The 72,089-nt window shown below is 45.0% G+C and overlaps 1 protein-coding gene across 1 annotated transcript; it reads left to right on the plus strand.

Moving 5' to 3' along the window:
* Positions 1–18,649: 18,649 nt before the first annotated feature.
* On the plus strand, positions 18,650–44,777 carry has2 (hyaluronan synthase 2). Its single transcript, XM_068030997.1, has 4 exons — positions 18,650–19,235; positions 30,324–30,950; positions 40,521–40,622; positions 42,031–44,777. Exons 2-4 carry the CDS (start codon positions 30,324–30,326, stop codon positions 42,958–42,960), a joined length of 1,659 nt encoding a protein of 552 aa, XP_067887098.1. The 5' UTR covers positions 18,650–19,235; the 3' UTR covers positions 42,961–44,777.
* The last annotated feature ends 27,312 nt before the right edge of the window (positions 44,778–72,089 follow it).

Below are 72,089 nucleotides of genomic sequence, written 5' to 3' on the forward strand. Positions count from 1 at the left end.
ACTGCGTAAGCAGCATGTGATAGACAGAGCTAAACGATCCCATAACCAACGCATCAGATCTAAGCTCTGCAGTCCTGCTACATCCGGCCGTGAATGGTGGTGGACAATTAAACAACTAACTGGAGGAGGTGGCTCCACAAATATCCCCACCCTCAATGATGAGGGAGCCCAGCACATCAGTGCGAAAGATAAGGCTGAAGCATTTGCAACAATCTTCAGCCAGAAGTGCGGAGTGGATGATCCATCTCGGCCTCCTCCTGAAGTCCCCAGCATTACAGATGCCAGACTTCAGCCAATTCAATTCACTCCGCATGATATCAAGAAATAGCTGAAGGCACTGGATACTGCAAAGGCTATGGGCCCTGACAATATTCTGGCAATGGTACTGAAAACCTGTTCTCCAGAACTTGGTGCATCCCTAGCCAAGCTGTTCCAGTACAGCTACATCACAGGCATCTATTCGGCAATGTGGAAAAAAAGTAACAGATTCCGAGACTCATTTCTTCCCTGGCTGTAACAATGTCAAACAGGCTTGCATAACCACTGGACAACTGTGCCTAACAATACAATCAAAATAAAACTCATCAGTAAGGGGTTTGAATCACACCATCCTGACTTGGAAATATATCGCCGTTCCTTCACTGTCGCTGGGTCAAAATCCTGGAACTCCCTTCTTAACAGCACTGTGGGTGTACCTACCTCCCGTGGACTGCAGCAGTTCAAGAAGGCAGCTCACCATCACCTTCTCAAGCACAAGTAGGGATGGGCAATAAATGCTGGCTTAGCCAGCAACGCCCAGATCCCATGAATGAATAAAAAAGGTCAGTGCCCATCTCTCGCAGCTCCATGTTGAATCACTTTAATACATTTTCCACCCCTCCAAACATTCTCTAAGATTGTAACGTGGTCCCACTGTTGTGATCTAGGAGACACAGCAGCCAATTTGCACACAGCAAGATCCCACAAACAGCAATGTGATATATGACCAGATAACCTGATTTTGTGATGTTGATTGAGGGATAAATATTGGGTAGAATACCAGGGAGAACTCTTCCTCTTTGAAATAGTGCCGCAGGATCTTTTATGCCCACCTAAGAGAGCAAACAGGTTCTCAGTTTAACATCACACTCAAAAATGAGCACCTTTGACAATGCAGCACACCCTCAGAGTATCAGGCTTACATTTTGCACTCAGGCTTTGGAGTGGGACTTGAATCCTTGATCCTCTGACTCTGAAGTGAGAGAGTTAATCACTAAGCCATAGTTGACACACTAAATCATTACAGCGAGTAAAAAAACTTCAGTTATAATTGCTTACTTCCAGTTAGCCAAGGTGCCCCTCTTATCAGTGGGTGCCGTTTATTATAAAGTTTCGTATTACATTCATGCTAAGAATGTTCCACTACATGAGTGTATTCTCCCTGTTCTCCATTCATAACCTCATTGTTCTTTCATCAGGTTCCAGGGTTTTAGTTCATCGTTCCCCTTTCACTGACTCATGTATAAGGTCATACATTTAGAAATGCTTCATTCCAAAGTACAAATGGATAATTAACTTTTTAAAAAATTTTTGAATTGTTGCTTCACTTCATTGAAACTTTGTCCTGTGTTTTCCTTATGATCCTTTTGAGATCAATTCTACCTTGTAATTACTTCCATGTGCAAACTTCATGTCTAGTGGTGGTACGCTAGCAAATGGTGTGCGGCCACGGCTTAGTTGGTAGCATTCACATCTATGAGTCAGAAGGTTGTAGGTTCATGACCTGTTCTGCAGCCTTGAGTGGAAAATCTAGGCTGATATACTGAGTGCTGAAATGGTTGCTTTAATATAGTCTCCTTATTTGGAGAGCTTCCTAATTTTACAATCGTGAAGGGTTTTGCTGCTGTAAATAAGAAAAAATTGTTTCTGGTCACACAGATTTAAGGTAATTGGAAAAAGCACCAGAGGGGAGATGAGGGGAAATTTTTTTACACAGTGTGTTGTTGTGATCTGGAATGTGCTGCCTGAAAAGGCGGTGGAAGTAGATTCAATAGGAACTTTCAAAAGGGAATTGGATAAATAGAGAAAGAACAGGGGGAGTGGAACTAATTTGGTAGCTCTTTCAAAGTTGGTGCGGCATGATGGGTTGAATGGCCTCCCTCCGTGCTGTATGATTGAACAATTCTACGAACTGCAATAAAAATGTCTGAAAGTATTGAAAATAAAATATTGATGCATTTGTAATGTTATTGAAATGTTAACTGGCTTCATTTACTTGGTGACTCGGAGATAACATAATATAGTTGTCACGGCAATGTTAATTAATATGGCAGTCTTGTCATTTGAATTGTAAGCAAACACAAATGGGTACAGTTACTGTTTATATGAAGCCACATGAATCACTTAACCAGAATCAAAATAGCTCAAAAATAAGCAATTAATAGTAGTGTGTTAGAAACAAATTGCTTATTTTATTTTTGAATGGTAGAGGACCATTTACAGAAAATAAAAGGGAAATATCCTTGGTTTTGTAGTATACGGGTTTGAAAGGGTTAATGTTTGGGACAGTGTGAGGAATACCTCCCAATATGATGATGTGAGAGATCACATGAGAGAGAGACATGAAGGAGAGGCAGAATGGCATCAGTGGAGTTAGACCTACTTGTACAAAGCTGTACATGGTTCCTTTATATGTAACAAAATAGTTATTTTTACAACATATTGAAGACTCAGTAATCTCTCCCAGCTAGACTAGTCAAACATACAAAAGATTTGACCCTCATGTTATGCCAGGATAGCTGATCTTCATTGGACATTATAATTAGCTTCAATGCCCCAGCATTAACAACGTATTGACAATAATTTCCCCTACTGGTTGTTAACCTGCAACCCCTTGTGCAAATACAGGTGTTAGTTACAGAATGAAAGACTTGTATTAATGTAACACCTTTCATGTCCTCAGGACATCCCAAAGCGCTTTACAGCCAATGAAGTCCTTTTGAAGTGTGGTCACTGTTGTTATGTAGGAAGTATGGCAGCCAATTTGCACACAGCAAGATTCCATAAACAGCAACATGATAATTTTTTTTCATTCGTGGGTTATGGGTGTTGCTGGCTAGGCCAGCATTTATTGCCCATCCCTAATTGCCCTTGAACTGACTGGCTTGATATACCATCTCCAAGGGCATTTAAGAGTCATGTGTAGGCCAGACCAGATAAGGACAGCAGATTTCCTTCCCAAAAAGTAATTAGCGAACCAGATGGACTTTTACAACAATCGACAGTGGTTTGTTGGTCATCATTAGACGAGGTTTTTAATTCCAGATTTATTAATTGAATTCAAATTTCACCATCTGCCATGGTGGGATTCGAACCCATGTCCCCAGAGCATTAGCCTGGGCCTCTGGACTACTAGTCCAGTGACATTAGCACTATGCCACCAATTAAGGATTGGTTATTTTATAATATTATATTATTATAATCACACACTAAGGACCAGACAATCTGTTTTTAGTGATATTGGTTGAGGGATAAATATTGACCAGGACACTGGGCAGAAGTCCCCTGCTCTTCTTTGAAATAGTGCCATGGAATCTTTTATGTCCATCTGAGGAGGCAGATAGAGCTTCAGCTTGACTAGTCGAAAAATGGCACCTCTGACAATGCAGCACTCCCTCAGTACTATACAAGGAGGGCCAGCCTCAATTTTGTGCTGAAGTCCCATTGGCACAGACGTGATGGGCCGAATGGCCTCCCTCTGTGCTGTAACCATTGTATGATTCTATAAGTGGAAATTGAACCCATGGCCTTCTAGGAGTCGGGATGATATTAGGATTAGCTGTAGCACAACCTGTGTTCAAACAGCTCATACGTGAATAGTGGTTGCTTGAGTGAGTGATTGATTGATGGAATAAGGGAGTCAATGCCTTCAAGGAGAGAAAGGGTATGTGGGGGGGGGGGGAATATAATTGACAAGGAAAGCAAAAACCTGAAGAGCTGCTGATGCAGAAACTGGAGCTCAGCCACGTCCTGTTTTCCCAGCCAACAGTTGGTTCCTTGTGGGCGGGATCCTGAGTGACACTTCCCTCCCTAACCTGTTAAGAGGTGAGAGGAGTGAGGGGTTTCTCATATGTTTGTTGAATGCAATTGATAAAGGTACAAGACTACAAAGAAAACATTGGAAAGTATGTCCAAAGGAGAAGGGAGGCGATAAAAGACTACATACTGTGATGACGGGACAGTTTGGCTGAAAATTTGTCAGAAGTCAAACACACCGATTCCAACTCTCCCAAATCCTAACCCACTTACTATTGCATTGTTGTTTATAAACTTTTCTTAATCATACTATGCATATTTCCATGGATGTTTATCTTTCAAAAATCTATGATATAATAATAAAAGAAATTCACTGACACTACACTGTGCAACTATAGAAATCTTATTTCCATAGGCAGTTAGTCAACTGTGACATTATTTGTTATTTTGATTTAACTCAGTCACTTTCTCGGGACACAGTACATGCTAATGTCAATGGCGCTTGGCTTCATGTTAGATTGCACTTAAAACCCAACTCTGTGGATAATCTGATGGGTTCTGTTATCTTAGGCAGTGGTTTACATTACTCTTGTCTTGCAGTTCTGGTGTGTTGTTTTATCCTGGTCAGCTCCCCCACTAGTTACTTGCTTTGGGCTCACTGCACTCCATTATAAAGTGAGAGCAGATCTTGGCCAGACTTTATCTCAATGTAATTTTGTTCTGGAGAAGCCTTTGTTATAAAGTTATTTATAACTAATCCTCACCAGGTGCATTAGCCTCCAGCTCAAGGGGCAGCGCTGTTTTTGTGGGAAAAAAAATAATGGCCCAGATTTCACGGTCAGTGGAAAAGCAACGGCGCTCGACAGCAGACCTCGAAGAAAGCTGCCCACAAAGATCAAGCAATATCTGTGGTGTGGATTCCCCCTTTCCTAACGTTAGATTGAATCTGGTGCCAAGTCAAGGGGATTGCCACATGTGCAGCAGAAGAGAAAGCAAACAATCACATTGAAGTATTCTCACAGACAGCAAACAAGGAAGTAAAATCCACTGATTATCTTTTACTTTTTAATTAAATTTTAGGGAATGCAAAATAAATAATTGGGACATACACACGGGAGTACGGTAGAAGCTGAACTAGCATAAACAAACTTTTAAAAAATATATATTATTTTAAAAATATGTGGATTTTTCTTTTATCATTATGGAATAATTTGACATTCTACAAATATAAAATTAGTTTTTCAGGGCCAGTTTAGCAGTAATTATGAATTTAGTACATTGTTAAAAACCCAAGGTTCACCGTTTTCATGGGTTTTTACAGCAAGACTAACGGTAAAAGGGCAAGATTTCATCAGTTCAGTGATTTCTACTTGATTGCATATCTGGGGCCTATCTCAATAGTGCCCTGTCTGGAGAAGCCTAGAATCACTGACAGTAACTTTTGGATTTCTGCATTAATCTGTGCATGTGCGAACTCCAGTAGTTGCTGTTAGTTTCAGAGGAGTAATGGATGCGAACGCTGATATTACTACTGCAAAATTAAGGCCATTAACAACTTGGCGAGTGTGATATGAACTGCAGCCATCAAGTCAATGAATCAATGTCAGTCACGGCTCAGTTGGTTAACTCTGTTAATGTTAACTCTGTTTCTCTCTTCCACAGATGCTACCAGACCTGCTGAGTATTTCCAGCAGTTTCTGTTTTATTTTAGGCTTCCAGCATCCGCAGTATTTTGTTTAATATTGGCTTTGATAGCCCTGGAATTTGAATTGCTTGCCAACACTCACGGTTGGGCGAGTTCTAGATTCTTGCATTACAACAGTGACTACATTTCGAAAGCACCTCATTGGTTGTGAAGTGCTTCGGGACATTGTGAAGTTGTGAAAGGCATTTTAGAAATCCAAGTTCATTCTTTTCTTTGAGGTAGGTGATGAACTCCAGGGGAATTGAAGTGAGTCAACACCTTCAGGAGAGAAGCAGGAAGTGGCCAAAAACTGGCAGAAGAAGCAGCAAGTGAAAAGAATGGGTAATTGTTTGAGGTGCCAGAGGACTATTGGTGCCTGTAGAACCATACTCCCAAATGAGTCAGCGCTTTCGAGACAGGATAGAAGCAACAAAAAAACTGAGAAAATAAAATCTCTGTAGCATAAATCATGCATACCAGAAGGGCTGATATTCACTGCTTGGTTTGTGCTGAAAGTAAAAATAAGAACAGATCAGGAGTCCAGTCAGCTCCAGAGAAATATATACCCCACCCTCACTGCATCCACAAACCTTATTAATGATTCCAGACTTGACTCCCCCAAAAGACCATTCTAGGTATTAATCATACTTTGCATGAACAAGTTTTTCCTGACATCAGTTCTCAACTTGCCTTTTACAGTTCTTCGATTTAGGAGTCAGTTATCTTGAAATACTGCACTGGATTCACTTTCTATTTCACTTAGGGGCCCAGGTTTTGCATGAGGGTTTTTTGTTGGCGAACTGACAGTGTTCATCATCGTTACCCCTCTGACACTGACCGCGACATCAAGATGCAGAGTAAGTACGGGTTATCACGGAAATCCTGAGGCTGCGGTCTGCCACTCACTGTTCCATCGCAGGCTGCACTGTGGCACCCCTACCCCTCACAGCCAACGGTCATTGAAATCAGTTGATGTGTCGTAAACTACTCATTTTCCGCTCTCATATCGCTGTTGGAAACCCCATAAAGGTTACACCTTGTTCAATCAGGTGTGAAAACAGAAAAGGACGACTTGCATTTATATAATGCCTTTCACAACCACCGGATGTCCCAAATCGCCTTACAGCCAATGAAGTACTTTTGAAGTGTAGTCACTGTTGCAGAAAACATGGCAGCCAATTTGCACACAGAAAGCTCCCACAAATGGCAATGTGATAATGGCCAGATAATCTGTTTTTTAGGATGTTGATTGAGGGATAAATATTATCCAGGACACAGAGTAGAACTCCCCTGCTCTTCTTCAAAACAGTGCCACGGGATATTTTACATCCACTGAGCAAGCAGATGGGTCCTCCGTTTAACATCTTGCGAAAGACAGCACCTCCGACAGTACAGCACGCCCTCATTACTGCACTGGAACGTGAGTGTTGATTTTTGTGCTCACGTCCTGGAGTGGGACTTGAACCTGGAACACTCCAGGCCTGAGCACAAAAATCAAGGCTGATGCTCCAGTGTGGTACTGGGGGAGTGCTGCACTGTTGAGGTGCTGCCTTTCAGATGAAATGTTAAACCAAGACTCTGTCAGCTTGCTGAGTTGGATGTAAAAGATCCCATGGCATTATTTCAAAGAAGAGCAGGGGAGTTCTTCCCCGTGTCCTGGCCAATATTTATGTAACGGGGTTTATAATGACGATCTGATATCAGCTATTGCTGAACAAATGTTCTGGTGCTGAAAAAATAATTTTATATTTGTGGAGTGTTTTTAAATGTCACCACTAGGGTTAATTACTAGATTTTTAAAAACTAATGCTTTTAAATAATGTTGTTTTTAAGTTTTTCATATTTCAGCTTCCACCTTCACCGTATACCCCAATCTTCATTTTGCGCGCTGTAAAATTGTTAAGAAGTAATTTGATTTCAGTGCTTTTAATTTCCTGGTTTGCTGTCTATGAGCATTCTCTAATGTGATTAGCTGCTTGATGACATCACTGCAGCTCCACACTGGGAATCCCGATTAAAGCATTCTTCAATCCACTGCAGAGCAAGAGAGTAAAGCTCTTGCTACAGGGATCATGAGGCTTTCTTTGAAGTCAGCAGCAAGCAAAATCCAGGCCAATAATGTTTCTATATCTATTGCACCACTTATCAGCATCGAGCAGCCTGAGTCTTCCTCACCTTTCGGTATATGATCAGTCCTCTGGCACAAGGCAAAATAACAATCTCAGCTGGAGTAGTATTGGCCTTAGCACAAGAAGAGAGAGTCACGGGTAATGATCATGGTCCAGTCAGATTCTGCTGAAAATGTGTGCCCGCGTGCAAATTGGAAAAAAAATAAAAGAAAGATTTGCATTGATATGATGCCTTTCACAACCTCAGGTGCCTTACAGCCAATGAAGTACTTTTGAAGCGTAGTCACTTTTGGAATGTAAGGAATGCAGCAGCCAATTTGTGCACAGCAAGATCCCACAAACAGCAATCTGATAATAACCAGATCATCTGTTTTATAGATAAGTACTAATTTATCAGAATGGTTCCAGGAATGGTGGATTTTAGTTGCAAGGTTAGGTTGGAAAAGCTGGGATTGTTCTCCTTAGAACAAAGGAGATTGAGGGGAGATTTGATAGAGGTGTACAAGATTAGGACAGGACAAGAAAAACTGTTCTCATTAACTAATGGTACAAGGACTAGGGGACACAGATTGAAGGTTTTGGGTAAGAGATGCAGGGGGAATATGAGGAAGAAATTTTTTATGCAGCAAGTGGTAATGACCTGGAACTCACTGTCCACAAGGGTGGTGGAAGCAAAGACAATCAATGATTTCAAAAGGAAATTGGATGGGCACTTGAACGAAATAAACTTGCAGGGCTATGGGGATTGAATGGGGGAGTGGAACTGACTGCATAGCTCCATGGACAGCTAGCATGGACTTGGTGGGCCGAATGGCCTCCTTCTGTGCTGTAAGTGACTATATTGCCAAGACACCAGGCAGAACTCTCCAGCTTTTCTTTGACTAGCACCATGGGATCTTTTCCAACCACACAACAGGGCCTCAGTTTAACATCTCATCTGAAATTTGGGACCTCCGACAGTGCAGCACTTCTTCAGTACTGTTCTGGAGTTTCAGCCTCGATTAAGTACTCAAATTCAGGAGTGGGACTATGAAACCCATGACTTTTTGCCTCGGAGTGCTACCCACTTGGGCACAGCTGGCACACATTGGATGAGAATAGAATCAGCTGAGCTATTATGCCACTCATGGTTGATTCTGCCCACTTTAAATGGCCACCTTAGAAGTTGTGGCCAAATTCAAACTTTCCACATTTACACACACAACATTAGTCATGGAGTCATAGGGTCATTACACCATTTGGCCCATTGGGTCTATGCCAGTTTCCTGTAGAGCAATCAGTCCCATTCCCCTGCTCTATCCTCATAACCCTGCAAGTGTACTCCAAAATCCAAGCTATTTATATATGTCCAAAAAAAGCATTGGTCCTAGCACTGAACCTTGTGGAACACTGCTGTCTACCATCCTCCAGTCTGAAAACAACCATTTACCATGACTCCTTAAACCAAATGTTTTATCCAATTGGACACTGACCTTCTTATTCCATGAGCCTCAATTTTGTTAACCAGGCTTTTACACGGTACTTTGTCAAATGCTTTCTTAAAATCTATATAGACAGCACCATTGCCTTCCCTTCATTTCTTTATGTTGCCTCTGATAGCACGCAGTATAACTTCCACACTGACAACACCCAACAACACATAAGGACAGTTGACCAAAAGCTTGATAAAAGAGGTAGGTTTTAAGGAGCATTTTCCTGGTGGAGAGAGACAGAGAGGTTTAAGGATTTTCAAATTGAGGATGAGCATGAGGCCAAAATTTAAGGAGCGCAGAGATCTTGGAGGGTTGCAGGACTTGAGGATGTTACAGGGTTCTTGTATATTGGTAATCAGAGGGGGTGAGGTGTGTCTGAAGTGGACAGTGCCTCCTTTAGTAAGAATCAAAGTGGTTCCGAGTTAATCAGGATTCCTTATAACTGTTTTATTTTTTAAAGGCCGGTGACTGCCAGACTCTTTAAACAGAGAATCATTCCAGTGTCCGGCCCTGGATTGGGAGAATCACTAAACACGGCTTCAATTATACAAAAACAATCCTTTGAAAAAAGGTTAGTGCACTCCAGGAAACCCCCGTTAAACGTTGTACACTTCCTTTCCATCATTAGACCCTAAACTATTACTTCTGTTGTCAGAAGGACTTTTTCCTTGAACCAGAGCCACTTCTGGCAACATTACATTCAGCATTATGTGAGCATTTCAAGAGATTCTGAGTAACAGGAGTGCCAGCTGCTTTTCCAAAAAAACTGAACTAAACTATATAGAAGAATTCTGCTTACATTACAAGCTGTGTTGCCAAACAGATGTAATCTATATTTATTACACAGAAATCAATTTTATGCATCGTAAATTAAAAAAAAACATATTTTACACCATAAGACGACTTGATTTACTTGAAAATGTTTGAACTCTGGCAGAATAAATGCTTTGTAAGCATCGATGGCAATGCATTTTAAACTCCAAGTTAGCTCTTCTTTTAGGGTTTAACATCTTCGTCAGGTTTTTGGAAGCAAAACCTGGCTTTGAAAATTCTGATTGACTTTGGCAACACATAAGCAGTGTTACAAACAGATGAGAAAGAGGTCTAGGGTTCCCTTTCAGCCTTCACCTGGTCTTACCATAACAGGGTTTAATTTTAAACACACCATGTTTTTAGCTCCCCCTTGGTCAATCCTTGGTCACCGCTTTCCAATTATAAGGCAAAGAAACTAGCACAAACAGGTTTTCTTAGGTTTAAAGAAAAGAAGGTTGAAATTTATTAAACTTAAACTCTAATTCGGTTAACGCCTACAGATACATGACGCACCCACACAAGCATACATACGCGATACACCCATGTAAATAGAGACAGAAAAGAGCAGAAGAAAAATAAAGTGGAAAAGTTTGAGGCAATATCTGAAGAGTTTTTGTTACGGTTCTTTGAGCTCACTGTAGCGTCCTTGATTGTAGGTAGATCTTGCTTTTCGTTGGGGCCCAGTATTCTTCTTAAACCTTGTTTGCTGTAGGAGACTTTTCTCCCTTGGGTTCATGTGTCTTCATTGAATTTAGAAGCTTGTGAGAAAGAGATTGGAGCAGACAGGAGCGATCTTCTCAGTCCAGGAGCAAACAGTCTTTCTGAGTTCAAACTCTCTGTGGCCAGTTCAAAAGAATAACAGCCAGTTATTCATGTGACCAACTGGTCTAACCAGTCCTGGCCCTTGTGGATTGTATCCTCCTTCGCAGGCCCTGGAATGTGCTTCCTCACCTTCGATGTCTGTTAGTATGTAAATGTTTTTTTCCAGCCACGGCTAATCTATTTAGCAAGTCATTTTCACACTCCAACAACAGTTAAAAATCAATGTTCATGACAAAATTGATGTGCCTCATTCTTGGTAAGTGCAGGCCTAGCATGACGCTTCCACACCCAGTGGAATGAAATGCGATTTGAGAAAAGTACATTTCATTAAAAGAGTCGAGAGAAAATATGAGACAGAAAAAAACACATGAATTTCTCTCATTCATTCCCATTCATTCATAAATCCTAAAACTTATTACAGCCTATCTTTTTTTGGTTCCAGTGCTGCTTTAATTGCCCCCTTTTTGACATCCCAGTAAACATGTGGTTCTTTGGGTAAGTTTTTCTTCAGTTTGTCCATTTCCATGCTGCCGAGGATCTTTGAGACGGTTAGGTTTCATTAACCCTGAGTTGGAATTTTTTTTCAGGAGAGTTAGTAGTAGGCGAGTCTATCATGAACTCTCTTTCAGTGCTTTGCTGAGTCATGCAAAGGCTTTTGATTTCAGGGGATGGGTGGTTTTCTTTTTTCTGACTGTGGGGGAGGATTCTTTGCTAATCTCCCCTTCGTCCTCTGGGACACTCCTGCCTGCAGGTATTTGTGCAGATTCTATGGCACTCCCCTGTGGCACTTCAACGAGGTGATGCATCACCCTCACAGTTTCTCTTCCCCCTAGAAGTCTTTCTTTGTCCCTGCAGGTTCCTGTAAATGCTGTTAGCAACTCTGGTGGGGTTCTTCTAATGTCTGCATTTATGTATGAGGATATGTGGGGTCTAACTTTTCACATTTTATGGGGTTGGTTGATTGGACAATAGAGGTTTCCATCCGGGATTCCTCCCAGACTTCCTTTAACCTGCCCTCTTGGTCACTTTTTCCCCTTTCCTGCCTAACCTTTTGCCAGCCTTGTCCCCTTTTTGTTTTCGTGGGAGTTCCTTACAGTTCACCAGCCCTCTGCTGGAGCATCCTCCTAACACCGGTACAGGACTTAGGGGTGCAGGTTTCACTGTGGGTTGGGGTTCCCCTCAAGCTGGCACATGTGGCAACTCCTGCAATACTCCACCACATCATTGTGGAGTTTTGGCTAGTCAAACTGTTGTTTTATGCGGGCTTTGCTCTTTCATATACCGGCATGTACAGCCACTGTAGTCTCGTGGGCTCTTCTTAATATTTCTCTCCGGTACCTCTGTGGCACCAGTAACTGGTGAACTACTGTCCACTCCTTGCTGTCAGGTCTGTGGGGAGAACTCCATTTCCTTATCAGTGCCTCATTCTTTAAATAGTAGCAATCAGGGAATCCCTCTGCTTCACTTTCAGACTGGACAGCCTGTGCTAACTCTCACAATACTGGGTCGGCTCGCTGCACCTCAGCTAGGGAAAATCCATTTAATTCATTCCCTGGGTCTCCTAACTTTCCAATGAAAGTCTCAGACAGACAGACCTCATGGTCATCTGCCTGCAGTGATAATTCAGTCTCCTCTGTGGGAGCTGGTTTGACCATGGCCTGATCCACTACACATTCAGAGAAACTGCAGTGGTCTGTCTCCTGCCACAGCCCTGTCACTCTGACCTCCCGCGGTCTTTCTTCCACTACTGGGGGGGCTACCACCTTCACCCCCGCCAGATCATTACCTAGGAGCAGGTCAACCCTGTCCACAGGCAAACTAGGGACAATCCCTACGGTCACCGGTCCCAAAACTAGGTCACACTCCGGGTGCCCCCTGTGTAAAGGTACAGGCACCCACTGCCCTCCAATACCAAAAGGTCAGGCCTTTTCCCAGTAAAAGGGATCTAATGGCCCCTGTGTCCCTGAGAATTACTATGGGCTTGCTTGCCCCACTCGAGGGGATGGGGTTAACCTGATAACCCACAGGAATCCTATTAAAGTTTCCTGCATTTGCCGTAGTAAGTTTCCTGGGTTGCATTCTTACTGCAGTTAAAGCCACAGCTTGTTCTGCTGTGATTTCCATCAGGTTCACTTCTTCACAGAGCGAGTGTGCCCTGATTAACCCTACAGGTTTTCCCTTTAGTTTCCAGCAGCCAGCTCTTAAATGCCCTGCTTTATTACAATGGAAGCACACAGGTCTCTGGGTCTCACTCTTGCTCATAGCACCTTCCTTTTTTGGCTAGAGGAGGGCCCCCTGTGTCTCCTGCTTTCCTTTCTCTCCCAGGACTGCTTGGGCTTCTATCACCTTTCCACCCTTTTGTCCCTTTCGGATTTGTGGGGGTGACTAGGAAAGGTTCTCCCCTGGCAAACCGACTTATAAATTAAAGCAAACTCATCGGCCAGAATGGACGCTTGCCAGGCTCTCTGGACCTGTTGCTCCTCTGCATGTGTCTTTATGGAGAGTGGGAGAGAGTGTTTAAATTCCTCTAACAGAATTACTTCTCTGAGATTCTCATAGCTGATCTGTATTTTAAGGGCCCTCAGCCACTGGTCAAAGGCCAGCTGCTTACTTCTTTCAAACTCCAGATAAGTTTGATTAGCTTGCTTCTTGAGGGTTCTAAACTTTTGACAATAGGCTTCGGCTACTAATCCATTTTCCCCAAGGATAGCACTTTTTGTCAGTTCATAATTTGATGAACTCTCATCTGGCAACAGGGACTAAACCTCAGGGGCTTTTCCAGTTAGCTTGCTTTGCGGTAAAAGAGGCCAGATCTCAGCTGGCCATTTTAGCTGCCTTACCAGTTTCTCAAAGGACACAAAAAATGTTTCTACATCCTCCTCATTGAATCTTGGAATTAGTTGAGATAGTTTTAACAATTTTGTACCCAGCCCAGAATTATGCTTCTCCATATTGGTCATGCTTTCACTGGGGTTACTCTGTCACCCACTAGTTAACTCAAGCCGTTTCAGCTCCCTCTCTTCACATTCCTTCTGGAATATTCTTTCTCTTTCCCTCTCCTGCCTTTCATTTTCTTCACGTTCCTTCTGGAAGGCTCTTTCTTTCTCCCTCTCTTGCCTCACTCTCTCTTTTTCCTCTCTTTCTCTTTCCTCAAATTCAAGTTTCCTCTGTTCCAATTGTATCTTTGCTAGCAGTACCCTGTCAGGGTCTACTTCTAATCCTGTTTCTGCTTCTTCAGATTCAAGGGAAAAATGGTTGGCCACTAGTCTTTAGGAGTTCAGACTTCTTAGCCTTGCCATGTACAGTGATCTCACACTGCTCAGCCATTTTCTTCAACTCCTCCATAGACAGTGCTTTTAACTTATCCCAAGTTACTTCACCCTGGATTGTGGAGCTACTAGCTTCAGTTGCAGACATGTTAGTATTCTAGCACACACAACAACAAGAAAACCTGTACTGAAATCTTGCTCTTTTTTGATTGGGAACAATTTGGCTTCCCACTTCCAATTTCTCGTCTGTTCGATGTCTGTTAACATGTAAATGATTTTTTCCAGCCACAGCTGATCTGTTTAACAAGTCATTTCCTCGCTCCAACAACAGTTAAAAATCAATGTTCATAACAAAATTGATGTGCCTCATTTTTGGCAGGTGGGGGCCCAGCATGACAGCTGTCATAAGGAGGAAGCATGGTTTTGCCACAATAATGTTCTCAGTGTGACTGTTAAGGAGTTGCAAGGGGACCATGCTCCACCTGGTGAATTCTGACTGCTACAGTGCTCCTGAATGGAAAGGCATCACAAGCTTGCAGCTCTTCACCTTGAGAGTGTTGCCCATCTCCTTCTGGAATGTGTTTTTGCAAAGCAGGTGTGGAAAGAGATGCAGTGGTTTTTGTCGAGGTTCATCCCAAGCAGCTCTGTAACACAGGAGTCTGTGCTCTACGGGCTGTTCCCAGGGACGCACACCGAGATAAACATCAACTGCTGCTGGAGGACCATCAATTTGGTGAAAGGCGCTCTTTGGTCTGCCCGAAACTTGCTGGTCCACGACCGAGTGTTGTAGACTGGCACATTCCAAGGTCCAGGGCTATGTGCTGAGGGAAACAGTAAAGCTTGGGTCAGCCACTGCAAAGTTTCAATGGGGAAAAACCACTGTGTAAGGTCCTCCCACCAAAGTGATCTGAGGGGCTGGACCCACAGGAATCCCCTCGGGTTGTATCCACCAAATATGGGTTTCCTGTAAAATGTACATGGCAGGTAAAATGGAATGGAAGGGTTGTGAGGCATCTCACTCCTGTATTGAAGAAAACTGATTTCCTTTACACTCTTTGGAATGTCAACTTGTTGCTGTTTTGTACTGTTTTGTAATGTATTTGTTACAGATATTTATGAATAAAGTATATTTTGGAAAAAAAAGTAGCTCTTCACCTTGCTGCCTTTGTGGCTCAGTTGGTTACGCTCTCACTTCTCCATCACAAGATTCCAGCTTCTAGCCCCACTCTAGGGCTTGGGCACAAAAATCAAGCACTGAAGGAGTGCTGCACTGTCGGAGGTGCTGTCTTTTGATGAGATGTTGAATAGAGGCCATCTACCTGCCCAGGTGGAGGCAAAGAATCCCATGGTACTATTTCGAAGAAGAGCAAGGGAGTTCTCCCTGGTGTCTTGGCCAAGATTTATCCCTCAATCAACATCACTGAAACAGATTATCTGCTCATTATCACGTTGCTGTTTGTGGGATCTTGCTGTGCACAAAGTGGCTGCCGCTTTTCCTACAAGAGTGAGTACACTTTAAAAGTACTTAATTGGCTGTGAAGTACTTTGAGACAGTCTGAAGCTTTCATTGATCTCATCAAAGCCTTTGACCTCGTCAGCAGACATGGTCTCTTCAGACTACTAGCAAAGATCGGATGTCCACCAAAGCTACTAAGTATCATCACCTCATTCCATGACAATATGAAAGGCACAATTCAGCATAGCGGCACCTCATCAGACCCCTTTCCTATCCTGAGTGGCATGAAACAGGGCTGTGTTCTCACACCCACACTGTTTGGGATCTTCTTCTCCCTGCTGCTTTCACATGCGTTCAAGTCCTCTGAAGAAGGAATTTTCCTCCACACAAGATCAGGGGGCAGGTTGTTCAACCTTGCCCGTCTAAGAGCGAAGACCAAAGTACGGAAAGTCCTCATCAGGGAACTCCTCTTTGCTGATGATGCTGCTTTAACATCTCACAATGAAGAGTGTCTGCAGAGTCTCATCGACAGGTTTGCGGCTGCCTGCAATGAATTTAGCCTAACCATCAGCCTCAAGAAAACGAACATCATGGGACAGGACGTCAGAAATGCTCCCTCCATCAATATCGGCAACCACGCTCTGGAAGTGGTTCAAGAGTTCACCTACCTAGGCTCAACTATCACCAGTAACCTGTCTCTAGATGCAGAAATCAACAAGCGCATGGGAAAGGCTTCCACTGCTATGTCCAGACTGGCCAAGAGAGTGTGGGAAAATGGCACACTGACACGGAACACAAAAGTCCGAGTGTATCAAGCCTGTGTCCTCAGTACCTTGCTCTAAGGCAGCGAGGCCTGGACAACGTATGCCAGCCAAGAGCGATGTCTCAATTCATTCCATCTTCGCTGCCTCCGGAGAATCCTTGGCATCAGGTGGCAGAACCGTATCTCCAACACAGAAGTCCTCGAGGCGGCCAACATCCCCAGCTTGTACACACTACTGAGTCAGCGGCGCTTGAGATGGCTTGGCCATGTGAGCCGCATGGAAGATGGCAGGATCCCCAAAGACACATTGTACAGCGAGCTCGCCACTGGTATCAGACCCACCGGCCGTCCATGTCTCCGCTTTAAAGACGTCTGCAAACGTGACATGAAGTCCTGTGACATTGATCACAAGTCGTGGGAGTCAGTTGCCAGCGTTCGCCAGAGCTGGCAGGCAGCCATAAAGGCGGGGCTAAAGTGTGGCGAGTCGAAGAGACTTAGCAGTTGGCAGGAAAAAAGACAGAGGCGCAAGGGGAGAGCCAACTGTGCAACAGCCCCGACAAACAAATTTCTCTGCAGCACCTGTGGAAGAGCCTGTCACTCCAGAATTGGCCTTTATAGCCACTCCAGGCGCTGCTCCACAAACCACTGACCACCTCCAGGCGCTTGCCCATTGTCTCTCAAGACCAGGAGGCCAAAGAAGAAGGAAGAAGGACTTTGAGACATCCGGTGATCATGAAAAGTGCTCTATAAATGCAAATCTTTCTTAATCTAACCCACTGAGGACATCTGCAATCATGGCTTGGATATTGGAGTTTAACATGATGAAGGGAGTTCGATAAGGTACAAGCGTGGAACATGTTTTCACTTGTGGCTTAGTCCAGAACTAGGACCAGAGGATAGCAAGAAAGAAGAAAGACTTGGATCTATAGAGCACCTTTCACGACCATCGGACGTCTCAAAGCACTTTACAGCCAATGAAATACTGTTGTAATGATGGGCAAAATCGGGAAATCAGGAGAAACTTCTTTCCCCAGAGAGTGGTAAGAATGTGGAACTCACTATCCCAGAGAGTGGTTGAGACCAATAGTGTAGCTACATTTAGAGGGAAGCTGGATAAGTACATGAGGGAGAAAGGATATGCTGAGATGAGGGTGAGATGAAGAGGGGGTAGGAGGAAGCTCCTGTGGAGCATAAACACCAGCTGGGCCGAACGGCCTGTTTCAGTGCTGTAAAAATCGATGTACTTCTAAGTAATGCAGTTCAAGACTAACATTAACGTTATTTGGATTTGACAACTTTCAGTTGGAAACGAATTTCTTGCACACTGCTTCCCTGCCTTGGATCTGCAGGTCTGGTTGCAATGACCGCCGACGGCGCCCTCTGTTGATCATTCCGGAGCGAATACTAAAGGACAGATTGAAAAGTCTGTGTGAATCCCAACACCCGTATTTCAAATTAAGTTCCATTGTCTTTTTACAGTGGTCCTCTAAACCACACCCAGATAAGACAATAGACACTTAAAACGACGCAAGCAAAGCGCTCTAATTATTGAACTCCATTGCATGAATATCAAGTACATCGTGAACATTTTTTGCAGGGCTGTGGGGGGGGGGGGGCGGGGGGCGGAGGGATAGCGAGGTGAGTGGGAAAAATCGGATAGCTCTTTCAAAGAGCCAGTACAGATACGATGGGCTGAATGGTCTCCTGTGCGGCGCATGTCTGTGTGTGAGAAGGATGCACTGCAGCTATTACAACCTCATCCGTTCAGGAATCGCATCATAGCATGGTAAAGCACAAAGAGGAGGCTATTCTGCCCATCGTGCCCATGCTGGCTCGTTGAAAGAGCTACACAGCTTTACAAGTGCTGTTAAAAACGCAAGTTGAGTTTAATATTTAGGTGCAGGACGCACAGCTCTTGTTTAGTAGCAGTCTTTTGGAAGGATGGTTGTAATCTTACAGCTCCAGTATGCTGATGTATAATGTGTATCGGTGAAATTTCAGACTACATTTTAGGTATTAAGATGACTGATGCGGCCGAGTTACTTTTCAAAAGAGCTCTGATTTGCCTATCTGAGCTCAGTCTGCGCCAGTGGGCGGGTTTAGACATCCCTCCCCACCCCCCCCCCCCCCCACTCCTTAAACCCCCTCGATTCATTAACAAAAAAAAAGTTAGCCTTGTTATAAAAGTCCGCGAAACTTCCTCTGGACTGCACTTGAGTTAGAAAAAATCAGCACAGAGGAGAAAAAAAAACGATTTGGAGTCTGCGAGGATTTACTCACGGGTTAGTGTAAGGGAAAGCTTGCATTTGCTTCGACCTTGGGGGCTGTACATGTAGGAGTTTAAATTGTGATTTTTAAAAAAAAAACTTATACGAGTCAATTATTTTTTAAATATTTAATTATTTATTCATGGTAGGATAGGTGTTCAGAACTGATGTCTAACGCTGAAATAACAGCGGGGAAAAGTTTGTGATTTAAAAAAAATTTTTAAACTGCTTTTGGAACTGAAGATTTTTGACTTGAAGACCGATGCAAGAAGTTGTGAAAAAGATAGGGCAGTTTTGTGTGGGTTTTTTTTTTGGCGGGGTGGGGGGAACTGGCTGCTTTATTTCTGCACGAACTCCGGTCGGTCTGAGATCTGTAGGAGTTCTCTGGTGCAAGTACTCTGCACACACGATGAAGCACTGACTTTATCCTCAAGACTTGAAAAGTGAGAGAGCAGACTGTAGACCACACACACACGGGGCCAACTAAGCTTCAAATCCAACAAGAGCAGGACAACTCCAATCTCCAGCATCAAAGGACACAGCAAGGTACGTCAAATCCTCTTTAATAGCACGGTAAGCCAGATGGACCTGCTCTTAATGCTTCTAACTGTAAAAAAAATGCTTTATTGGTGGATCATTGTGAGACATAATTCCAACTGACGAATTGGAAAGGGGTCGGTGCCAAAGAACGCAATAAATAAAAAGTAAGGGTTTTGTTAGCGGTGAAACCTTGGTGTAAATGAAGATTTGGATTAACCTGGAGTGGCTGGAGGTGGTTCTCTTGCTGGTTTGCAGTTGGCACTGTTTTTTTACAAACTCCCCCACGCTTCCCTCCAACCCTCTCTCAACACACATTTCGACGAATGTACTAAGGATCACAAAGCAAAGCAAAAATTAAACCAGGTGCCAAAGGGGTACACATACGTAGCCGAGAAAAGCAGAACAGTTTGCAGAGAAATACAGCCTCTTGCCATCTCCCAAGTTGCTGTAATGTGCATTGATGGTAAATTTGAGGTTTAGGAACACGTTCCACAGGTACAGGCGAACCACGCGGAATTGCACACTGTCCCGAAATAATGATGGGATCTGTCTCTTTTAACGCCCGCAACCTGATATTGAGTCGCTGATGGCTTTTATGTTGTATAAATAACACGTTTCAAACACAACCATTACTCTTTGCAATTTGCACACTGAATGCTTGGAACAGCCAATAAGTTGAGACAAGTTCTGAGTTAATTGAATTTTTTTTTGGCAGGGGGGAATATTGGCATACATGTTACAGTTGGAAGCTTTTGTCTTGCAGGAGATGAAAGGAACAAAAAAAAAGATCAAGAATCAGGGGTGTGTGTGTTAGTGTTAGTCCTGGTTAATTAAACTTTTTTTTTTATTTCCAAAATATACTTTATTCATAAAAATCTGTAAAAATTACATTGCCAGTTTCAAACAGCACCAAAAAATACAAACATTGCAAGGGAGATAGATCAGTTTCCTTCAATACTATCATGAGTTTCTTCACAACCCTTCCATTTCACAATTGTCATGCCAATTACAGTTTTACATTTACAGCAAATGAAAATATTAGCGATACAGTTCGAGGGGTTTCCCATGGATCCAGCCCCTCAGTTCAGCTTGGTGGGGGGACCTTACACTGTGGTCTTTCCCCATTGAGCCTTTGCTGCGGCTGCCCCAAGCTTTAGTGCGTCCCTCAGCACGTAGTCCTAGTTAGTTAAACCTCCTTGCAGAGAGTGTGGAACGGATGGGTGAATGGGACTCAAGGCAATTTCCAGGCCCTCTATTATAGTGGAACCTCGTGCCAGCGGCCAGGGGAACGGCCCCTTTTTTTGTCGTCACAATCCCAGCCCACGTCACGCCCCACCACCTGATTGGCTGGAAAGGGATTTCCCCTCGGGATTAGGGAGCTCCCCGGGAGTGACGTACCTTGCTCGCAGGGTGGCGCTTTATATAAAACAAATCTGGGGATTTAACAAAATAACATGCAAATTATTCTCATATACTGATCCTACAGAGTTGGCAAGATTCAATGCACTGGAAAAAAAATGCACATTTCCTCCCACGTGCTGGATTTCAGTAAGAAATAATACTTATTAACATTTCATTTAAATAACATTTGCCTGGCCAATAAGTGGTAAACCAATGGCTGGCATCGTTTTGGGCAGTTGCTGTTGAAACCTTGAGAGGTTTAACTTGTAACTTGCACTCACAGTCAAGCCATTTACCAAACGCGCCTTGTGCATTGACAAACATCTCGGGATCTGTCAAATGAGTTTCTTTTTTTGGCTTTAGAGGCGTTACAAAGAACGTTCTGTTTTCCGAAAGCGAAGGAAGGATGTCTAAATGGGGAGCGATTCATTTAAACATTGATGCAATTGTTGTGCATCCAAAAGGCGTCTTTCCTTTTCCGCCAGCGTTGCAGAATGCTGTGGCGATCTGCATCTACTTTGGAGGTGTTTGCAGCCTCTTCAGTTGCTGTAATTGGTAAAGCTTTAAATAAGCTACAGGCTACCTGACAGGAAAAGGCTGAGGCCACAGGGTGATTATTAACAATCATTGAACACAATGTGCAGAAACCTGTGTGTTTCAACATTTTCATCAAGATTTCAAAGAAGAATTAATAGCCACGCATAATGCAAAAATATTGTAGGGTCAGTTTTATATATATATATATATATGTATTTAAAAATCACAATTTTATTGAGTTCACTGTCAAGAGTCAAACAGAATGCCAGGATAGAATTACACTGAAAATACAAGACGGGAAGAGGCAGTTGAGACCAGCCACTGTTTCTCCCCCACACCACGGGGTTTGCCTTTAATCCCACCCTCTTCCTTTAACCCATTATTAAATGTTGACATGGACTCAATTCTCTCCCCCCTCCCCCACCCCACAACAGGAACTCACTTGATTTCTAACTGCCCCCTTATCTGGAAGTGAAATTATATGGGCTCTGTAAATTTAGGGATTGTTTAGAAAGAAGGTATAGTGTCTTGATTGTTAGATACAGTTGCTCGGTTAGTTCAGGGAATCAATTCCAGATGTAACCCTTAACTCCCCATCTGCAGGGTGGGACACTCAGTAAAGCCAAGATTTCTGTATCCAGATGGACATGATTACTTTTGGAACTTGATTTGAACATTATTAAAAAAAAGGTTTCTCTTAACTTTAGTCAGGAGGGGAGCGATAACCTACAGTAACCACATGCAATGGTACAACTCACTAGGGGTCATCTGGTTTCATGATGTGGGGACAATCGTACTCTTGTTCATCTATACTTCATCTGTCTAAACTACTTCCTAATGACACCGTTAAGAAAGCAACACCACTTCTGGTGTCAGAAGCCATGATTCAATCCAACAAGGTTACAGAGGCATAAGTCTTAGTACACCCTTAGAAAGACTTGCATTTATTTGGCACCATTCACATAGAATCATAGAGTCAAGATTAAGGCACAGAAAGAGGCCACTTGGCCCATCGTGTCTGTGCCAGCTGAAAAACGATCCATCTATTCTAATCCCACCTTCCAGCATTTGGTCCATAGTCCTTCAGATTACGGCACTTGAGGTGCATATCCAGACTCCTTTTGAATGAGTTGAGGGTCTCTGCCTCAACTACCCTTTCAGGCAGTGAGTTCCAGACCATCACCACCCTCTGCCAAAGCGCTTTGCATTTTTTGAAGTGTAGTCACTGTTGTAAAACAGGAAACGCGCCAGCCACAATGAGATAATGGTCAGTTCTAGTGATGTTGGTTGAGGGATAAATATTGGTCAGGGTGAGCTCCTCTGCTCTTTGAAATCATGCCATGAGATCTTTTACATCTATCTGAGAGGGCAGCTCTCACAGTGTCCCACTCCACTGAAATTTCAGCACCCCAGTCGCTGGAGTGGGACTTGAGCCCATAGCCTTCCAACATAGAGGCAAAAGTGTTAACCACTGAGTGAAGGCTGATACAGCTACCATGCCTCAGAACTAGCGCCCCAGTCTGCAAGACTCTCTCATTATCTCGATATCATGTATACTGTACTATATAGTCTGTATACTGTGGGATCAATGTTGGACCATGTGTTGAAACTAAATAACTATTGTGAAACCAGTACTACCAAAGTATACAACACTAGTATTTCATAAACCCTCCATAAATTTGAGCTCATCCAAAACCCTACTGCTTGTATCCTAAATCACACCAAGTTCTGTTCATCCATCACCCCTGTGCTCACTGACCTACATTGGCTCCCAGTCCGGCAATGCCTAAATTGTAAAATTCTCATTCATGTTTTCAAATTGCTTGACCGCCTTGCTCCTCCTATCTCTGTGTTCTCCTCTATCTTTACAACCCTCCAAGATCTCTGGGCTCCTCCAATTCTGGGCTCTTGTGCATGCCCTATTTTATTCGATCCAACACTGGTGGCTGTGCCTTCAGCTTCCTGGGATTTAGGCTCTGGAATTCCATCCCCTAAACCTTTCTACCTCTCTCCCCATCTCTCTCTCCTTCAAGACACTCCTGAAAAATTTACCTCTTTGACCACCTGTCCTAAAATCTCCTATGTGGCTCGTTGTCAAATTTTGCTTGATAGCATTCCTGTGCAGCACTTTGGGACATTTTGCTGTGTTTAAAGCACTATCTAAATGTAAATTGTTGTCATAACTTGTAAATCTGGGAATCACTTCTTGGTGCTCCAGACAGCATTGTCCAAGTGTGCTGCACACTGAGCCAAGGCTGTAATTTCATAACTTGTAAATCTGGGAATCACTTCTTGGTGCTCTAGACAGCATTGTCCAAGTGTGCTGCACACTGAGCCAAGGGAGAGAGGGTCCCTTTAAATGAAGGAACTTTTGTGTTTTACCATGGCAAGTTTAGTTTCTGTTTGAGCCATGTGACATCATAGACCCTGCTCTTGGGCTATACATCACATACCGAACACATCACTTTAATAACATTTTAATTATACACATGTTCATTAGTACCAAGGACCTTTGGATAGATTATGGTGGTGTATTAATCTGAATGATCAAACAGAACCAAAATCACAAATCTTTTGAACACAAGCTATATTTAGTACATGCAAAGTAAAATGAGATGGCATACATCAACTTTCATACTGTCAGTTTTGTAACTTGCTGACTTATCTCAGGGCACAGGTTCATGCCAAACCTGTAAATACTAGCAAAAATCCAATCTATTCTTCTGCTTTACCAGTCTCATCAATTGTATTGCACTCATGGAATAAATCAAATTCCTTGCTCTAAATAAAATTAGAGTTCAGTATGTCCTTTTAAAAAAAAAAATCATTTCCAAAGATACTTGATTCCTTAGTGGAATCTGGTTCCCTAGCCATATACCACTCTCCCATACGTGAGGGGCTTGACAGGGTAGATGCTAGGAGGATGTTGCCCCCGACTGGGGAGTCTAGGAATAGGGGTCACAGTCTCAGAATAAGGGGTTGGCCATTTAGAACTGAGATGAGGATAAATGTCTTTACTCAGACGGTTGTGAATCTTTGAAATTCTCTACCCCAGAGAGCTGTGGATGTTCAGTCAGTGAGTATATTCACATCAGAGATCGATAGATGTTGGACACTAAGGGAATTAAGGGATATGGGGATAGTGCGGGAAGGTGGAGCTGAGGTAGTAGATCAGCCATGATCTTATTTGATGGGGGAGCAGGTGCGAAGGGCCAAATGGCCTACTGCAGCTCCCATTTCTTATGTTCTTAGGCTTTGTTCAAGTCTGCACATGTCAGGCTGTAAATATTGGCAGGACAGTATATTCAACCATGGGAGATATCCTGTCCTCATGTGATATTCCCACTTCTAGTGAGGGGATTCATAGGTCATTTCATAGTGGGGTAACAATCTGATTTCCCCCTCTCCCATCCTAGATACTGCTTACTTGGCTTTCTTGGCTCATTGGCAGCAAATTGGTGTCAAAAACCCTTCCTGATCTACATGGACTCGGGGTCTCATCGGAATCCTATGGACTTTGGGGTTCATTCTATTAACTGGTCGTTGTCAGTTATTGAGCAGAATCCAAAACTAGGGACCATAAATATAAGATAGTCACTAATAAATCCAATAGGAAATTCAGGAGAAACTTCTTTACCCAGAGAGTGGTGAGAATGTAGAACTCACTACCTCGTGGAGTGGTTAAGGTGAATAACTTAGATACATTTAAGGGCAATCTGGATAAACACACGAGGGAGACAGGAATAGAAGGATATGCTGATAGGGTGAGATGAACGTGGGTGAGAGGAGGCTCACGTGCAGCGTAAACACCTGCATAGACCAGTCGGGTTGCTGTAAATTCCATGCAATTAGTTTGGTTTTACTGAATCACTAAGTAATGAGAGATGAAAGCTCAAAGGTTGAAAAGGTATTGGAACAATCCATCTCAAGGGCTATAAATAAATGATGTAGGACAGAATGAGCTGCTCCATTAAATAAGTGAGTGGCAAGGTTCTGAACTCCACTTGCTGATGTTCTCATTTCTTGGCAGAGCTTCAATCCATTGTCTGTTTCCATTTCCCTCATTTCCTTTAAGGAATATAAGGGCTGCCTCCCCTCTTAAGCCTGCAACATCTATTAAACTTCATCATCGTTTTTGGATTCTCTTGACAAGATTTCTCAATAAAACAAGAACCCTGAGCCCCCTTTAAGATCAACAACAACAGTGACTTGCATTTCTGCAGCACCTTTAACATTGCAAAATATCCCCTGGTGTGCCTGCTGTGTCTCATTTGGTAGGATGCTCTCCTCCAAGTCCGAAGGTTGTGGGGTCAAGTCCCGTCCGGGCCCTGAGCACAAAAATCAAATCTGACGCTCCAGTGCAGTACTGTGAGGAGTGCAGCACTGCTGGAGATGCTGTCTCTTGGATATGGTGTTAAACTGAGGTCTGACTGTCCTCTCAGCTGGATATAAATGATCACATGGTGCTATTCCAAAGAGTTTGGAAGTTCTCTCCAGTATCCTCACCCATGTTTATCAATCAACATTACTGCAAAAACAGATTATGCGGTCATTATCACATTGCTGTTTGTGGGAGCTTGCTGTGTTCAAATTGGCTGCTGTGTTTCCTGCATGACAATAATGACTATGCTGCAAAAAAAGTACTTCATTGGCTAGAAAGTGAGACATCCAGTGATCATGAAAGGTGCTATATAGATGCAAGTCTCCTTTCACAGGAGTGATACCAAACAAATAAGACACTGAGCCACAGAAAGAGATATTAGAACTGGTGACCACATGTTTGGGGTGGGGTTGGGTTTAGGGAGGGAATTCCAGTGCTCATTAAAAAACAGTTTTCATTTGTATAATATTTCGCTTGCACTTTATAAAATCTCACCCTTTACCTTTCATCACCTGAATATAAGATTATTGATCATTATTTTTGGAAATTCAATCCTAAATGCATTAGGTAATGGAAATACCGCCCTTGTACAATTGAACTCGGCGCTCAGTGTGATTAATATGCTCCCACTAACCGAGAGGTCAGGAAGACAAGAGACTCACAGTTGGGAGTAACACTCTCATGCTCACAACCATAAAGTGATTTTCTTTTTCATCAACAAATGATGTAAATGGGGCGGTGATTTGGAGCCGAGGCCTGGCCGCCAGATGGGGGTGATGACATTTCAACGTGAGCCTTTCCCGAGGCAGCAGATGAATAAACAATCCGAGTGGGAAAAGGAAGAATGAAAAATGAAATGTTTGCCTAAATGTAGCTTCTGTTGAATAATTGAGTCCAGAGTCCATTTTGGTGGGGTGAGGGTGAGCAGGGAGGATGAAACGTAAGCCCCTCTGGTGCTTTAGTTTGCCCAGTTATAAACTGCAGTAAATCAGTTAGTCATTCCATTAAGAAAAATGTAAGCATCCTCACATAATATTTATATTTAATATTTCTGGATTCTCACTGTTTCAACTGAAATGATTATCAGCCATGAACACCCAGACATTGTCTGAAGGTGTCTTGGGCTAGCATAACAATCATTATTCATTGCAAGCCAAGCTGGGGCTTTTATTATTTTATGATTTGGTTGCATCATCATATGCAATAATAGGGTGTGCTAACTTTAGAATCAGCGCTCAAATGTTAACCACGAGCAATGAGTCCTGATGTCAGCTCTGGCGCAGTGGGTAGCATGCTCACCTCTCAGTCTGTAAGTTCAAGTCTCATTTCAGAGAACTGAGCACAATAGCTGGCCTGTTAAAGGTGCTGTCCTTTGGATGAGTTGTTAAACTGAGGCCCTATCTGCCGCTCAGGTGGCTGTCACAGATCCCATGGCTACTATTTTGAAGAGGAGCACGGAAGTTCTTCCCAGTGTCCTGGGCCATATACTTATCCCTCAACCAACAGATTATCTGGTCATTATCATATTGCTGCTTGTGGGAGCTTGCTGTGTACAAATTGGCTGCCGCGTTTCCTACATTGCAACAATGACTACACTTCAAAAATACTTCATAGGCTGTAAAACACTTTGGGATGTCCTGTGGTCATGAAAGTCAGTACATAAATGCAAGTCTTTTTCTAAAAGTTGTCGTGTAAACCAGGAGTGGGATTGGACCAACTTTGGAGTGAAGCAGTGTAAGGGTGCAACCTTGAGGCTGGCAGCTGCAGCTACCGTTCCAGCCACATGGTACAGTGCCATGTTAGTAGTGCTTGGCTTCTGTCTGCAAGATCCAATCATTGTGTATAAGAGAGAGGTCTGCACAAGTGCCATATTCAGGGATATGGAGCCAGGGTGGGTCAATGGAGCTTGGATACAAATCAGCCATGATCGTATTGAATAGTGGCTCAAGGGGCTGAATGGCCTGCTCCTGTTTCTATGCCAGGATAGAAAGGTAAATCTTTAGAGAGATGGAGGAAGGGAGAGTCCCATTCTCCAAACAATTCAATGAAGATTAGATTGGACTGTGAAAGCATGCAGGATCCACCATTGTAAAGCAATGTCGAAAGCATTGGATATGCACTGCTGTCTGTAGCCAAACTCACACCAAGTCCTGTTCACCCGTCACCCTTGTGCTCACTGACCGACATTGGCTCCCGGTCCAGCAATACCATGAGTTTAAAATTCTCATCCTTGTTTTCAAGCCCCTCCATGGCCTCACCCCTCCCAAGCTCGGTAACCTCCTCCAGTCCCACAACCCTCCGAGATCTATGCGCTCCTCCAATTCTGACCTGCACGTCCCAGATTTCCATCACTCCACCATTGATGACTGTGCCTTCAGCTTGACTGGCCCCTAAGCTCTGGAATTTCCCCCCTAAACCCCTCCGCCTTTCCTACCTTTTGTCCTTTATGTTGTTCCTTAAAGCCAACATCTTTGACCATGTTTTTGGGCACCTGTCCTCATATCTCCTTGTGTGATTCGGTGTCAAATTTTGTCAGATAATTGCTCCTGTGAAGTGCCTTGGACAGTGTACTATGTTGAAGAGGCTATATAAATGCAAATTGTTGTTGTAGCCGCTGTCTGGAGTCAGGACCCTGACCAGTTCCACACTGCAAAGGATTAGTGCAAAGTGAGAATTACTTGGCTTCCAATATTAAATCTACGATGTGAATGCATGCACTCCTCAGACTCCCTGAAGGAGAAGGATCACATAACCCTTCCATTTGACACTAGGTATGATGTACCTTTACTGCAGCGTCAAGGAGTGGGGTAGGGGGTTGGGGGTGCCTCTTTTAGAAATTGAATGGTTACAGCACAAAAGGAGGCCATTCAGCCCTTCGTGTCTATGCTGGCTCTCTGCAAGAGCAACTCAGCTAGTCACACTCTCCTGCCTTTCCCATCACCCTGCATAATTTTTCTCTTCAGATAATTATCCGGTTCTCTTCTGAAAGTCATGATTGAATCTGTCTCCATCACTCTCTCAGGCAGTGCATTCCAGATCCTAACCTCTGTTAACAGAGGGTGAGGAGAATCAAGCACTGTTGAGTGGCATTCCAACCAGACACTGCGTGTCTGAGGTCCCTAGCTATAGTATAAATGGGGAAATCATTGCTGGATCATTAGGTAGCAACTTTGAGCAGTTGGATCACAGTCCTCTCCCCTATCATTTTTTTCAGTAAAACAAAGCATCAGTCAATCACTGGGCCATTGGAAATCCTTTATTTTTCAGACTGAACAAGGTGGAAGGATCCTTCTAAGGACCTCTGGGATAGTTTGAAAATGTTTGACTATCTGCTGTGCAGTAATGCACAGTTTTGCACTCAATGGAAGAAATAGAGACGGGCGAGCGTTATAATATGGTCACGCACCAATTCAGTGTAACTTTACATATATTTACTGCATGGCTCCACAACAACAATAATTTGCATTTATACAGCGCTTTTAACATAGTACAAATGCCCAAAGGTGCTTCACAGACGTGTCATCAAACAAAATTTGGCACCGAGCCACATTAGGAGAACAGGTGACCAGAAACCCGGTCAAAGGGGTAACTGAAAGATTGTCCTGAGCAGCTAAAATCTGAATGGAAATGGATTGAACTGTTGCCATGAAAACATATACCTAGAAATGAATGACATGTGCATAAGAAGTCTACTAGTTTAATTCTAAAACCTTTTTATAAAAAGAAAAGTAGTGTGTGTGAGCCAACAGAAAAAGCGCTGTCCCTTGGAAGGTAACATAAACAGAGACAAATGGAAAAACAAACACCAGCACATTAAGTACAGGCCAAAGAGTAATAAATATACCTGGCCAGACATGGAATAGATTCAGACTGCAGTTACTGTACTGACACTCCTCTTCAGCTCATTGACACTGGGAGGGGAACAAAAATAACACTTTGGTCTTTCTGTCTCATTTATTGCTCATGAATAGCTTGTCATCAGAATCTGCGTTACCTCACGCATTGGTAAACCATGACATTCTCCAAATATCTTGGCTGTACTGCCACAGCTTCAATCGCAGTTTTGGCTGAACTAGAAACATAGGAAGAGGAGTAGGCCATTCAGCCCCTTGAGCCTGTTCTGCCATTCAATTAGATCATGGCTGATCTGTATCTTAACTCCATTTAACCCTTAATACCCTTACCTAACTAAAATCTCAATTGTGACATTTTCAATCCCACCCCAGCATCAGCAGATTTTTCTGGGGGAGGAGATTTCCAGATTTCCACTCCCCCTTGTGTGAAGAAGTGCTTCCTGACATCACCCCAAGCAGCCTGGCTCTAATTTTAAGGTTATGCCTCCCCCATTGGAAATAGTTTCTCTCTATCTATCCTAACAGCTCCTTTAATCATCTTAAAATACAACTCAATTCAATCATCCCTTAATTTTCTATACTCAAGGAAATACAGGCCTAGACTATACAACCTGTCCTAATAATTTAACCCTTTTAGTCCCAGTATGAGTTCTGGTTTGGAATTTTGCAACCCCTTTTTGGAGTAACAGTATGATAAAAGGACAGGGGACCTTATGCAGGAATAGATTGAAACAAAGTTTACACTTGCAGATGAATGGTGAACTGAATCCAGCAAAGCTTGTGCCAACTGCTCATGTAAAAAAAAAGTTAACATTTGTCTGTTGCATTAAGTGTGAGAAAGTGCTTAGATCAATGACGTTTTAATTTCCAAAGAAATATAAAATGTGATTTCTTTCCTCCCTGTGATTTGTGATGTTACAGATGCGTTGCAAAAACCTGACCTCCATCCTGCGGATTGTGGGAACAACTCTATTTGGCCTTGCCCTTTTAGTGGGAATCGCAGCTGCCTATATCGTAGGATATCAGTTCATAGCCACAGACAATTATTACTTTTCTTTTGGACTGTATGGAGCCATCCTAGCCCTGCATCTCCTCATTCAAAGCCTCTTTGCATTCCTGGAACACCGGAAAATGAAGCGATCCCTGGAAACCCCCATAAAGTTGAACAAATCGGTGGCTCTATGCATCGCTGCCTACCAAGAGGACCCAGATTACCTGAGGAAGTGTTTGCTGTCTGTCAAAAGGCTAACCTACCCTGGGATGAATGTCATCATGGTCATAGACGGGAACAGAGAGGATGATCTGTACATGATGGAAATATTTGGCGAGATCATGGGGAGGGAGCGATCAGCCACCTATGTGTGGAAGAGCAATTTCCACGAGAAGGGCCTGGGTGAGAGTGACGAGTCACACAGGGAAAGCATGCAATATCTCACAAGGCTGATCAGGTCCAACAAGAGCGTGTGCGTAATGCAGAAGTGGGGAGGCAAGCGTGAAGTGATGTACACTGCATTCAAGGCACTGGGGCGCACTGTGGATTATGTGCAAGTAAGAACTCTGAAACAGTTCTAAGTCAAGTAGTGAGACCATGGAACTCTAAGTGCTGAGACATATAGGAGTCCTATATATGCTTTGTGTAGTATTCCAATAAAACTTCTTATGTGCGTTAGGTAAATGTTTCAAGAAAATTTACCCTTGTAATATATATATTTAATGATTTATTCATTTAAGGAAATTCTGATTATAAAGAAAGGTTAGATCTTATATACCATTCATATTCATCTATGCAGTCCAACACTGTGTGGGAAATAAATTACAGTAATGGAGGTCTTTTAAATGTCATGTCATGTAAATCCCACAGAAAAGTATTCCTCCAGAACTCTATCCCTGTCTCAGAAAAAAACCTGGCAAATTCTATGCCAAGCTTCGGAGATTTGGACCATTGCCCACTAGACACTATAATAATAGCCATTGCTGATTGGAATAACCTTTCCTCCGCCTTCCTTGAACTGAGATTGAACCCAGTTCCAGCGAGCAAGGAATCTAATACAAGGTGCTTTAGCCTGGCATTACACATGCAGTAATATGCACCTCTCACACTATGAAAGGTTTCTAGATTAAAGAAATAAATTCCCCTCTTTTCATTTCCTCCCCTTACATCCCCAAGCAAGTGGTCATTCTTCATTGCACATCTAGACAGTGTATATTGTAGAATATTCACTGATAGGGAGGTAGAATGTTTCCCTATCATTCTTTTCCAATAGGAGTAGTTGGATATGGATCAGGAGTGCAAACAGTGACCCTTTTTCATCCCCACGAATCCACAGGCCCTTTGTAGCTCTTGGACTGAAATCAGCTCACTGAGCATGGATTAGGGTTCAGTGATGGGATCTTGGGGTTGCTATGCCTCAGTAGATAGCACATTCACTGACAAAGACATCGGCTTTTGCAAGGTTTTATACTTGCGGTTAAAAACAAGTTGAAATTAATTTCTTTTTGGATTGTGCGCCTCATTGGAGCTTGCAATCAATGCCAACAATGTGATCCACTTCTCACAAGTATCAGTTTTCATATTACATCGAGTTTACAGCACAGAAACAGGCCATTCGGCCCAACTGATCCATGCTGGTGTTTATGTTCCACATGAGCCTCCTCCCACCCCTCTTCATCTCAACATATCAACAGTTCCACATTCTCACCACTCTCTGGGTAAAGAAGTTTCTCCTGAATTCCTTATTGGATTTATTAATGACTATCTTAGATTTATGGACCCTAGTTTTGAACTTCTCCACAAATGGAAATGTCTTCTCTATCTCTACCCTACCGGACTCTTTCATAATCTTTAACAACCTCTTGCAGGTCACTTCTCATAAGAATATAAGAAATAGGAGCAAGAGTAGGCCATTTGGCCCCTCGAGCCTGTTCTGCCATTTAATAAGATCATGGCTGATCCCATTGTGGCCTTTACTCCACTTTCCTGCCGGCCCCCCAATAACACTTGACTCCCTTGCAGATCAAAAATCAGTCTTAACTCAGCCTTGAATATATTAAATGACCCGGCCTCCACTGCTTTCTGGGGAAGTCAATTCCAAAGATTAACGACCATCTGAGAGAAGAAATTCCTCCTCATCTCCAGCTGCAAAGGGAGTCACTTATTTTTAAACTGTGCCCCTAGTTCTAATTCCCCCATGAGGAGAAACATCCTCTCAGCATCTACCCTGTCAAGCCCCCTCAGAATCTTATACGTTTCAATAAAGTCACCTCTCGTTCTTCTAAACCCCGATGAGTATAGGCCCAACCTTCTCAATCTTTCCTTGTAAGACAATCCCTTCATCCCAGGAATCAGCTCAGTGAACCTTATCTGAACTGCTCCCAATGCAAGTAGATCCCTCCTTAAATAAGGAGACCAAAACTGTACACAATACTCTGGGTGTGGTCTCACTAATGCCTTGTACAGTTGTAGCAAGACTTCCTTACTTTTACACTCCATTCCCCTTGCAATAAAGGCCAGCATTCCATTTGCTTTCCTAATTACTTGCTGTACCTGGATGCTAACTTTCTGTGATTCATGTATCGGACACCCAGATCCCTTTGTACCACAGCAATCTGCAGTTTCTCTCCATTTAAATAATATTCTGCTTTTCTATTTTCTTGCCAAAGTGGGCAAACTCACACTTTCCCACATTATACTCCATCTGCCAAATTTTTGCCCTCTCTCTCAACCTATCTATATCCCTTTGCAGACACTTTGTGCCCTCCTCACAACTTGCTTTCCCACCTATATTTGTATTGTCCACAAATTTGGCTACAATACACTCGGTCCCTTCATCCAAGTCATTAATATAGATTGTAAATAGTTGAGGTCCCAGCACTGATCCCTGTGGTACTCCACTAGTTACAGTTTACCAACCTTAAAATGCCCCATTTAACCCAGCTCTCTGTATCCTGTTAGTTAGCCAATCGTCAATCCATACTAATATATCACCAGGAGCTCTTGTGTAGTAACCTTTTATGTGGCACCTTATTGAATCACTTCTGGAAATCCAAATACACTACATCGACTGGTTCCCCTTTATTCACCCTGCTTGACACATCCTCAAAGAACTCTAATAAATTTGGCCAATCATGATTTCTCTTTCATAAAACAATGTTGACTCTGCCTGATTGCATTATGATTTTCTAAATGTCCTGCTACTACCTCATTAATAATGGATTTTAGAATTTTCCCAATGACAGATGTTAGGCTAGCTGGCATATAGTTTCCTGCTTTCTGTCATTCCCCACCCCCCTCTCTTGAATAGATTACATTTGCGATTTTCCCATCCGCTGGGACCTTTCCAGAATCTAGGGAATTTTGGAAGATTACAACCAGTGCATCCATTGTCTCTGCAGCCACTTCTTTTAAGACCCTAGGATGCAGCCATCAGGTCCAGGAGACTTGTCAGCCTTTAGTTCCATTAGTTTTCCTAGAACTTTTTCTCTAGTGATAGTGATTGTTTTAAGTCCCTCCCTCCCTTTTGCCTCTTGATTTTCTGCTATTCTTGGGATGCTTTTTGTGTCTTCTACTGTGAAGACAGATACAAAATACTTGTTCAAAGTCTCTGCCATTTCCTTGTTTCCCATTATTAATTCCCCAGTCTCATCCGCTAAGAGACCAACACTTACTTTTGCTACTCTCTTCCTTTTTATATATTTGTTGAAGCTTTTACTGTCTATTTTTATATTTTTTGCTAGATTACTCTCATACGCTAATTTATCCACTTTTTTTTAGTCATCCTCTACTGGTTTCTAAAATTTTCCCATCTTCTGTCCTACTACTAATCTTTGCAGCATTGTACACCTTTTCTTTCAATTTGATACCATCCTAAACTTCCTTAGTTAGCCACGGATGGTGCATCTTTCTCATAAAGTCTTTCATTCTCAATGGAATATATCACTGTTGAGAGTTATAAAACATCTCCTTAAATGTCTGCCACTGTTTCTCTACTGTCTTACCTTTTAACTTATTTTCCCAGTCTACTGTAGCCAAATCTGTCTTCATACCCTTATAATTGCCTTTATTTAAGTTTAAGACACTAGTTTCAGACCCAAACTTCTCACCCTCTTACTGAATGTGAAATTCTATCATGTTATGATCACCCTTGCCTAGAGGATCCTCTACTATGAGGTTATTTATTAATCCTTTCTCATTGCACATTACCAGGTCAAAATTTGATTGGTTCTAGGATGTATTGTTGTAAGAAACTGTCCCTAATACATTGTATGAACCTATCCTGAAGGCTACCTTTGCCAATTTGATTAGTCCAATCTATATGAAGATTAATTTCGCCCAAGATTATTGCAGTGACTTTCCTACAAGCCTCCATTATTTGTTGATTTATATTCTGTCCTACTGTTAGGGAGCCTCTAAACTACTCCACCAGTGACTTCTTTCCTTTGCCATTTATCTCCACCCAAACTGATTCTACATCTTGATCTTCCAAGCCAAGATCATTTCTCACTACTGTACTGATTTCATCCTTTATTGACAGAGCTACCCCACCTCCTTTTCCTTTCTTCCCATCCTTCCAAAATGTCATATACCCTTGAATATTTAGTTCCCAGCCTTGGTCACCTTGCAACCACGTCTCTGTAATGTATTGTATCGTACCCATTTATTTCTATTTGTGCTATCAATTCATCCATCTTGTTATGAATGCTGTGTGCATTCAGATAAAGAGCCTTCAATCCTGTCTTTTTACTTTTTTTCCCTACTCTGACCTTATTTGCTAGCACACTATTATGTTTGTACACTCTGTCCCTTCCTGTCACACTCTGGCTACCGTTACCCGTATCGCTACCGTGCACTATTGCCTTGTCCTTTCTCATTAACTTTATAAATATCCCCTCACCTGAAGCTTCCCCCTGCTATTTAGTTTAAAGCCCTCTCTACAGCCCTAGTTATACAATTTACCCAGGACACTGGTCCCAGCACGATTCAGGTAAAGGCTATCCCAACAATACAGTTCTCTTTGCCCCAATACTGGTGCCAGTGCCCCATGAATCGAAAGCCATTTCTCCCACACCAATCTTTGAGCCACACATTCAACTCTGATCTTATTTACCCTATGCCAATTTGCTTGTGGCTCAGGTAGCAATCCAGAGATTATTGTCTTTGCCTTCTCAGCCTTCTCCTTTCAAGAGAAAAGAGCTCCTGTCTGCTCAGTCTTTCCTGATAGTATATCCTGCAGTATATGATAACATGGAAGCTGCAGAATTCCCTAGAAAATAGCTTAAAATTATTTCTTGACAAGGTTGTAGTAACTACAGCACAGCTGTTGGTCCTTTAGTGTGGATGCAATGATTATCAGTTTGGATTGGTGGTTACACACAAAAGTGGCAACATAAAGTGAACATGCATTATAACGAAGAAAATCCTCCGTTATGATTTCAAAGTAATAAGATGATCTTGGGTTCGGATAAACATTGTAAACCATTCTGTCTCTTCTTCCAGGACCTGTGATAATCATTGCCAAGTGTCCATTATTCTCTCTGTAATATCACTAAGAGGTTGTTTAGGAACTCTTAGATCAGTACATACAACATAGTAATTCGATAAAGGTAAATTATGCTAGTAACATGTGCTGCCACTATTACAGTGTTATTATAGAAGTTAAAAAGGTTACACATTTCTAACTGTCGTATAGATTCCATTGTTTGCCTTTGAGGCATCTGATTTCTTTAATTGCCCAGAGAGCTGTAGTCTATAGAATCATAGAATGGTTACAGCACAGAAGGAGGCCATTTGACCCATCAAGCTGGTGCCAGCTTTCTGTCAGAGCAACTCAGTTAGTCCCAACCCTCCACCCTTTCCCCGTAGCCCTGCAAGGTTCTTTTCTTCAGCTACTTATCCAATTCCCTTTTGAAAGCCACAATTGAATCTGCCTCCACCACACTCTCAGGCAGTGCATTCCAGATCCTAACCACTTGTTGAGTGAAAAAGTTCTTCCTAATGTTGCCTTTGGTTCTTTCGCCATTCACTTTAAATCTATATCCTCTGATTCTCGACCCTTCTGCCTATGGGAACAGATTCCCCCAACTGCTCTATCCAGACCCCTCATGATTTTGAACTCCTCTATCAAATCTTCTCTCAATCTGCTCTTCCGTAAGGAGAACAATCCCAGCTTCTCCAAGCTATCCACGTAACTGAATTTCCTCATCCCTGGAACCATTCCTGCAAATCTTTTCTCCACTCTCTAAAGCCTTCACATCCTTCCTAAAGTATGGTGCCCAGAATTGGACACAATACTCCAGTTGAGGCTGAACTAGTGCTTTATAGACCATTTCCTTTTTAAAAATATGCAGACCCTTAACAAAAGCACATCTGGCTGAGTCTTTGAGGAACTCCAAGTGATCTATAAACTTTTCCTTTCAGCTTTGATACCCAGATAGTAAAAGTCCCACTTCCTCATTTAAAATAAAATTTCAGCTTGTACCATCATAAGTAAAATGATCTCAGCCTTGCTCATCTACACTGGATCATAACAGAAACATGTGCAAGATGTTTGATGTGTAGCAGCATGAGTCCTCCTGCCATAATGTGTTCCAGGTTGACTCTGTCAGCAGCTGATGTAGTGCTACATTGTCAAATTGAGGGCTTAATTTTAGCAGCAGCTGAACTGTCAATGGTTTTCATACTGTAATAAATCTGCAGAAGCAATTTCCAGGATTTGATATGAACAAATAGAGCCCAGTTGTCTTACACTGAATTGCTTCTCCAGACCACTTCATTTAGAATTACCCCTAAAATCCCCAGAAAATCTTGGAGTTTGTCCAGTGAATAGAGACCAGCAAGGTTCCAGGGTTTGATCCTCAGTCTGTGTTGAGTAAGTTTATCTCATCTAGGATGGCAGAAGGGGCTAGACAATTGGCCTCAATGACCCTCAATGATAAGGAGGGAGAAACATTCGAGACGCATGAGTGCCAGGCAATGACCATCTCCTATAAGAGGGAGTCTAACCGTCTCCCCTTGACATTCAATGGCATTACCACTATCAACATCCTGCAGGGGGTTACCATTGACCAGAAACTCAACTGGAGTAGCCACATAAATACTGTGGCTACAAGAGCAGGTCAGAGACTGGGAATTCTGTGGCGAGTAACTCACCTCCTGTCTTCCCAAAGCCTGTCCACCATCTACAAGGCACAAGTCAGGAGTGTGATGGAATATTCTCCACTTGCCTGGATGGGTGCAGCTCCAACAACACTCAAGAAACTCAACACCATCCAGGACATAGTAGTCTGCTTGATCGGCACCCCATCCACCACTTTAAACATTTAATTTCTCCACAACCGGTGTACAGTGGCAGCAGTGTGTGTACCATCTACAAGATGCACTGCAGCAACTCGCAAAGGCTCCTTCGACAGCACCTTCCAACTCCTGTGACCTTTACCAACTAGACGGACAAGGGCAACAGACCCATGAGAACACCATCACCTGCAAGTTCCCCTCCAAGCCACACACCATCCTGACTTGGAACTATATCGCCGGTCTTTCATTGTCGCTGGGTCAAAATCCTGGCACTCCCTCCGTAATAGTGCCTACACCACATGGACTGCAGCAGTTCAAAAAGGTGGTTCAACAAAGGATAGGCAATAAATGCTGGACTTGCCAGCGCTGCTGACACCCAGGGAATCCGGTTACTGTTTCTTACTGGTGGTGGGCATGCGTAGGATCAGTGATGCTCTATGTGGTTGAATAGCTTCCAAACATCCATGAATGATAGTCATTACAGGAGATGCCAGATGGCAGTTGTAATTTGTAGAAAGATACTGCAGGAAGTACTCATTACAGGAGGGAATAGTTGAACATTTGCACTTGGATAATTGGTAAAGAAAAATAGCAAACGCGTAAACAAACCCCCAGTTGTTCCAACACGGAAGTCTCTGAGCCAGCGGGGCATTCATTCCACTTGCTAAATGAAATGAGGAAAATTTCAGTGTTAATGAGCCCAATGTAAGACAATGCATGGAAAGATTGTTGCCAGGTACCTGTATCCTGGCAAAGTTACAATTTCCCTTCCTTGTCATAATGAAAGAATGACTAGGAAAATTATTGAGATCTATATCAAGGTGGTTCACTGAAACCTTACGTATCACGAGTACAGATGATAAAATTCAATTTTTATTAATCATCATATGTATACTTGCATTTATCCAGTTTCCTTTCCTGAAGGGAGTGAGTACTGCCATGGCTACTGTGACAGCCCTCACATGAATGGCTGTTCATCATATGTAAATCCAGACACTGACTATCAGCAGCCTATCTGCTATTGGAGGCCAAGAAAGACACTCCAGATCTTTTCCTCATTCGAATATCCACAGGCACTTAACTTTCCTGTGGGAATCAGGAGCAAGAACCCCGGGCTGATATTTCCTCCTCTTAGCCCAGTGAGACTCCGTATTGGGGAGGGGTGGGGGTTGCTATATTGAAAAGTCCCACTGCATTACGGTTCTGATTTGAGATGTTTCATTCAGCACTTTCTGGAAAAGTATATCAAGAGCTACATAAGGCATTTTAACCCGCTGATCCATAGGGGCCACTCATCAAATTTATATCAATAGAGTCATCGAGTCATTTACGGCATAGAAGGAGGCCATTCAGCCCATCGAGTCCATGCCAGCTCTTTGCGGAGCTATCCAGTCAGTCCCACTACCCCGCTCAATCACCATAGTCCTGCAAGTTTATTTCCTTCAAGTGGCCATCCAATTTCCTTTTGAAGTCATTGGTTGTCTCCACTTCTACCACCCATATGGGCAGCGAGTTCCAGGTCATTACCACTCGCTGTGTAAAAAGTTCTTCCTCACATTACCCCTGCACCTCTTGCCCAAAACCTTCAATCTGTGTCTCTTAGTCCTTGCATTATCAGTTAATGGGTAACAACAGTTTTCCCTTGTCTAACTTATTTAAGTCTGTTATAAACTTGTACACTTCTATTAAATCTCTTCTCAATCTTCTTTGATCCAGGGAGAACAACCCCAGCTTTTCCAACCAACCTTGGAACTAAAATTCCCCATTCTGGTAAATCTCCCTGCACTCTTAAGGACCCTCACATCCTTCCTAAAGTGGTGACCAGAACTGGACGCAATACTCTAGTAGAGGCCTAACCAGAGCTTTACAAAGGTTCAGCATAACTTCCCTGCTTTTGTACTCAATGCCTCTATTTATAAAGCCCAAGATCCCATATGCTTTATGAACCACTCTGTCAATATGTCCTGCCACCTTCAAAGATCAATCCACATGCACCTCCAGATTGTAACACCTTCACTGAGTTTGAAAGAACAGAAGGGGTATTGTTTGATCATGGAGAATCTTAGCAATGTTCATCAAGGTAATTAAAAAAAATTAACAGATCAAGGCAATATAAATCAAATTAGTAGGAACATTTTTAAAACCAACATTTTGTGACAGAACATTACTGATGTTGTGATTTATATTTTTTGTTTTAGTTAAAACGTCTTCCACTCAAAGGGAGGCAAGGAGAACTGGACTTGTACTGGGCACACTCAAAAAAGATGAAGTATCTCACCTTAGTTACCAGCAGAACCATCTATGTGGACAACCCCATCCCTCACCCGCCTCCTTGCAAACCCCATTAAGTAGTATGTGTAATTATAATCAAGCCATTTCAGATACTTGTCAGATCACCGGAGGAGGCTTGTTTGGAACATAAATGCCAGCATAGACGAGTTGGGCCGAATGGCCTGTTTATTTTTATTTTAGAGATACAGCACTGAAACAGGCCCTTCAGCCCACCGAGTCTGTGCTGACCAAGAACCACCCATTTATACTAACCCTACAGTAATCCCATATTCCCTACCACCTATCTACACTAGGGGCAATTTACAATGGCCAATTTACCTATCAACCTGCAAGTCTTTGGCAGTGGGAGAAAATCGGAGTACCCGACGGAAACCCACGCGGTCACAGGGAGAACTTGCAAACTCCGTACAGGCAATACCCAGAATTGAACCCAGGTCCCTTAAGCTGTGAGGCTAACCACTGCGCCACTGTGCTGTAGACTGATAACATCAGAGTAAAAAGGTGCATTGTTCTGATGTGTGCACTTCATTCTTCAGGTATGTGATTCGGATACAATGCTAGATCCTGCTGCAACGGTGGAGATGGTTAAAATTCTGGAGGAGGATCCAATGGTTGGAGGGGTTGGTGGTGACGTTCAGGTAATGTGCAGCATCCTCGGCTATTTCCTGAAACTGGTCAATGCCCCCATTAAGAAATCTTCTGATAGTGGCAGGAGAGAGAATTTTAGTGGTCATTATAAGGAAGGATATAAGTACTGGGGAAATGGAGCTCCTTCATTGAGCATTGGACACCCAAGGGAACTTGATTTTCCAACATCCAGCTAGTTTGATAGGAGATCAATACCTGACCCAAATGGAAGAGTGCTGTTTCGACCCAACCTTCTACGGTCAGCTCATTGTCATAATCAGGTTCTGATTTGGATGCAAAGAGCCGCAATCATTGTTGGAAGGAGAAAACTGAATGTTAAAGGGATTCAGATGATTAAAAAGGGAAGTGTCGGATTGTGGGTGCAAGGGTGGGAGGAGAGAAATTCAGTTCAGCTTCAGGAAAGGATCGAGGAGATATTTCAACACATAGTCAGCCTATGTATGCCAAGACTGACGGGGCAAAGAGAACAAAGCACGATTCTGTGGAGAATTTGCTGAGCATCTCACACCCATTCCCCATCCGCCAAATATGAATCATTGCTGCTATCACTTCAAGGTGTGATCTTTGCAGCAGATGACACTGCTTTTTGTAATCTTGCTAAACCTTTTATCAATTACTAGTTGGGCCTCAGCTGGAGTATTGTATCCAACACTGGGCACCACACTTTAGGAAGGATGTCAAGGCCTTGGAGAGGGTGCAGAGGAGATTGACTAGAATGGTGCCAAAGATGAGGGACTTTAGCTCTCTGGAGAAGCTGGGATTGTTCTCCTTAGAGCAGAGAAGGTTAAGGGGAGATTGAATAGAGGCGTTCAAAGTTATGAAGGGTTTTGAGAGTATAAATAAGGAGAAACTGTTTGCACTGACATGATGGTCAGTAACCAAAGGACACAGATTTGACATAATTGGCAAGCAAACCAGGGGGGAGATGAGGAGAATTTTTCTATGCACAAATTGTTGTGATCTGGAATGCGCTGCCTGAAAGGGCGGTGGAAGCAGATTCAATTTTAACGTTCAAAAGGGAATTGGATAAATACTTGAACAGAGAAGAATTGCAGGGCTGCAGAGGAAGTCCGGGGGTGGAGTGGGATGAAATCGGATAGCTTTTTCACAGGGATATGGATGATGTCGTCCTTGTGGGTGCAGCCAGTCAGGGTATGCTGGCTGCTAATCACCTCACCATGCCTTCTTAGTGTCACTGAAAACATGCCATATTGTAATTGGTGGAAACATCCAATTATATGATTATTATTCACATAATATCGGTTGGATCTGTTATCCCAACAAACAAATGGGCAAATATTTGCCCCCTAACTTATTCATCAAACAACTGGCCCTTTAATTGTAGCCGCTGGATTATTTTAGACCTAATAACTTCTATTTCTCTTCACCAATTGACAGATCCTCAACAAATACGACTCCTGGATTTCATTCCTTAGTAGTGTCAGGTATTGGATGGCCTTCAACATCGAAAGAGCCTGTCAGTCCTACTTTGGCTGCGTCCAGTGTATTAGTGGTCCTTTAGGGATGTACAGGAATGACTTACTCAACGAGTTCATGGAGGACTGGTACAACCAGGAGTTCCTGGGCTCGCAGTGCAGCTTTGGGGATGACAGGCACTTGACAAACCGCGTTCTGAGTCTAGGATATGCCACAAAATACACAGCGAGATCGAAATGCCTCACTGAAACCCCGACACAATACCTGAGATGGTTAAACCAGCAGACCCGCTGGAGTAAATCCTACTTCAGGGAGTGGCTGTACAATGCCCTGTGGTTCCATAAGCATCATCTGTGGATGACATATGAAGCAGTAATCACTGGATTCTTCCCTTTCTTCCTCATTGCCACTGTCATCCAGCTTTTCTACCGGGGAAGGATTTGGAACATTCTTCTGTTTCTCCTCACGGTCCAGCTTGTTGGCCTCATCAAGTCTTCCTTTGCGAGCTGCCTGAGAGGCAACATTGTGATGATTTTCATGTCTCTCTATTCTGTGCTGTACATGTCGAGCTTACTGCCGGCAAAGATGTTTGCAATCGCTACCATAAACAAAGCAGGCTGGGGGACATCGGGGAGGAAGACCATCGTGGTGAACTTCATTGGGCTGATCCCGGTGTCGGTGTGGTTCAGCATACTTCTGGGAGGGGTCATGTACACGATATATAACGAAACCCGGGATCCCTTCTCCGATTCTGAGCTGACGGTTCTCATTATTGGGGCAATACTCTATGCCTGCTATTGGGTCTTGCTGTTAACTCTGTATGTTGTGCTTATCACCAAATGCTGCCGGCGGAGAAGCGAGCAGCAGTATGACATGGTGCTTGATGTATGATGTTTACATGTGCGTGTATCATTATTATTGACACGTGACGCAAACAAGTGAAAATCTCAAGCATCTGGTGGCATTAACAGGTGGTTGTCGCCAAAGGATATGAATCATTGCTGCTGTCACTTCAAGAAATGCAATAAGAGTTCATATGGTCGTGCCAAAGAAACTAAAATACCTTAGCTCTGTCAGGCAATTCATGCTGAAGGAACCAATCTGTGTGGAACAATTGTGACTGTTTTGATGTCTGCACTTTTTTTTTCTTTCATTGGGCAAAATGCTTGATGGTGTCTGAATACCTCACCAGCAGTGCTTGTGGATAGTGGGGTGGACCTTAACATTTGAACTCTTGAAACAATTCTCTCGCCCACTCCTTCACGCAACCTCATCTGATGTCTCATCAAACTAAGCCATATTGACTGTGTGAAAGTAAATGGGTCCTGACTATACTTCCTCCTTCACAACTACTGGCTCTCGGGCCTGGATGTTGACTGTTTGTATTTTTTTAATGTTTTTCAGAACATAGGCCAACGCTGTAGTGTTTTGTGTAAGTTTACCTATATTTGTATTTTCACAGAAACAGCAGACTGAATTCTGTGTGTCTTTACAATTGTTCGTTTCTTTTTTTAAAGAATGAAGCCAAAGTTTTATCGCCATTATTAAACTTTTCCTTGAATGATTTATGTGAATACGTAAATGAAAATGTGAAATGTTGCAACAGCTGGTTTTATACCAATGACAACTTTGACGTACAGCAATTAGGAATGTCCAGTGTCAACAAGAGAATAATGGGTGTCAGGTCAAGGACTAAAGTAGAACTGGAAAACATGTTTGTGCCTCAATATGTCTTAGACTTTTTTTTGTTCCTAAAGGAGTTGTTATTATAGATGGGCAGGTCAGTGTCACGTTCTATAATGGCTTTCAAGCAGCTTGGCAAGTAGACTCAAGATCCCACTGTTACCTGCCATTTGGCATTGACTAGTACTAGCTTTACTGGAGTGCTTAATGGGGGTCTAACACTCCACGTTGTCAAGGCTGAGGAAAGGGGAAAGAACCAAAAATGTTCTCCTTCGCACTGCTGCCAGTGTGAGCTTATCAAGGGAGAGCTGTTGAAGTCCGTGGTCTGTTTAAACCCACCCTTGCCTGCTGAAGTAAAGTGAAGATGCAAAATAAAAATCTTGTGGGCCAACTTAATCCCATTTTTGCCACAAAAAAGATTTGCCTTTTTCAGAGTCTTGGAATTATGGATGAAAGTAGAAGGATTATTGAGGAATTATCACATACCACTATCAGAAAGAAAGGACCAGTTTCGGAAAATCATGTAAGTGATGTATGGCAAAGACAAGACAGTTAATAGGCGTACTGCAGACAATCCATTATTGAACAAATATCTTTACTGAGTGGATTGAAGATTGCTACCTAGAGGGGGTTTGCTGACTTTCCCGTCCCTCCTCTTCTCCCCCCTCCCCGCACCACCCCCTCCCCCAACCCACAGATTCCATGTGACATTGACATTTCTACAGCACATTTATGGGCTTAACACACACATAATAACTGAAAATATCAAATGCTGATAACAAAACTTGCAAAGGACTTCTTAAAAAAAAACATGGGATTCTCATGTCCGTCTGTGACAAAAATGCGTTTTTTATTGTCATAAGTGTGCAAAACATTCCAGTGAGAGGTGGAATCCATAGGTTTTTATCTGGGATTGAGTAACTATATTGCGTCTGCTAGACGTTGAATTTTGTTTACATTTCCTAGTTAAAATTGACTTCATTTTCAGAAGTAAATAGAGTGAATGGTAACTTTCTTGATGTATTCAGCCATATTATTTTTTTTAGAAGATAATTCTTGACATGTTATTGCAAATAATAACCAAAAATGTACATACAAATCATTAAATCTCATAAATTTGCAAACATCTGAAAGTCTTATGTAGCCTATATCACTCCCTGTAGAATGTTAACCCAGATGCCTATATTTATTTGAGCAATGTTGCAACATACTCCAAAATACAGATTGTAATAGATAAAAGTTATGAATCCTACATGAATAAATATTTTTGATAACACAGCACAGTTGTTTATTCTTTTCCGCTTAGAATAAAGGAGGTAAGTGATTTCCCAGCAGGTCCCTGGGTCAGTGTGCTGTGCATTGTTGGAGCCGTGAAGTTAAAGAGTGCCACAGCTTGAATGGACTTGGTATGGACCGGGTGTGTGGCAGCAGAGAAAGTACAAGTAGACATAGACGTAAAAACACAAAATGCTGTAAAACACTCAGTGGGTCAGGCAACATCCATGGACAGAGAAACCAAGAGTTAATATGTTTCAGACCAAGCACCATTTATCAGAACTGGGAAAGTGTTAAACAGTTTTTAAACAAACACAGAGTGAGGGAGGGGAGGAAAAGAACAAAAGGGAAGATGGAGGTCGGGAATGATTAAATAACAACAACTTATCGTGCTTTAATGTAATCAAACTTCCCAAGGTGCAGCCATCCTCCAGTGAGACAGCTTAGGGAGGGGGAGAATCAGCCAGGTTCGCCTCTCGTGATCACCATCCAGTAACTGCTGGAAAGTGCCTGTGAGTGCGTAGATGTTGGGTGATGATCCATGTTCTCCGTCACTGGGCGAGCTGCAGTCATGCTCACACTTGAAGAACAGTCACCTGGCTGCTGACTGAACCAGTGGAACCACAGTGCGAACTGAGCTGATAGCTTTTGGAGCTGTGAGTGGGGGGGGGTTAGCAAATGGGGGAAAAGAAAATTGACACTAAAATAAAACAAACTATAAATATTGAACTCGCTGCTACCGTGACAATCTCCATCTAATGGTAACTCCACTATCATCCATTGATCACGTTCAAAGGCCCCAGGAAACAAATCCAGCATCTTACAACTAGACAACAGAGCAGATTTTATTCGCAATGTAAAGCTAGTGAGAGTTATGTGCACATCCAGATGTAATTGTCGATTCTAGTGTCCTCAACACACAGCTGACCCATTCCAGTCTATCCTGTTTTTGGTGAGGTACCATACCTCTGCTCTAATAACATCAACTTGGAGCAGGTCCTTCTCTAGACAGCTGTGTCAGCTACATTCCTCACCTTTCATGCTTGTTTTTATGTTATCCAGCGACCACTTCAATTAACACAGTTGTCTGGTTCATCATCAAGGAACTCTATGATAAATGGAATGTGTGTTAAAAGTTTTATAAGGCTCTGGTTAAGCCACAACTACTAGTATTACGTCCAGTTCTGATCACCACACTTTCAGAAGGCTGTGAGGGTCTTCGAAAGGATGCAGAGGAGGTTTCCCAGAATGCTTCCAGAGATGGAGGACTTTAGTTCCATGGTTAGACTGGAAAAGCTGGACTGTTCTTCCTGGAGCAACAGAGATTGAGGGAAGATTTGCTAGAGATGTACAAGTTTATGACAGGTTTAGATATGTTTCACAAGGAAAAACCATTCCCATTAGCTGATGGTACAAGGACTAGGGGATAGGGATTTAAGATTTTGGCCAAAAGATGCAGGGGGGGTTGTGAGGAAGAACATTTTTTTATGCAGCGGGTGGTAATGACCGGGAACTCACTGCCTTTGAGGGTGGTGGAAGTGGAGGCGATTAATGCTTTCAAAAGGAAATTGGATGGGCACTTGAGGGGAATAAACTTGCAGGGCTATGGGGATAGAGTGGGGGAATGGGACTAACTGGACTGCTCTGCAGAGAGCAAGCATGGACTCGATGAACTGAATGGCCTCCTGTGCCAACATGACTCTATGACTATGACTCTAAAATAGAGGGGAAAAAAATTCAAAATAAAGACTGATGTCGAACAGAGATATGCCCTTGTTCCACCTGTTACTTAGACCATCAGTAGACTGCAGACAGAGAAAGCCGGGGTATAGAATACAAGAGCAGGGAGGTTATGCTGGAACTGTATAACTCATTGGTTAGGCCACAACTTGAGTACTGTGTGCAGTTCCGGTCACCTCATTACAGAAAGGATGTAATTGCACTAGAGAGGGCACAGAGGAGGTTTATGAGGATGTTGCCAGGACTGGAAAAATGCAGCTATGAGGAAAGATTGGATAGGCTGGGGTTGTTCTCCTTGGAACAGAGAAGGCTGAGGGGAGATCTGATTGAAATGTACAAAATTTTGAGGGGCCTGGATAGAGTGGAGGTGAAGGGTCTATTCACCTTATCGGAGAGGTCAGTGACGAGGAGGCATAGATATAAAGATAGAAAAATTAGAGGGGAGGTGAGGAAAAACTTTTTCACCCAAAGGATGGTGATGGTCTGGAACTCACTGCCTGAAAGGGTAGTTGAGGCAGAAACCCTCAGCTCATTCAAAAAGGAGTCTGGATATGCACCTCAAGTGCTGTAAACTGCAGGGCTAGTGAGCAAATGTTGGAAGGTGGGATTAGAATATGTGGATCGTTTTTCAGCCGGCACAGACACAATGGGCCCGGTGGCCTCTTTCTGTGCCTTAAACATCCCATGATTCCATGACAGAGGGAGAGAGGTCCTGGGGACCGGGGACAGAGAAAAGGGACTGGGGACAGAGAGAGAGGTCCTGGGGACTGGGGACAGAGAAAGGGACTGGGGACTGGGGACAGAGAGAGAGGTCCTGGGGAATGGGGACAGAGAAAGGGACTGGGGACAGAGACAAAGGTCCGAGGGACTGGGGACAGAGAAAGGGACTGGGGACCGGGGACAGAGAAAGGGACTGGGGACAGAGAGAGAGGTCCTGAGGACTGGGGACAGAGAAAGGGACTGGGGACAGAGAGAGAGGTCCTGGGGAATGGGGACAGAGAAAGGGACTGGGGACTGAGACAAAGGTCCGAGGGATTGGGGACAGAGAAAGGGACTGGGGACAGGGAGAGAGGTCCTGGGGACTGGGGACAGAGAAAGGGACTGGGGACTGGGGACAGAGAAAGGGACTGGGGACTGAGACAAAGGTCCGAGGGACTGGGGACAGAGAAAGGTCCTGGGGACTGGGGACAGAGAAAGGGACTGGGGACTGGGGACAGAGAGAGAGGTCCTGGGGACTGGGGACAGAGAAAGGGACTGGGGACTGGAAACAGAGAGAGAGGTCCTGGGGACTGGGGACAGAGAAAGGGACTGGGGACAGAGAGAGAGGTCCTGGGGACTGGGGACAGAGAAAGGGACTGGGGACTGGAGACAGAGAGAGAGGTCCTGGGGAATGGGGACAGAGAAAGGGACTGGGGACTGGGAACAGAGAGAGAGGTCCTGGGGACTGGGGACAGAGAAAGGGACTGGGGACTGAGACAAAGGTCCGAGGGACTGGGGACAGAGAAAGACTGGGGACCGGGGACAGAGAAAGGGACTGGGGACAGAGAGAGAGGTCCTGAGGACTGGGGACAGAGAAAGGGACTGGGGACAGAGAGAGAGGTCCTGGGGAATGGGGACAGAGAAAGGGACTGGGGACTGAGACAAAGGTCCGAGGGATTGGGGACAGAGAAAGGGACTGGGGACAGGGAGAGAGGTCCTGGGGAATGGGGACAGAGAAAGAGACTGGGGACAGAGAGAGAGGTCCTGGGGAATAGGGACAGAGAAAGGGACTGGGGACTGGGGACAGAGAGAGAGGTCCTGGGGACTAGGGACAGAGAAAGGGACTGGGGACTGAGACAAAGGTCTGAGGGATTGGGGACAGAGAAAGGGACTGGGGACAGAGAGAGGTCCTGGGGAATGGGGACAGAGAAATGGACAGGGGACAGAGAGAGAGGTCCTGGGGAATGGGGACAGAGAAAGGGACTGGGGACTGGGGACAAAGAACAAACAAAGAACAAAGAACAGTACAGCACAGGAACAGGCCATTCGGCCCTCCAAGCCTGCACCGATCTTGATGCCTGCCTAAACTAAAACCTTCTGCACTTCTGGGGACCGTATCCCTCTATTCCCTTCCTATTCATGTATTTGTCAAGATGCCTCTTAAACATCGCTATCGTACCTGCTTCCACCACCTCCCCCGGCAGCAAGTTCCAGGCACTCACCAACCTCTGTGTAAAGAACGTGCCTCGCACATCCCCTCTAAACTTTGTCCCTCACACCTTAAACCAATGCCCCCTAGTAACTGACTCTTCCACCCTGGGAAAAAGCTTCTGACTATCCACTCTGTCCATGCCGCTCATAACTTTGTAAACCTCTATCATGTCGCCCCTCCACCTCCGTCGTTCCAGTGAAAACAATCCGAGTTTATCCAACCTCTCCTCATAGCTAATGCACTCCAGACCAGGCAACACCCTGGTAACCTCTTCTGTACCCTCTCCAAAGCCTCCACGGCCTTCTGGTAGTGTGACAACCAGAATTGCACGCAATATTCTAAGTGTGGCCTAACTAAGGTTCTGTACAGCTGCAACATGACTTGCCAATTTTTATACTCTATGCCCCGACCGATGAAGGCAAGCATGCCGTATGCCTTCTTGACTACCTTATCCACCTGCGTTGCCACTTTCAGTGACCTGTGGACCTGTACGCCCAGATCACTCTGCCTGTCAATACTCCTAAGGGTTCTGTCATTTACTGTATACCTCCCACCTACATTAGAACTTCCAAAATGCATTACCTCACATTTGTCCGGATTAAACTCCATCTGCCATTTCTCCGCCCAAGTCTCCAACCGATCTATATCCTGCTGTATCCTCTGACAATCCTCATCACTATCCGCAACTCCACCAACCTTTGTGTCGTCCGCAAACTTACTAATCAGACCAGCTACATTTTCCTCCAAATCATTTATATATACTACAAACAGCAAAGGTCCCAGCACTGATCCCTGCGGAACACCACTAGTCACATTCCTCCATTCAGAAAAGCACCTTTCCACTGCTACCCTCTGTCTTCTATGACTGAGCCAGTTCTGTATCCATTTTGTCAGCTCACCTCTGACCTCGTGTGACTTCACCTTTTGTACAAGTCTGCCATGGCGGACCTTGTCAAAGGCTTTACTGAAGTCCATATAGATAACATCCACTGCCTTTCCTTCATCAATCATCTTCGTCACTTCCTCAAAAAACTCAATCAAATTAGTGAGACACGACCTCCCCTTCACAAAAGCATGCTGTCTCTCGCTAATAAGTTCGTTTGTTTCCAAACTGGAATGTGGACAGAGAGAGAGGGTCTGGGGACAGGGAGAGAGGGACTGGGGACAGAGAGAGAGGTCCTGGGGACTGGGGACAGAGAAAGGGACTGGGGACTGGAGACAGAGAGAGAGGTCCTGGGGAATGGGGACAGAGAAAGGGACTGGGGACTGGGAACAGAGAGAGAGGTCCTGGGGACTGGGGACAGAGAAAGGGACTGGGGACTGAGACAAAGGTCCGAGGGACTGGGGACAGAGAAAGGGACTGGGGACCGGGGACAGAGAAAGGGACTGGGGACAGAGAGAGAGGTCCTGAGGACTGGGGACAGAGAAAGGGACTGGGGACAGAGAGAGAGGTCCTGGGGAATGGGGACAGAGAAAGGGACTGGGGACTGAGACAAAGGTCCGAGGGATTGGGGACAGAGAAAGGGACTGGGGACAGAGAGAGAGGTCCTGGGGAATGGGGACAGAGAAAGAGACTGGGGACAGAGAGAGAGGTCCTGGGGAATAGGGACAGAGAAAGGGACTGGGGACTGGGGACAGAGAGAGAGGTCCTGGGGACTAGGGACAGAGAAAGGGACTGGGGACTGAGACAAAGGTCTGAGGGATTGGGGACAGAGAAAGGGACTGGGGACAGAGAGAGGTCCTGGGGAATGGGGACAGAGAAATGGACAGGGGACAGAGAGAGAGGTCCTGGGGAATGGGGACAGAGAAAGGGACTGGGGACTGGGGACAAAGAACAAACAAAGAACAAAGAACAGTACAGCACAGGAACAGGCCATTCGGCCCTCCAAGCCTGCACCGATCTTGATGCCTGCCTAAACTAAAACCTTCTGCACTTCCGGGGACCGTATCCCTCTATTCCCTTCCTATTCATGTATTTGTCAAGATGCCTCTTAAACATCGCTATCGTACCTGCTTCCACCACCTCCCCCGGCAGCAAGTTCCAGGCACTCACCAACCTCTGTGTAAAGAACGTGCCTCGCACATCCCCTCTAAACTTTGTCCCTCACACCTTAAACCAATGCCCCCTAGTAACTGACTCTTCCACCCTGGGAAAAAGCTTCTGACTATCCACTCTGTCCATGCCGCTCATAACTTTGTAAACCTCTATCATGTCGCCCCTCCACCTCCGTCGTTCCAGTGAAAACAATCCGTGTTTATCCAACCTCTCCTCATAGCTAATGCACTCCAGACCAGGCAACACCCTGGTAACCTCTTCTGTACCCTCTCCAAAGCCTCCACGGCCTTCTGGTAGTGTGACAACCAGAATTGCACGCAATATTCTAAGTGTGGCCTAACTAAGGTTCTGTACAGCTGCAACATGACTTGCCAATTTTTATACTCTATGCCCCGACCGATGAAGGCAAGCATGCCGTATGCCTTCTTGACTACCTTATCCACCTGCGTTGCCACTTTCAGTGACCTGTGGACCTGTACGCCCAGATCACTCTGCCTGTCAATACTCCTAAGGGTTCTGTCATTTACTGTATACTTCGCACCTACATTAGAACTTCCAAAATGCATTACCTCACATTTGTCCGGATTAAACTCCATCTGCCATTTCTCCGCCCAAGTCTCCAACCGATCTATATCCTGCTGTATCCTCTGACAATCCTCATCACTATCCGCAACTCCACCAACCTTTGTGTCGTCCGCAAACTTACTAATCAGACCAGCTACATTTTCCTCCAAATCATTTATATATACTACAAACAGCAAAGGTCCCAGCACTGATCCCTGCGGAACACCACTAGTCACATTCCTCCATTCAGAAAAGCACCTTTCCACTGCTACCCTCTGTCTTCTATGACTGAGCCAGTTCTGTATCCATTTTGTCAGCTCACCTCTGACCTCGTGTGACTTCACCTTTTGTACAAGTCTGCCATGGCGGACCTTGTCAAAGGCTTTACTGAAGTCCATATAGACAACATCCACTGCCCTTCCTTCATCAATCATCTTCGTCACTTCCTCAAAAAACTCAATCAAATTAGTGAGACACGACCTCCCCTTCACAAAAGCATGCTGTCTCTCGCTAATAAGTTCGTTTGTTTCCAAACTGGAATGTGGACAGAGAGAGAGGGTCTGGGGACAGGGAGAGAGGGACTGGGGACAGAGAGAGAGGATCTGGGGACAGAGAAAGAGGGATTGGGGACTGGGGACAGAGAGAGAGGGACTGGGGACAGGGAGAGAGGACCTGGGGACAGAAAGAGAGGGACTGGGGACAGAGAGAGAGGATCTGCAGACAGAGAGAGAGGGACTGGGGACTGGCGACAGAGAGAGAGAGAGAGAGGTACTGGGGACAGAGGGAGTGATCCTGGGGACTGGGGACAGACAGCAACTAGGAACAGAGAGAGAGGGATTGGGTACAGAGAGAGAGAGCAACTGGGGACTGAGGACAGAGAGAGGGACTGGGGACAGAGAAAGAGGGACTGGGGACTGACGACAGAGAGAGAGTGGTACTGGGGACAGAGGGAGAGATCCTGGGGACTGGGGACAGAGAGAGAGGTACTGGGGACAGAGAGAAAGGGACAGGGGACTGGGTCAGAGAGCGAGGTACTAGAGACTGGGGACAGAAAGAGAGGGACTGGGGACAGAGGGAGAGATTCTGGGGACTGGGGACAGAGAGAGAGCAACTGGGGACTGAGGACAGAGAGAGAGGGACTGGGGACTGGGGACAGAGAGAGAGGAATTGGGGACAGAGAAAGAGGGACTGGGGACTGGCGACAGAGAGAGAGGTACTGGGGACAGAGAGAAAGGGACTGGGGACTGGGTCAGAGAGCGAGGTACTAGGGACGGGGGACAGAAAGAGAGGGACTGGGGACAGAGGGAGAGATCCTGGGACTGGGGACAGAGAGAGAGGAACTGGGGACTGAGGACAGAGAGAGAGGGACGGGACAGAGAGAGAGGCACTGGGGATAGAGGGAGAGATCCTGGGGACTGGGGACAGAGAGAGATGTACTGGGGACAGAGAGAGAGGTCCTGGGACTGGGGACAGAGAAAGGGACTGGGGACTGGAGACAGAGAGGGAGGTCTTGGGGATTGGGGACAGAGAAAGGGACTGGGGACTAGGGACAGAGAGAGAGGTCCTGGTGACTGGGGACAGTGAGAGGGGGATTAGGGACTGGGGACAGAGAGAGAGCAACTGGAGACTGGGGACAGAGGGAGAGGAACTGGGGACAGAGAAGATAAGACTGGGGACTGGCAACAGAGAGAGAGGTACTAGGGACTGGGGACAGAAAGAGAGGGACTGGGGACAGAGGGAGAGATCCTGGGGACTGGGGACAGAGAGAGAGGAACTGGGGACTGAGGACAGAGAGAGAGGGACAGGGGACAGAGAGAGAGGAACTGGGGACTGAGGACAGAGAGAGAGGGACTGGGGACAGAGAGAGAGGCACTGGGGACAGAGAGAAAGGGACTGGGGACTGGGTCAGAGAGCGAGGTACTAGGGACGGGGGACAGAAAGAGAGGGACTGGGGACAGAGGGAGAGATCCTGGGGACTGGGGACAGAGAGAGAGGAACTGGGGACTGAGGACAGAGAGAGAGGGACAGGGGACAGAGAGAGAGGAACTGGGGACTGAGGACAGAGAGAGAGGGACTGGGGACAGAGAGAGTGGCACTGGGGACAGAGGGAGAGATCCTGGGGACTGGGGACAGAGAGAGAGGAACTGGGGACTGAGGACAGAGAGAGAGGGACAGGGGACAGAGAGAGAGGAACTGGGGACTGAGGACAGAGAGAGATGTTCTGGGGACAGAGAGAGAGGTCCTGGGACTGGGGACAGAGAAAGGGACTGGGGACTGGAGACAGAGAGGGAGGTCTTGGGGATTGGGGACAGAGAAAGGGACTGGGGACTAGGGACAGAGAGAGAGGTCCTGGTGACTGGGGACAGAGGGAGAGGAACTGGGGACAGAGAAGATAAGACTGGGGACTGGCAACAGAGAGAGAGAGGTACTGGGGACAGAAGGAGAGATCCTGGGGACTGGGGACAGAGAGAAAGGGACTGGGGACTGGGTCAGAGAGCGAGGTACTAGGGACTGGGGACAGAAAGAGAGGGACTGGGGACAGAGAAAGAGAGGTACTGGGGACAGAGGGATAGATCCTGGGGACTGGGGACAGAGAAAGGGACTGGAGACAGAGGGAGAGGTACTGGGGACTGGGGACAGAGAGAGAGGTACTGGGGACTGGGGACAGAGAGAGATGGACTGGGGACAGAGAGAGAGGGACTGGGGACAGAGGGAGAGGGACTGGAGACTGGGGACAGAGGGAGAGGGACTGGGGGCTGGGGACAGAGAGAGAGGTACTGGGGACTGGGGACAGAGAGAGATGGACTTGGAATTGGGGACAGAGAGAAAGAGGGACAGAGACATGGAGATAAAGGGACCAGGGACTGGAAATGGAGAGAAAGAGAGGGAGGCTCAATTTTAACTTGATCTATACATTGGTATTATCCTTTCCAAAGATTAGAAAGGAAGTCTCGCATTTATATAGCACCTTTCATGACCTCAAGATGTCTCAAAGCGATTTACAGCCAAAGAAGTAATTTTGTAGTCAATGGGCTGAATTTTATGAGCCTTCTGGCATTGGGGGTTGTGGTGGGGGTCCTGGAAAATTCTTCCGGGAGAGGCCTGCCATGACCTCCAACGCCAAGTAGGCCCCGCCGTATTTTACCAGCGGTGGCAAGGCCTCGATGTAGCCCCCTTGCGCTCAGTGGTGAGGCTGTCATCTTAATATGCAAATGAGATTAAAATGAAAGAATAATTACCTACCTGGTGGTGACAGCCATCCCACGCCGATATTCCAGCTGCTGGCCGGAACTCCCACGCTTTCGGAACTCTGTTTGGAATTCCGAGGCGTGACACTGGTGGGGAGGAGGGAGGAGTGAAAATTTCAGGACGTTGGGGGGGAGAGGGGGAGAACTACTGCAATTGGTTGTAGGGATGGTGGGAAGGGGTTGAGGGTCAGAAGTGCTGAAGGTCGGGGGAGGTGAAAGGTCGGCATATTAAAATGTGTTTTTCAGGTGGTAGAGGTAATTTTATTTATGGTGAGCTCAGTGGTTGGGGGGGGGGGGGGGGGTGGGGGGAGAGTGAAAGGGGATTCAAACTTTAAATAAAATTTTATGTACAATTTTCATACAGCGGGACCTTTAAAAATTTAAATTAAACTGCAGGGCTTGAAGCTATTTAAAAGTGGCACCTGCGCAGTGGTGCCGGACTCTGTTGATGGGGATGGAGCAGCCGCCCCCTTTGGTGGGGGGGGGTGGTGGAGGTGCTCTGTCCCCTCTATTTAAATGAGCCCCCGCGCAAAATATTGCAGGGGCACGGCGACTTCAAAGCGCCCCACTGTGATTTGCGGCTGCTAATAAAATTCAGCCCACTGTTGTAATGTAGGAAACAGGGATCTTTGTTTCCTTGCATAAGACCATAAGAAATAGAAGCAGGAGTAGGCTATTCGGCCCCTCAAGCCTGCTCTGTCATTCAATAAGATCATGGCTGATCTGATTGTGGCCTTAACTCCACTTTCCTGCCGGCCAGCTTGACTCTCTTGTTGATCAAAAATCTGTCTAACTCAGCCTTGAATATATTCAATGACCCAGCCTCCACTGCTCGCTGGGGAAGTGAATTCCAAACACTAACCACCCTCTCAGAGAAGAGTTTGACTTGTTGAAAACGTTGGCTGATGAGTTAGTTCTGTTTTGGTTTGCATTGTATCCTAAGCATGTGACCCAGACAACGGAGGAGTTTTTGTTGTGTCAGTCAGATTACTTGGCAGTTGTGTTCTGTCTCCCGACAATATTGTTCCATCGGTTTATCTTTGAGCTGATTCTGAATATCTTACAAAAACATCTGATGATGAGAGCTTGTCAAATTCCATCCTGGCACATTTCAGTGCTGTACAGCAAAGTGGAACAAACTTTGCTATTGTATATACTAAGTTCTGACAGATGTTTTATTGATGTTAGCTGGTTTGTTAAAAGCAGCAACTGCTTTTTCAAGTGTAATTTTGTTATCTGATTTCCACTGACAGCATTGCTGCACATTTATATCCTAGATAGTTGCAGGGCTCTCTGTTCTGGAGGGATCTGATCCGAGATTGATGTTAACATTGGTCTCACCCATTCCAATCATTATGATCTTTGTATCTTTCAGAAAAGTCAGTAGTTGCCTAATTTGTTAGATGAGTGCAAGTTTCCGTTTCATATTTTTTCTTCTATTCAAGACAATATTTGTGTTGGTGATATTCCCTCCAAGTTACATGGGTGTGTGGACACATGGCACTCTGCAACGTACTGTGCGGTACAGCAAACAGGCTGTGCACAGGCTTCCCCTCCCTCCCAGAACTGTGACAGGGTTCCCCTTGTCCTCTCTTTCCATCCCACCCAACGCCCCCATTCCTCCTGACCCCCCCCTCCCCATCCCCATTCCCACTGACCCCCCTCCCCACCCTCAGTCCCCCTGACTCCCCCTGACTCCCCTCCCCACCCCCACTTCCCTGACCCCCCTCCTTACCCCCATTCCCCCAGACCCCCCTCCCCACCCCCATTCACCCTGAACCCCCTCCCCATGCCCATTCCCCGTGATACCCCCACCTCACCCTCATTCACCCTAACCCCCCTCCTTACCGCCATTCCCCCTGACCCCCTCCCCACCCCCATTCCCCCTGACCCCCCTCCTTACCCCCATTCCCTCAGATCCCCCTCCCCACCCCCATTCACCCTGAACCCCCTCCCCATGCCCATTCCCCCTGATACCCCCACCCCACCCCACCCTCATTCACCCTAATCCCCCTCCTTACCGCCATTCCCCTGACCCCCACCCCACCCCCATTCCTCCTGACCCCCCTCCTTACCCCCATTCCCCCGGACCCCCCTCCCCACCCCCATTCCCCCTGACCCCCCTCCCCACCCCCATTCCCCCTGACCCCCCTCCTTACCCCCATTCACCCTGAACCCCCTCCCCACCCCCATTCCCCCTGACCCCCCTCCTTACCCCCATTCACCCTGAACCCCCTCCCCACGCCCATTCCCCCTGATACCCCCTCCCCATCCCCATTCCCCCAGACCCCCCTCCCCACCCCCATTCCCCCTGACCCCCCTCCTTACCCTCATTCACCCTGAACCCCCTCCCCACGCCCATTTGCCCTGATACCCCCACCCCACCCCCATTCCCCCTGACCCCCTTGCCACCCACATTCACTCTGACCCCCCTCCCCACTCCATTCACCTGACCCCCTCCCCACCCCCATTCACCCTGAACTCCCTTCCCATCCACATTCTCCCTGACACCCCTCCCCACTCCCATTCATTCTGACTCCCCTCCCAACCCACAATCACCCTGACCCCGTCCCCGTCGCTATTCACCCTGACCCCCCTCCCCACCCCCATTCACCCTGACCCCCCTCCCCACCCCCATTCACCCTGACCCCCCTCCCAACCCACTATCACCCTGACCCCCCCTCCCCACCCCCATTCACCCTGACCCCCCTCCCAACCCACTATCACCCTGACCCCCCCTCCCCATCGCTATTCGCCCTGTCCCCCCTCCCCACTCCCATTCACTCTGACCCCCCCTCCCCATCCCCAGTCACCCTGACCCCCCGCCTGACCCACATTTCCCCTGACACCCCCCTCCCCATCGCTATTCACCCTGCCATTCTTCTTCCCCAATGCTGACTATTTCCTTTCCCCATCTCTAATGCTGCAGGTACTCTTGCTCCCTACTCACAATCAGTTAACAGTCACATTCCCTTTCCTCTCCAGCCCAAGTGGATTCATTGGAAGGAAGAAATAGATGGCATAGAAGGGTTAATGGAGGGCAAGGAAGAGGGCAATGGATGTCAGTGAGTGGGACAATTGATCCCAATGAAGAGGTGTCCAGATTCTGGCCAGTCCATCTTCCATCATTGAAATCCATTTGAGTAAGAAATGTCTTCATAATTTCTTGGGATCAGATGTGATTATAGAGGCTGAGAAATTATTTTTCTTGGGGTGTTTCCAAGACAGATGCAAGAATTTGTCAATGATGTAAGTTGTGCATGGAGCAGCACCTCAGACTTCAGCCAGTGCATTTATTAGCCAGCTAACTTTCCAAATGAAGAGAAGCGATGGGAGATAATTGTTGTAGCCTTCGGTGCCACGACATTGGAGGACAATGGCATCTTATGGTTTTTGAATGGACTCACATCCCTTAACATCTTGGGATAACTACTTGGACTCAACAAAAGCTTTGAAATCCAGGAGAGATTCTGGCTTCCAAAAATATAGATACTTAAAATGACAACATAAATACATTGGACTGATCAGAGCATGGGAACTGAGAAAGTAAAAACAGCATGAATTAGCTTCATTTTATCAGATCCAATGTATTGTCTATATGAAGAAAACTCTATTCCTTTGGTGAAGATGTTGCAGATAATGGGGCAAATTTTACAGACCCCCCCGACGTCGGTCGTTCCATGGTGGGGGCAGTGCCGGAAAATGCCTCCAGGAGAGACCCGCCAAGGGCCTGGCACCGGGAATGCCCAGCCTGATAGTGCCAGCTGCAATAAGGCCTCATGGGCACACGCCCCACTCCGCCCCGCCTGGTTCCTCGGCGACAGGAGCAGAATTTACATATTTTTAAAAATGCAAATTATTGAATTAATGACTTACCTGCTTCGATACTGTTGCTGGTGGCCAGCACTCCTGCTCTGGAGATCCGAGGCATAACACTGGTGGGGAGGGGGAAGCAGGCAAGTATTTCAGTGCGGGGGTGGGGGGGTGGGTGGTGGAGAGCAGGGGTCAAACTAATATTATTGGTTAGGGGACGGTAGGGGACGGTAGGAAGTGTTAAAGATAAAAGTTTGTGAACTTTGTGGTGGGGGTAAATATTTTGGGGGGAGAGAGCAAGGAATGAATTGTTTGGTTATTAGCAGGGCGGGATAGGGGCAGGAAAATTTTTAAAATCTTTTGGAAGAAATTCTAACTCACCATTTCTTCAAAAATTCATATCAAATAAAAGGATTCGAAGCCCTTAAAAAATGGCGTCAAGCCTGCACAATGGCACCTGATGCCGTTGCTGGGGACGCACCACCCACGCCCTCCACATTATCGGCGGTGGGGGAGGGGGTCGGCCCTGGCCATTTAAACGAGCTGCCGCACTTAATTTCACGGCGGGTCCGTGAAGCCCGTCCCGTGCATGTGGGCCACCAAACATAAATTTCAGCCCAAAGACTAAAGGATAATTTGACAAAGGATGTGCAGAAGAAACATGTCCTTCAAAATGGATTTTCAAAGTGCTTTGGCACAAAGAACAGTACAGCACAGGAACAGGCCATTCGGCTCTCCAAGCCTGCACCGATCTTGATGCCTGCCTAAACTAAAACCTTCTGCACTTCCGGGGACCGTATCCCTCTATTCCCTTCCTATTCATGTATTTGCCAATATGTCTCTTAAACGTCGCTATCATATATGCTTCCACCACCTCCCCTGGCAGCAGGTTCCAGGCACTCACCACCCTCTGTGTAAAAAACTTGACTTGCACATCCCCTCTAAACTTTGCCCCTCGCACCTTAAACCTATGTCCCCTAGTAACTGACTCTTCCACCCTGGGAAAAAGCTTCTGACTATCCACTCTGTCCGTGCCGCTTATAACTTTGTAAACCTCTATCATGTCGCCCCTCCACCTCCGTCGTTCCAGTGAAAACAATCCGTGTTTTTCCAACCTCTCCTCATAGCTAATGCCCTCCAGACCAGGCAACATCCTGGTAACCTCTTCTGTACCCTCTCCAAAGCCTCCACGGCCTTCTGGTAGTGTGACAACCAGAATTGCACGCAATATTCTAAGTGTGGCCTAACTAAGGTTCTGTACAGCTGCAACATGACTTGCCAATTTTTATACTCTATGCCCCGACCGATGAAGGCAAGCATGCCGTATGCCTTCTTGACTACCTTATCCACCTGCGTTGCCACTTTCAGTGACCTGTGGACCTGTACGCCCAGATCTCTCTGCCTGTCAATACTCCTAAGGGTTCTGTCATTTACTGTATACCTCCCACCTGCATTAGACCTTCCAAAATGCATTACCTCATATTTGTCCAGATTAAACTCCATCTGCCATTTCTCCGCCCAAGTCTCCAACCGATCTATATCCTGCTGTCTCCTCTGACAATCCTCATCACTATCCGCAACTCCACCAACCTTTGTGTCGTCCGCAAACTTACTAATCAGACCAGCTACATTTTCCTCCAAATCATTTATATATACTACAAACAGCAAAGGTCCCAGCACTGATCCCTGCGGAACACCACGAGTCACATCCCTCCATTCAGAAAAACACCCATCCACTGATACCCTCTGTCTTCTATGACCGAGCCTGTTCTGTATCCATCTTGCCAGTTCACCTCTGATCCTGTGTGACTTCACCTTTTGTAACAGTCTGCCATGCGGAACCTTGTCAAAGGCTTTACTAAAGTCCATATAGATAACATCCACTGCCCTTCCTTCATCAATCATCTTCGTCACTTCCTCAAAAAACTCAATCAAATTAGTAAGACATGACCTCCCCTTCACAAAACCATACTGCCTCTCGCTAATAAGTTTGTTTGTTTCCAAATGGGAGTAAATCCTGTCCCGAATAATCCTCTCTAATAGTTTCCCTACCACTGATGTAAGGCTCACCGGCCTATAATTTCCTGGATTATCCTTGCCACCCTTCTTAAACAAAGGAACAACATTGGCTATTCTCCAGTCCTCTGGGACCTCACCTGTAGCCAATGAGGATGCAAAGATTTCTGTCAAGGCCCCAGCAATTTCTTCCCTTGCCTCCCTCAGTATTCTAGGGTAGATCCCATCAGGCCCTGGGGACTTATCTACCTTAATGCTTTGCAAGACACCCAACACCTCCTCCTTTTTGATAATGAGATGACTGAGACTATCTGCACTCCCTTCCCTAGGCTCATCATCCACCAAGTCCTTCTCTTTGGTGAATACTGATGCAAAGTACTCATTTAGCACCTCGCCCATTTCCTCTGGCTCAACACATAGATTCCCATCTCTGTCCTTGAGTGGGCCAACCCTTTCCCTGGTTACCCTCTTGCTCTTTATATACGTATAAAAAGCCTTGGGATTTTCCTTAATCCTGTTTGCCAATGACTTTTCATGACCCCTTTTAGCCCTCCTAACTCCTTGCTTAAGTTCCTTCCTACCGTCTTTATATTCCTCAAGTGCTTCGTCTGTTCCTAGCCTTCCAGCCCTTACAAATGCTTCCTTTTTCTTTTTGACTAGGCTCACAATATCCCGCGTTATCCAAGCTTCCCGAAACTTGCCAAACTTGTCTTTCTTCCTCACAGGAACATGCTGGTCCTGGATTCCAATCAGCTGACATTTGAAAGACTCCCACATGTCAGATGTTGATTTACCCTCAAACAGCCGCCCACAAACTAAATTCTTCAGTTCCTGCCTAATATTGTTATAATTAGCCTTCCCCCAATTTAGCACCTTCACCCGAGGACTACTCTTATCCTTATCCACAAGTACCTTAAAACTTGTGGAATTATGGTCACTGCTCCCGAAATGCTCCCCCACTGAAACTTCGACCACCTGGCCGGGCTCATTCCCCAATACCAGGTCCAGATGGCCCCATCCCTAGTTGGACTATCTACATACTGTTTCAAGAAGCCCTCCTGAATGCTCCTCACAAATTCTGCCCCATCCAAGCCCCTAGCACTAAATGAGTCCCAGTCAATATAGGGGAAGTTAAAATCACCCACCACCACAACCCTGTTACCTTTACATCTTTCCAAAATCTGTCTACGTATCTGCTCCTCAACCTCCCGCTGACTGTTGGGAGGCCTGTAGTAAACCCACAACATTGTGACTGCACCCTTCCTATTCCTGAGCTCCACCCATATTGCCTCGCTGGATGACCCCTCTGAGGTGTCCTCCCGCAGTACAGCTGTGATATTCTCCTTAACCAGTAATGCAACTCCCCCACCCCTTTTACATCCCCCTCTATCCCGCCTGAAGCTTCTAACGCCTGGAACATTTAGCTGCCAATCCTGCCCTTCCCTCAACCAAGTCTCTGTAATAGCAACAACATCATATTTCCAAGTACTAATCCAAGCTCTAAGTTCATCTGCCTTACCTGTTCTACTTCTCGCGTTGAAGCAAATGCACTTCTGTGTTCAGCAACATCTCCCTGCCTGCTCTTCCTCTTAGTCCTACTGGCCTTATTTACTATGTCCTCCTCATTTATTTCACTAGCTGTCCTACTGCCCTGGTTCCCACCCCCCTGCCACACTAGTTTAAACCCTCCTGAGTGACGCTAGCAAACCTCGCAGCCAGGATATTTGTGCCCCTCCAGTTTAGATGCAACCCGTCCTTCTTGTACAGGTCCCATCTGTCCCTGAAGAGAGCCCAATGGTCCAGATATCTGAAACCCTCCCTTTTACACCAGCTGCTCAGCCACGTGTTTAGCTGCACTATCTTCCTATTTCTAGCCTCACTGGCACGTGGCACAGGGAGTAATCCAGAGATTACAACCCTGGAGGTCCTGTTTTTTAACTTTCTGCCTAACTCCCTAAACTCCCCCTGCAGGACCTCATCACTCTTCCTGCCTATGTCATTGGCACCGATGACTACCACAACCTCTGGCTGTTCACCCTCCCCCTTCAGAATGCCCCCTGCGTGATTCATACAAAATGGTGCTTCACTCATGGCTTTATAAGATATGGTGCAATAAATACAGGCAAAATCATTATAAAAATGTTGTGTTGCAATCCGGAGAGAGTGCGGAAGTTTAGTGCTCTCACTCGGACACACTGGGGTACAGTCTGGTTGAGAGGGCTTCATGGTGGGTGGGGCAACTGACCTTTAAAAAGACCCAGAATGCTGAAACTTCCCTCAGGTAGAGGAGAGAGGCGATAAATTAGATCAGGGATGTGAAAGCAGGGTCTTGCAAAAATATTGGCTGCATGCTAGTGTTAGTTGTGGCTCCATGGTCGCACAATTACCTTTCAGTCATGAAGCTTGTGAGTTCATAGTCCCACTCCAGAGGTCAGAGCACAAGATTTAGGCTGCCAAGCCCATTGCTGCCCTGAGGGAGCGCTGTGCTGTCGGAGATGCTGTCCTTCGGATGACAAGATAATCCGAGACCTCGTCCGCCCTCTCAAGTGGGCATAAAAGATCCTGTAGCACTATTTTGAAGAAGAGCAGGCGTGTTCTCCCCAGTGCCCTTGCCAATATTTATCCCTCAACTCACATCAGTGAAACAAATGATGCGATCATTATCACATTGCTGTTTGTGGGAGCTGGCTGTGCGCAAATTGACTGCTATGTTTCTTCATTACAACAGCGACTACACTTCAAAAAGTACTTCGTTGGCTGTAAAACACATTGGAAAGTCCTATGGTCCAGAAAGGTGCTATACAAATGCAAGTCTTTTTTTCTTCAGTTGGCTCTTAGCACCTCTAGAAGTAATCAGTAAACTCAGAGAACTGTGCCAACACTGACAGAATGTAAAGATTCAAAGTGACTTCACTGGCAGAATGTGAATAAAGCATGAAAACCATAAAATATAGCAACCAGACATAAGGGAATACTGAACCACAACAAGCAAAACAAAACCTACTTGGATTGGCCCGAACTCAGCAACAGGAAACAGTTCCAGAGTTGACCTGAGAGGATATAAAGTGAAAAGCACAGAGAAATATTGAAACAAACGTTCGCTCGGAAGAGGATTGCATCTAGGAACTTATAAAACAATGAGCTCCTGAATTAAATGTAATGGGAAAAGATCCAATATGGCAAAACGTTATTGTGTCAGAAAATGAAGAGGAGATGGTATTTGGGAAAAGAACATGAAGGGAAAGGAGCAACTAAAAATAGACATTGAACTGGGTTAATGCCCGTGTGAACCTGTATTGCTACTTTTAATGATTTGTGAATTTTTCCCCCTATATCCTTCTGCTCCTCTATCCCTTTTAGTTTCCAAGGAATGGCTGGTCTCCTTATGCCTCCTACTAATATTCACTACCTCACATATATTCAATCCAATCTAAAAGTTGGTAAACCCGCACAACATATCGTATTTTACTCCATTGACTTAAAAAGCAATCGGGCGGGCAAATTAAAACCACTCTGTGAGCCGATCCCGTCAGTTTCCCGCTGGGCGGGTTAGATTAACGCTACTCCCCTTTGTAGACTACCAGATGTGTGGCAGATGCTGGAGGAACATTGTGGGCTGCATGCCCATCATTTCCTAAGATGTACACCACGCCACACTGGAAGATTCAAATTACAGAATCCTCCTATTATTTGCTGCATTTACACTGCTATTTGAGAAAGCAAGTCGACTCCTATCTAATTCAATAGTGACAGTACAAAATTGCTTTGGAGAAAAAAAATATTGATTGTTCAATATTAATCTAAATCCTCATTCCCATACGGTTGTTGTGAGGACATATTGCTACTGTATCAGAGATTGTGTCCTTATAATTGTTAGGAATTACTGTCATACAATCATGGCCACCCCAAGGCTATAATAAAATGATGTATTTGGTAACTTCCTTGCTACTGTGCAATTCTCATTTTGGTTCTGCCAGTTTTTGACGTTTGTACCGCCCTCCAAATATCTGACCTCCGTCCAGTTTGCTTTCCATGGCTGTGGCTATGGTTTGCAAACTTCCCTCATACTCACTGAAACTAGTCTTTCTATTTTTCCTTTGCCCTCCCCTGTTTCTATCATTTTCTTTCTTCCTTTTCTTGTACAGTCTCAGTTTTTGTCGACAGTCTCAAATTAGTGTGTTAAAATTCTCAACGAGTTCAAATCCTCCATGGTCTTGCCTCTCCCTATCTCTGTACCCTCCTACTACCCTCCAAGATCTCTGCATTCCTCCAATTTTGGCCTCCAACTTCCTTCTCCCCACCATTGGCAGCCGTGCCTTCAGTCATATAGGCCCTAATCTGTGGAATTCCCTCCTTAAACCTCTCTGCCCTCTTTATCTCTCTCTCAGAGAGTCAGAGTCATACAGCATAGAAACAGGCCCTTCGGCCCACCACGTCCATGCCGACCATAATGCCTATCTATACTAATCCCACCTGCCTGCATTAATTCCATATCCCTCTATGCTATGCTCATTCAAGTCCCTGTCCAGATGCCTCTTAAATGTTGCTACTGTTCCTGCCTCCACCACCTCCTCAGGCAGCTCATTCCAGATATTCCACTATTCTTTGTGTGACAAATTTACTCCTTTGATCCCTTTAAACCTTCTCCCTCTCACCTTAAATCTATGCCCTCTAGTTTTAGTCACCCCTACCATGGGAAACAGACTCTGGTTATCTACCCTATCTATGCCTCTCATAATTTTATATACCTCTATCATGTCCCCTCTCAGCCTCCTTCGCTCCTGGGAAAACAGACCCAGCCTATCCAATCTCTCTTTATAACTCACGCCCTCCAAACCTGGCAACATCCTTGTGAATCTTTTCTGCACCGTCTCTAGCTTAATCACATCTTTCCTGTAGTGCGGCGACCAGAACTGCACACTGTACTCCAAATGTGACCTAACCAACGTTATGTACAACTGTAACATGACGTCCCAACTCTTGTACTCAATGCGTCGGCCGATGAAGGCAAGCATGCCATACGCCTTCTTCACCACCTTGTCTACCTGTGTTGCCACTTTCAGGGAACTATGTACTTGCACCCCAAGGTTTCTCTGCTCAACAACACTCCCCAGGGCCCTGCCATTCACTGTATATGTCCTGCCCTGGTTTAACTTCCCAAAATGCATCACTTCACACTTGTCTGCGTTAAATTACATTCACCACTTTCCCAGTTGATCTATATCCTGTTGTAACCTTAGACAACCTTCTTCACTGTCCACTATACCACCAATCTTGGTGTCATCTGCAAACTTAATAATCATGCCCCTCTCCTCCTTTAAGTCGTTCCTTAAAACCTATCCCTTTGCCTGAGCTTTTTGTTCACCTGCTGTAATATCTTCTTATGTGGCTCGGTGACAAATTTTGTCCGATAACGTTCCTATGGAGCATCTCGGGACATTTTACAACATTAAAGGTGCTTTATATATATATGCGTTGTTGTTGTACTAGCCCAGGCGAAACAAACCAATTTTTGTGGGCTGGGTCATTAACATGTCCCAACAATATCCCATTCATTAACAGGGCTAGACAAAGAGTAGGTCTGCCCAGGGCCTTCTGCTTGCTGTCAGAGAATAGCAGCTTCAAGATTTGCAGCTCAAGAATTGAACTTAATTTTTTTCTTAAATGGCCTTTTCACCTTTGGGTCTGCCTTCAGTTTGCTGGCAGACCACTTCAAAGCCTGTGATCTGAGAACAGTATTGGTGCAAACACTCCCTCCACCAGGTTGGTGAGATGTCCAGGTATCAGGGAGTCCCTTGCTGCACGTGCAGGAAATTGAAACGAGGGGGCGGTGTTTTGGGGGGGCGGGGGTGGTCAGGAATGCCTTCCTGCCTCATTTAGCTTGCTTGAAATCTGAAAGACTTGCATTTATATGTCACCTTTCATGACCTCTGGACATCCAAAAGCGCTTTACAGACAATGAAGTGCAGCTACTGCTGTAATATAGGAAACGCGGCAGCAAATTTGCGTAAAGCAAGATCCCACAAACAACAGTGCAATAATGATCAAATAATCTGTTTTTAGTGTTGTTGATTGAGGGATAAATATTAGCCAGGACACTGGGGAGAACACCCCCACCCTTCTTCAAAATAGTCCCATGGATCTTTCACATCCAGCTGAAATGGTAGATGGGGCCTCGGTTTAACGTCTTATTCAAGAGACAGCGCTTCTAACAGTGCAGCACTCCCTCAGTACTACACAGGGAGTTCCAGCCCGGATTACGTGCTCAGGTCTTTTGGTGTGGGACTTGAACCCATGGCCTTCAGACTCAATGCCAAGTGTATTACTGAATCATGGCTGATGCCATTGACTTGCTGCGTGGCGACCTTAAATTCTTCATCACATGGCCTCATTCCAGGATTGTTCTGGCACGTGAACAGAGGGCAAATCTGAAGTCTACAATATACTTGAGTATTCCTCTCTCACAGATACAGAGTTTTTTTCATCAACTCCCAGTTTGTACCTGGTTTGGATAATATTGGCACAGTCACTGGTTGTACTCAAGTCTTATAATAAGCAAACTATTTATTGTCTCGTTCATTTTATATAGTAAGGGCTTTCTTCTAAAGATAGCTGTATTCCTGGACCAAGGAGTTAAGTTTGGCAAACAAGTCTAGCATTGCCATGAAAACAGCCAAACTGAAAAGCACAGTTGTTTGTGCTTAACGGTGGCTCTTTTGCCAATTCGATTTAGGAATTTAATGAGCACCAATTCAAATTATCTATTGCCATGTTTGCAAAAGCAAACAAAAATTACTGATGACCATTTCTACAGTTTAACAGAATCAAGATGCACAAATAAAATCTTTCTAGAAGAATCCACTATCCCTACAATATTCTGGTGACCTACATAAGTCAGTGCTGTCCATCACTACAGCAAAACACAATGGTTATTTTGAAAGGGCAGTTAACCTGTTGTTGTTGCTCTCAGTCCAATTGTCTTAGGTTACTGCTTAACAACAAATCAAGCCACGGAGAATAGCCTGGTTTCAATCAATGTGAGAAAAAGAGCACTAAAATAATTCAGTATATAAGGTTCAAATGTAAAATGCTGCGGATGCTGAAAATCTGAAATAAAAACAGGAAGTGCTGGAAATATTTGACAGGTCCAGCAGCATCTGTGGGGAGAGAAACAGAGTTAATGGGCTGAATTTTATCGGGGCCTTGATGTCAGGATCCGTGGCGGGGTGTGGGGGGGGAGGGGGTGGTGTGGGTGCATGAAGTTTGCCCCAGATGAGTCCCGCCACAGACCTCAACACTGGCAGGGCCTGTCCCGATCTTGTTGGTGGCGGCGAGGCCTCGTGGAGGCCCCCCCGCAGCACTCGGCGACGGGACTACAATAGTTATGTACATTAACTTACCTGCATTAATTAAGGTGCTGTCGCCCCTCCTGGTGTTCCGTCGCGATCTTCATCCCGGCAGCCGCCACTGATGCGCCTTTGGATCCCCGTCCAGGGAAACGAGGCGCGACACCTGTGGGGCGGGGGGAGGAGACAATTTTCTCAGTGCGGGGGTGGGGGGGGGGGGGGGTGCGGTGGGGGTTGCGGGGAAGCGGGGTCAAACTCTTTGAATTGGTTGGGATAGTGGTGGGAGGGGGTTGAGGGTTAGAGTTTATGAACTTTGGGGGGGGGGGTAAGCGGAAGGTCACATAGTCAAGGTAAGTATTTTGGGGAGTGAGTGGGCAAGGAATTAAATGTAAGGCTAATGGGGTGGGAGAGGGAACGGAAAGATTTATTTAATGATTTGTTATACTTCTAAATGCAATGTGGTCTTTAACATTCCAAACAGTCATTGAGGGCTCTAAGCCCTTGATAAATGGCGCCGGTACCTGTGCAGTGGCACTGGACGCCGTTGCCAGAGACGGCTTGCTCACCCCCTCCATGTCATCAGTGGGAATGACTGCTCTGGCTGTGTTCATGAGCCACCGTGTATAAGATGGCGGTGGCTGCACAGAGCGAAACCCGCGCGTGCGGGCCGCCATCGTTTATGGCCGACACCGTACTCGGCGGCGGTAACATAGAATCCAGCCCAACGTTTCAGGTCTGTGACCTTTCTGTGACCAGTTCTGACGAAAGTCACCTGACACGTCCATCTTCTAGGCAGTCCGCCTTCTCACAGCCAATCAGAAAATGAACAGGCTCTTTATCACCCGATTGGATAGTTCTTGACTCAGTCACACTGTCTTTATTCCCCCATTTCCGATATGTTTAGAACTATTAAACAAATGTTTTGAAGAAAAAGTTAAAAAAACATGACATTTTTAATTCTCGCAATGGGTATTTTGTCCTGGAGATTAATCTTCAATTTCTGGAGACTCCAGGATATTCCTGGAGCATTGACAATTCCAGTGTCCATGAAAATAAAGGGGCAATCATTCGGGTTGCACAGATATGCCATGCAATATATCTGGAGCAAGATTCATAGTTCAGTCTTAAGAATAAAAAGCTACACAGAGCAATAGACTCACGTCTGCATATTTCTACAGTTTGTTTTACATAAAAACTCAAGATGAAATCTGATTCCATAAAGATACTTAGGAATCACAAAAGAAATAAAATCACAAAATGCAGGAAAATACTCAGAAGGTCAGGCAGTATCTGCAGAAAGAGAAAAATTTCAAACTCCAAAATGGGCAGAATTGGTTCGAGGGGGATATAAAATGTAAAAAATCTCAAACCCATACCCAGCCCATCTCAAACCCACCTACATCCAGTTTTAACCTGTACCCAAAGGCTGGCCACTCATTTAAATGAAGCTGCAAGCCTCAGATTTTCTCTCTCTTGAACTTTAAAGCTGGCTCCCAGCACCGCCCCACAATTGTCCCCGATCCTCTAAGCCACACTGCTGCCATCCGCCCCTTGTGACCTGTACCCCAAGCAGCATTTAACTTAACCACTCCTGTGTTGCTGCCTCTTCTGGAGAGATCCCCTCCTGAACAGGGAGACAATCCTGCCAACAGTGCACAGCTTGCTTGAATCATTTTTATTTTGATTCTTGGGATGTGGACACCACTGGGAAATACGTCATTTATTGCTCATCCCTAATTGCCCTTGATAGTGATAGTGTTGGTGAGCTGCTTACTAGAATCGCTGCAGTCCATGTGGGGTAGGTACACCCACAGTGCTGTTAAGAAGGGAGTTCCAGGATTTTGGCCCAGCAACAGTGAAGGAACAGCGATATAGTTCCTAGTCAGGAAGGTGTGTGGCTTGGAGGGGAACTTGCAGGTGGTGGTGTTCCCATGCATCTGCTGCCCTTGTCCTTCTAGGTGGTAAAGGTCATGGGGTTGGAAGGTGCTGTTGAAGGAGCCTTGGTGCATTGCTGCAGTGCATCTTGTAGATGGTACACACTGTTGCCACTATGTGCCAGTAGTGGAAGGGGTGAATGTTTAAGGTGGTAGATCGGATGCCAATTGTGCTTTGTCCTGGCTGGTGTCGAGCTACTTGAGTGTTGTTGGAGCTGCTCTCCTCTTCAAAATTGCTGAAAACCTCTCCCGAGTGTGTGTCCTTGAGGTGGTGCCTCATTTGAGTGATGACGCTGAGCACTGCACTGCGACTTGCAGCCTTGCTACCCTCAGTGCTTCTTCTAAGTGGTGTTCAACATGGAGGAGCACTGATTCCTCAGCTGAGGGAAGGCAATAGGTTGTAATCAGCAGGAGGTTTCCTGGCCTATGTTTAACCTGATGCCATGAGACTTCATGTGGTTTTGAATCAATGTTGAGGACTCCCATGGCCACTCCCTTCCAGCAGTATACCACTGTGCTGCCATCTCTGGGATGGTGATGGTGGTGTCTGGGACATTGGCTGTAAGGTATGATGCAGTGTGAATGACTATGTCAGGCTGTTGCTTGACTAATCTGTGGTACAGCTCTCCCAATTTTGGAACAAGTCCCCAGATGTTAATAAGGAGAACTTTGCAATATCGTCTGGGTAGGGTGTTCCTTTGTCATATCCAGTGCCTAAGTCAATTCCGGGTGGTCTATTAAAACCAGGTGGTTTTATTCTTATTCAGCTTTTCTGTAGTGGCTAGATACAACTAAGTGGCTTGCTAGGCCATTTCAGATGGCAGTTAAGTGTCAACCACATTGCTGTGGGTCTGGAGTCACATGTAGGCCAGATCAGGAAAGGACAGCAGATTTCCTTCCCTAAAGGACATTAGTGAGCCAGATGGGTTTTACAACAGTCCTATTACTTTATGGTCACCATTACTGACACTAGCTTTTGATTCCAGATTTATTTAATTAATTGAATTTAAATTTCCCAGCTGCTGTGTTAGAAGTTGAACTCATGTCACCAGATCATTAGCCCAGGCCTCTGGATTACTAGCTCAGGAACATAAGAACGCTGCTACCATTCCCTCAGATTACACCCCTGTGAAGCACCTTGGGATGTTTTACTACGTTAAAGGCGCTATATAAATGCAAGTTGGTGTTAGCTCACTTGGGGCATGCCAGGCTTTGTGTTAAATGTTTTCCTCTGTGTTTATCCAGATCAAATGTGAATGGGTCGAGGTTTCGATTTCCTGCCACTTTTATAGTTCCTGTCAGACGTGTTTCAGCAGGCAGTGGTCGGTCATTTTATCGCTGGCTGTTTTACTGCTACATTAGTCTGGGTCCAGCTGACAATGTGACATAGCTAAGACAGCAATGTATGATCGGTTTAAGGATTGTAACTTACAAGTTGCTAAGTTTCCATTCAGTTAACTGAATCCTGACACTTTATTACAGTTGCAACATGAGTTTCCAATAAAGAGTTGAAATAAATTGGATTCTTATTTGTGCATATTTGGGGATATATTGAGACTTTCTGCACTCAGTGGTGTTTAAATTGTGTATACTATCTGGTTACAAAGACTTGTCTGTGAATCTGGCTGCGTGGTGGTCCTTGCTCATTTCAGACTAGGACAGACTTTGGATAACTAGAATAATTTACTCACCAGTGAAAGAGCACATCTGCCCAGTCTGATCACGGGGTTTCATCTGGGATGAGGAGGCTGTGTGAGACATTAGACTCGATTCCGATGGAATCAAATTTCTTCCTGGCCCTTTCCTGAAACAAAAAGGAAGAGGTCACACAAATTCAAAATGCAATTGAAAATATTGTTCCGAAATGTCAAATGAAAATCCCCGCCCCCAACCCCACCCCCCGCCAAAAAAAAACGATGGAACTGTTATACTTTACAGAAGATTGGTGTGCAATAGCAGTTGATTAATTAAATTAATGTAATTAATTAAATAGAGTTTAGCCACATGTCAATAACACAGAACTGGAGCAGGCCAAGCTCCAAGAAACTCATTGCTGAAGGATTGTTGGATAGGGGAATCCAGCATTTCCTTTGTGGAAAATGTGCAACATTTAACAGAGCAGCTGCAGATATAGTGATTCTTGGGTGTGAGAAT

Source organism: Heterodontus francisci, chromosome 5 (assembly GCF_036365525.1).
Source record: "Heterodontus francisci isolate sHetFra1 chromosome 5, sHetFra1.hap1, whole genome shotgun sequence".
Classification (NCBI taxonomy): Eukaryota; Metazoa; Chordata; class Chondrichthyes; order Heterodontiformes; family Heterodontidae; genus Heterodontus; species Heterodontus francisci.

Bases quoted from the DNA above. Each gene is read 5' to 3' on its own strand.
- has2 (XM_068030997.1), top strand. From the start codon at position 30,324: ATGCGTTGCAAAAACCTGACCTCCATCCTGCGGATTGTGGGAACAACT. The intron at 30,951-40,520 runs GTAAGAACTCTG...TTCATTCTTCAG, and splicing joins GCACTGTGGATTATGTGCAA to GTATGTGATTCGGATACAAT. The intron at 40,623-42,030 runs GTAATGTGCAGC...ACCAATTGACAG, and splicing joins GGGTTGGTGGTGACGTTCAG to ATCCTCAACAAATACGACTC.